General features: G+C 38.3%; 2 protein-coding genes across 2 annotated transcripts in view; one reads left to right on the top strand and one right to left on the bottom strand.

The window, feature by feature from the left end:
* The window catches only part of LOC140244774 (quinone oxidoreductase-like), a 15,392-nt gene extending 10,725 nt beyond the window's left edge, over positions 1-4,667 (top strand). Inside the window, exons 7-8 of the mRNA XM_072324393.1 lie at positions 1,287-1,382; positions 4,503-4,667. Coding sequence (XP_072180494.1) covers positions 1,287-1,382; positions 4,503-4,667 — 261 coding nt within the window. The remainder of the gene's footprint in view (positions 1-1,286; positions 1,383-4,502) is intronic.
* Positions 4,668-18,737: 14,070 nt separating this feature from the next.
* On the bottom strand, positions 18,738-68,476 carry LOC140244194 (progesterone-induced-blocking factor 1-like). The gene is made up of 16 exons (XM_072323827.1): positions 68,070-68,476; positions 66,852-67,094; positions 60,429-60,548; positions 58,300-58,433; positions 53,214-53,322; positions 52,453-52,634; positions 49,764-49,889; positions 48,466-48,564; positions 46,863-47,028; positions 45,733-45,883; positions 43,846-43,936; positions 30,354-30,456; positions 24,339-24,469; positions 22,685-22,769; positions 21,533-21,715; positions 18,738-20,662 (listed from the first exon to the last, which is right to left on the bottom strand). Exons 1-16 carry the CDS (start codon positions 68,430-68,432, stop codon positions 20,567-20,569), a joined length of 2,382 nt encoding a protein of 793 aa, XP_072179928.1. The 5' UTR covers positions 68,433-68,476; the 3' UTR covers positions 18,738-20,566.
* Between the last annotated feature and the right edge of the window lie 3,613 nt (positions 68,477-72,089).

The following is a 72,089-nucleotide window of genomic DNA, read 5'->3' as shown; positions in this document are numbered from 1 at the left end:
GGCCACACTCCGTTCCGGGTCAGAAATGACAAGGAATGGGGTCAGATATGATCCCATTAAAGGTAGGGAATCCTATTTGCATGCCTTAAATGAAGAGTTGTATAAATACGGTGGTATGTTGAAGAGAGTATCATTTTAGAAACTCCCATAAAGTATTGAAAGTGGAAGGTAACATTTAGTACATTTTTATTGACCGTTAGATTTTGAATTGAATTTTTTCGGGGCTCACCGTAAATTCCAGTACATTATTAGGCTACCTTTGCAGACCCATGCACCGCATGTGTGTCCATCATGTATATTTTGTGAAGAAAGTTCATCAAAACTTACAAACATTTCTATATACATTCTTGCCACACACTCTATATGCTATTACATCAGCTCTTATACTTTTAGATTTGTGTATATAGATAAAAAATACAGAAGACTGCAATAAAAAGGCTTAAGTGTGGCTGACACACAGAACTACTGAATAGGTGAGTTTTGTGCATTATTCAAATTGTAGATAACTGTTGACTTCCAAATTTCTCAGCAGTGGCCTAAACAAGTCCCCTGAGGTTCATATTTAATGTTTTGCTGCATTTTGGGAGGTCTTTAAAAGGTATCCCCTACCTTTAAGAGTCATGAATTTGGTCAGGGTGATCCCATTCCGGGTCTGCATGACCAAATTACAAGTCATTTTTGACCTGGAACGGAGTGTGACCCCAACGGACCCTTTTCCGGGTCAGTTCTGACCCGGATGTTTTTAGAGTGTAAGTTCTCAAAACTCTTCCGGTGGATTGGAGATATCTATTAGCGATCATTTACATTGTGTGTCAATATAACTTCTACTGACAAAATGTCATTGTTTATTCACTTTTATTGTAGTGCGGGTTCATACGCCAGACTTGTGTACTTATGCAATATAATACCTTTGGCGAAAGTTTCCCCTGATTGAACTACTGTAGTAGTCTGCAAACGAAACCAAACATTTTATCTTTTCTTTTGCGACTTAATCTGTTCTTAGTATTGTTGTCTTTGCCCTTTCATGGCAATATCAGCGGGTCGGGTTACCATAAAATATTTAATTCCAAAGGTCAAAAAATATTTTTGTATACAATCAGTGGAATTTAAATAGAAGGGCCTACAAGACTTAACTTTATGTCTTACGATGAATGACTATGTGACATGTGTGGAAATATATCTTTCTTTTTGTAACAGAGACTGAAGTATATATTTCCCAAACGTATAAGTAGGGTTCATCTTGCCCAATAACTATCTTTTTTTATGCTTTTCTTCTCTGAGTGCAGGTTCTGGGAAAACGCGGGCAGACTCTATGCACGCCGCAGAATTTGGTGTACAAGGAGACAACTGTGATGGGGTGCGCTCTTTTCTTCTGCGATGCGGTAAGTTTCTTTTCTTATCGACAACGGGGGCTGCGGACACCCCCCCCCCCCCCCCTCCCCATCTTTTTTTTTTTTTTTTTTTTTTTTTTTTTTTTTTTTACACAAAACAACGTTAGAAATGCCAACAACAAAAGTGATGGTAATGATTATTTTCACGCAGGCCTATATCTGTACGCTATGATAGGTTGATACTGCGAGGAGATATCACTGCAAATGCGATTGTAAGCTATATTACTGTATTGATGTACACAGTGAAACCACAAAATCCTGCGACTTTTTTTTTCGTTTTTTTTTTCGTTCAATTCCAATTAGATATTAACTGCTCTGTATCCGTCTTAGATATTTCGTATAATAATGATAATAATGATAACAATAATAATAAGAAGTTTTTTCTATTTCAGACTTGAGAAGAATTTCACAAAACAAAGATAACATAGAATATACCCATGTAAATTACAAATATGAATTAAGACATTAAAACCTAACAAAATAATCTCACATACACATACCATCTCAAAGTCGCTGATGCATCTGACATGATCATACGAATAAATTCAAATCTAATAAACACAATATGCTATTTTATACCAATGAGTTTTGAGTCAATATGAATAAGGAGGTATTCATATTTCCCTTACAAAATGTTTCCGAGTGTATTAAAATTGTCTTCTTTTTTAACTACTAGGCCTATACTCAGGCTAACTAGAAGCCCCTTTCCACCCCCCCCCCCCCCGACTGCCAATGTCTTAGTTATCGTTTAATAGCTTTTGATTATATCAAATGGTCTACAGTAATACTGTTCGGTGATTGATATATAGTCGCGTGACTAGTGCAGCAAGGATCAGAATTGTTATATTGTCTGTTGTGACGTCACGTCAGGTCATATAATTCCAAAATTTACCGGCTGCCGACAGGACCAGAATGAAATGATGAATATCTATGTAAAATCATGAATTATAGTACGTGCTAGTGCCTCTTCATGTAATATAACGCTTGCCAGCGGAAAGACATTTTTTTTTTTCCAGATGCCATTGAATTATTATCTCTTGGGGAAAATATAACTTCCGTGGGGATGCCAATTACTAGTAATCTACATCTCTTAAAAGGCAATATCTGTATAATATTGCCGGGTATAGTGAATTGAATTACTTTATGCCTTTTTATTTCATATCTTGCGTTTTGTGCTAACAACGACGTGCATTGCGTGACAGGAGCCAAACTGCACACTTTGTTTACGTGTTATATGATAGCATCCATTTTCAATGGTATACCATCGAATTTTATGATGGCATCCCCAAGTATGGATACATTATAAGGGTGAGCTATTACGAACAAGTCGAAGTTTATGATTGCCATAGGTGCCTATACCAAGAAATAGAACCTGACATCCGGGGGAGAAGGTACTGAACATGTGACCACTGTTATCACTCTCGTGCACACGTCGACCCAGAGGGGAATTTTTCAAGTGAAGGAAACAGTACAGGACTAATACAAACGTACCGTATGCCCCCCCCCCCCTCCAAAAAATAAAAAAATAAAAAAAAATACTCCGGGACCCTCCGCAATGATAACTTTAAAAATAGTGAATCAATCCAGATACAATTTCAGGGTATGAAACTATAACTTATTACCCACGTCTCTTACAGAAAACCCCATCCGATTTGCTTCAGTGGTCAAAGAGAAATGAGCATTTTTGTAGAGCATGTCAGGAATCCCTTCCCTCCAAGTTCTGTGCAGTTCCAAGAGCATCCAAGTGCTAAACTTGGAAGAATCAGACTCATGACATGCTTTACAAAGATCCACATTTCTCTGTGACCGCTTAACCAAACTGAATGGGGTTTTCTGCAAAATAGAGCTAAGATGTTATATTTAAGACCCTGAAGTAGCATTATAGACGGTTTAATCATATTGGGTGTTATCAATGCAAAAATCCGATTGTATTTTTTTTTTTTTGGACATACTGTATGATCATAGCCCTTGTACATAATTATCTAAACTGGTCAAACCTTGCGATCTACATTTACATTACAAAGAAACTCAAATCTCTCAAATCTTCTCTAAATCCTACACTTTGCTATACGCACTCAAAGCGACAAAATAAGAGACTTATAAAACGTTTCACAGAACTTTTCAGTTGTGAAATTTTCACGAAAATGGGACACCTGTAGCAACCGCAAAATGCAACTTCTGAACTTAATGATGTTGTCAGCTTGCTTCTTCGTTGATCTGTATACAAATTTTCACTACATTTTCCCCTTTCATTTTGATTTTAAGTCAAGACGAATAAGATGGCTCCTGAATCCGTCTTGTTCACACCTTAGCATAGCGAGAACTGTGAAGAAACGATATTGGACACCTATATAACACCTCCTTTTCGAGTTTGCTTACATTGTTGGGACCATTATGGCAATGCAAATGTGTACTGCATAAATTTGGTGAAAACATGCATGCACGTGAAACGTTGAAATCCCATAAACTGTCTAATTTAATTCTGGTTTTGATGAAAGATCGAAAAAAAAATGATTTTACCCTATCAACAGCCAATGCTTGATTATCGGGTGGAATTGCATTCGAACTTTAGACGTTTGTTTTTACCATCATTAGTATTACTATCATTCTTAGGGAGCTTTAGATTTTGACGCGCGGACGTTCAGATGAAACAAACAAACAAACAAACAAACAAACAAAAAAAAAAAAAAAAAAACATTTTCTGAGCATGCGCAGAAGCGCCCGTCAAGTCGATCTATTTTTTAGCTTGCGTCACCTGAGTTTTTCACTACGCGTACTGGGCTGTTTTTACGTCCGCACAGTTTGCAACGTAGAGAACTACTTCATGCACCGATCATACGGGCCGCCATTTTATTTTTATACGTTGCGTCCCAGCGTAATCTAAAGCTACTTTTCAACGCGACGCAGGGGAGAGGAGAACGTCCAGCGCACTCGTCGTCTCAAACGTCCGCGCGTCAAAATCTAAAGCTCCTTATTATTGTTATTATTATTATTATTATTATTATTATTATTATTATTATTATTATTATTATTATTATTATTATTATTATCATCATTATCATTATTATTATTATCACTATTATCATTATCATCATCATTATTGTCCCGCAGGAGACAAGGAAACGCATGAATGAAATCATCTACCGTGGTGTCGACGAAGGATGGCTGAAGCCATACGTCGGGACAAAATTTAAGCTGGAGGAGGTAAGCGAGAGTCATCTGCACGTGGAGAACCGCAAAGGCGCCAGCGGCAAGATCATCCTTCTAGTAGAATAATGACGCGGGGCACTTTCCGACTCCCCTGAACTATTTGTCATAACCAAAATGAAAACAACATCAACAGCAGCAGCAGCAACAACAACAACGACAAAATACCACCAGTTCCGAAAGAGAGATAGAAACAAAGTCAAGAGTGCATATGGGCTAGTACCAGACTTTACACTTGGTAATAGGAGGCGACGCTTCTATTGTGAAGATGATGGAGGCAACTCTTCGTGAATGTTCGTAATGCATGCAAACATTAAGTTTGGGATGTCTAACATTCCTCCATAGGCCTTGCTCGGCGCCGCTCTCTTTTTTTTTTCGAGGCGAAATACGAGGAGGCCAAGAAAAAGTTTCACATTGCACTTCATTATGAAATACAACTTGTATACGAGTGAAGAAACTCGGGATCTGGTTTACATTAATCGGAGTTTATGAAATATTGTTTCATCATGCCGGTGTGATCTTGTGTACGACAAACCCTGGTGAATTTCATCAGCCGTTGGCTACATGCAGGATCTTGTACGCTTGCAGATGCAATCACTTAAAGAAATCGCTCCTGCATAAACCACAGAGGTTCAATAAAGGGGACCTCCGGATGATTTTCAGCCTTTTCATTTGAACAACTATAAATTAGTTATACTGAGTACAGAGTGTCAGAATTTGTAGTGATTGGGATAAGGAATAAGGATGTTTTCAAAATTTATAACAAATTACAATGAACAAGGATGATGACGTGGCAGCCTCACCATAAGAATACATGGGTTGGGCCTCAAAGAAGCATAACAAAAGCAGAAGGCATGCACAGATTCTACACAGGTGGACTTGTTAAGCAAGCGGTATTGTAATGGAATTTAACACTGCTACATTTCTGACGTATTAATTTGAGCCTTCTGACATTGTTCAGTGTAATTTGTTCAATGTTTGTCAGAGTATTGGTTTCACAGCTCAAGGACCAAATTAAATTCTAAAAATCTATACGTGGAGCTATCGAATTATGTACTACATGATGTGAAATTATGAAAATCGTCTGGAATGTCCCTTTCAGAGATGGAGTCACAACAGTTATAATTCCTCTTTGATCCCAGGTTTGATGCCGCCACTAAAAAGTTTTTGAAGTATGCACCAAACTGGATCTGCCTCATATAGATAAGAAGACAACTGATTCATGTCTCATTGCATAATGACCAGCCACTCTCTAAGGAATATGTCTTTTTCATTCGCTGTGTGATTACTTTTCTCATCCCTACTTTTAAAAGACGCATGTATTATAATTAGGGAGGGGGCCATCTCCCTGATATGATGTATAAGATACATACATGTAATGGTACATACACGGGAATATGTGAATTAGATTGAACTAATCTGACATATCAATCTGTAAAGAACTAGACGATTAAGCCATATCAGTTTTATTTATTGGAATTAATCGGTACAGTTTCAAACACTTTCAAAACATACAGCTCTGACTGACACATTTGCGTGTATTTTTTTTTTTTTTTTTTTTTTTTTTGGGACGGGATTGTTATATCGTCGCTGGGGCGATAAGACCTCGTATCTACAAAATGTCAAATGTTCAGGAGAGCCAAAAAACATGGCGGCCAAAGCACTGTGGCGAATGGGATAGCCCGGCTTTCCTTTGACATGCCGTGGTGGCTTCATTTTTGGAGTAAGACAGTTGGGATTTGGACAGGACATCACTTAACCCATTATTTGACCATTAATCCAAAAAACTCATTTTCACCAAAATTGCAGATATAAGGCCTTATCACCCCAGCGACGATATGTTTTATCATTACGCAAAATTTCATTTAATTTACTAAATTAACGAGCAAAATGTACCAGATGTTATGGTGGAGTTCAAAATGAATCTTCAGATTGTAATCTTCAGATTGCTAAGAAAGACGGAGTCATCAAACCCCGACCTTCAGACAGAATGGTACCTGTGGAATTATTTTGTGCATCCCTGGAAAAATGTTCTGCTTGAATGAGTGTAGCCAGTAAATTGGAACTCAATTCAATTCAATTCAATTCAATTCAATTCAATTCAATTCAATTCATTTATTTCATTCTCATTTCTTTTCCAGCAATACATAACTCCAGCTTTTGCACCTCCTTGAATTAAATAAATCACCACTTCATTTTTGTTCGATTCATTTCCTGTAAAGTTATATTTATTATGCTACAAAAATTAACGAAAAGCCAATTATAGCAAACACATAATATACTTGTTCATGTACACGCATATGTACAAGTAGCCTACATACTATTACTGTGATTATCATAATTAATTTCATTATTAGATATGTACATAATACCTCAATAAGACAATACATGTAATAGATAAATAGGCCTTTTTATAGTAATAACCGATGTATATTACATTAATTAACACCGTATACGGTGTGACGTTAATGTATTCCATGGGATATATATCGCGTTTTTAAATGTTACGCGTATATCTTTTCGAATCTGTAAATACACACATACGAGTATATCTTCACAGAGATGGATAAATAAACGGATAAATCGAACAGCTGAATTTGCCTGTGTCTTTGCAGGGTACTGTACAGAGGGGGAAATATATGTGTCGGAGAAACTGTGATACAGCGTGATGGACACATTAAAAAAATATCTAACTTTTGCTGACTGAGCACTATGAAATTCAGAGGGCTGAAGAAACGTACACAAAAGTTATGCGAATTACCTAACCACCAAGATAACTTTGCACAAAATAATGTCACCCTGCCAGTAAACCAGTCCCAAAACGGTTTATTTTCACACTTGTGTTTGTGTGTGTGTGTGTGTGTGTGTGAGTGTGTGTGAGTGTGGGGGGGGGGTGGTGTAGGATTGGTGAATCTGGTCACTGTGCTTTAACCGTTTAAATTCTTGACCTAGGATGCAATGCAAATAATGCATGTTGACTTATTTTCCTGTATGTAAATACGAGACATGTTTTAGAATATATCTAATACACATGACCATGTACTATTTTTTTCTTCAGATTACTTGGATGCCCCCCCCCCCCCACAAAAAAAACTCAAAGAAAAAATTCTTCGAAACCAAGATTCTGCTAGTGACATCATCTGTCAATCATTGCTAAAGCAGAATGATTGAAACGATGGTGTTTGGTTGAGCTGGGGTATTCAGATTTTAACATTTCTGTGAGATGATTAGAAACCACAGTGACTTATGAAATATCAAAGACAATACAATTCTAAGAGGAATTAAAAGTTTGTTTGATGAATACCGGTTTTGAAATGGCTGAGATATCAAAAAACAAAATAAAACAAAGTGGTCCTAATGAAAGGTGGGTCCCACCTTTTATCAGGACCTCTTTGTTTTGGGATATCTCAGTCATTTCAAACTCGATTTTCATCAAGTAAACTTCAGTTCCTATCAGAATTGTATGCTCTTTAATATCTCATAGGAGGTTTCTCATTATCTCACACAAAAAAAGTTGGAATCCTGAAACCCCATCTCAATAAAAAACTATACTATCCCTTTAACAAAAGGCATTGAAATAGAACTTCCCCTAAAACGAGCGTAACTTGAATGTTTCCCACGGAAATGTCTTTGTTAATCATAAAATCATTCATAATATTCATTACATGGAGACATGCAAATTGCGGCAAATGGGAAGAGGCAGGCCGTACCTCGTAACATCGGGGCACGGAAGCGCATGTGCAAAGGACAATGAAGTTGCGTACAGTTTTGCAGACAAGGGCGGTGAGTTAGCTCAGTCGATATAGCGCGTCTGCCTCCACGATCCAAAGGGCCTCGATTCGATTCCCGGGTCCCACTGGGCAATGGTGTGTGTAATTATACCGTCCCCTCTAGTAAGAGACATAACACTCTGTCCCTCGGATAGGACATAAAAGTAAAAATGGAGTTCCCCTGTGTGATAGAGTCACAACTCATGCACGTAAAAGATCCCGCTTCATTTATTCATCGCAAAGAGCAGGGTTTGAAGTGATCCCGCCTGGTGAAGTGGTCCCGCCTTTCATCCAACTGGACCCCGTATAGAAGAAATTAATAAACCAGCTATTGCAGCTGATTATGGGCTATCCAGCCATCTTCTCAGATGGAAATTGGACAAGCAAGAAAGCAAGCAAGCAACATACAAGCTCTAGCTAGCTTGTGATGGGCTTTGGATGGTAGTTTATTGTGCAATACACAGTATCAGTGTATATTGCCGCAACGTAAATTCAAGTTATTAAAAGGCACGCACTGAGTTTAAAGTAGCCTAAATGATTGTTATACTTGACAATACCTCTACAATACCAGAGAGGTGATCACCTCTGACAATACATAGACAATGAATGACTGTAGTTATCTGGAGCCCACCAGGGTGTAAAAATGCTAATTCAAGGCGCATATCTGTAAGCCCCTTGAATAAATCTCTACTGATCATGGACTACAGCCCTCCTCCATATCATTTCAAACCCTTTGGATTAACCATTCGGTCTGTAGGTCCTCCATATGTCGGCCTACATTTGACTCCTGTAAGTATTTTGATAAAAGTCATGTATATCAGTTTGCCTTTACAGAGACAGACATTTTTTTAGTCCATGGGCCAAGACCCGAAAAATGGGTTATTGGTACCACCTGAGGTGGCAAAACCTTTTTGGTGTCATTTTGTTTGTCGGACATAGATATGCTCATCAAGCTATGATGGCATTTCCAAATGAGTAGCTTAGTCATAATAAATGAATTTTTAACCAATTTGGTCTCGTTTTTATATCCCTATACATATACTTCTGAATCGAAACTAACCGCTATACAAAGAAGAGCACTGTCTTCTGTATGTCCACAAGTGTTCTGTTGTAAACGCGGTGCGCGTAGTCTTTATTCAAGGCAGCGAAGGGAATATCCAAAGGGTTATGATGTCCACAGCTGTCCACGCGGTGCGCTTAGTCTTTATCTAGAACAATGTACCGTTATCATATCTAAAGTTCCTAATAAAAGGGATTATCTATACTGTTTTTATACTACCCTCTCAACAAATACATAAGTTTTAAACAAAAATCACTCTGTTCATTTACAATATTAGTTATTATAATGTATTGTAGTGTACCAGTACATTGTTTTTGCATTATCTTTCATTGTTGGATGGAAATAAAGCGACATTGGCGTGGTATTATCGTTTTCACCGTAGCGTTTTCACCGGAAAATGATAAATACAGTTGAACCTCTCTTATCCGGCCTCCCTTTATCCGGATCTCTCTATTATACGGACGCAATCTCGCCGTGATTTTTTTTTTTAATAATTACGGGAGGAAAGGAAATTCCCAACTCCTTGACAACTCCTACCCAAACATACATGAATTACATATTACTTCCAACATGATTAACATACATTACATCAAATTTCCTTCCAAATTGCTTACCTCCAGACATTTCAACATCCCCAAACATCTCCAAATGTAACAATGAAAAGGTTGCAGTATACACATTACTACATGTGGTACTACAATGGGCTACATCAGTACATGATTGTGTATGTATATGTACATGTATAAAGCATTGAGTCTCCCGTATCCGGCCAAATCCCTTATCCGGATGAGCCCCGGTCCCGACTTGTCCGGATACGATAGGTTAAACTGTAATGGAAAAATACGGTAAAATTCACGAGGAATTGCTTTGTTGTTGTTGTTGTTGTTTTTTAGATAAAGGGATATACACTGAATGATAAGCTTTGGATATTCCCTTCGCCGTCTTGAATAAAGACTAAGCGCTGTGGACATCATAACAAGAAGTGGCATCCAGATGCAAACGTAAAATCAATATACTAAAGAGTTTAACTCATGTGAATTGGATTAGAGGCTCCAATGATTTACTGTCTGTATATAGAGCAATAATTTCTTCTTTGATAGATTACGCCTGTGAAGCATATGATTCAGCTTCATCGTATGTAAAAAACATTCTCAATTCAGTACAATACCAAGCTCTCAAAATCTGTCTAGGAGCCAGTATAGGCACCTCTCTGACAACCCTGCAAGTAGAATCAGGTGAATTACCACTAGATCTGCGTAGGCAGATGTTGACTGCTCAATTCCGTAGGCACATTGATACTGTTCCAAACCATCCCTTAATACAGGATATCAAAATGTGCTGGCAATTTGATTTTTACGAAAGTGAAAATCCCCACAACCCTTTCGGTGAAAGAATCCTGAAAAGTGAAGACATATTATTTTCCCAATGTATGGAAAAAGTACAACCTTTTCATCAACCGTTTTGGCACTGGCAGATGCCAGCAGTGTCCATGGAGTTAAGTTCAGACATGATGTTATCAAAGTGTGATCATGTTATACATCAGCAGCAAATGGCTCTTGAATTGATAAACAGGAAATGGCAACATTATGTTCATGTATTCACCGACGGCTCAAAGTGCCCCAAAACTTGCAAAGTGTCCGCTGCTTTTTATGTTCCTTATTGGAAGTATGCACAAGCAAAACGCATACAAAACTTTACGTCTGTGTACAGAGCTGAACTGATTGCTATTATTATGTCTTTGATCTGGTTAGAACAAGTCTCGAATTTGTATGCTGGAGTGGTTATTTTTTGTGATTCATTAAGTGTTTTACAGGCTATAAATTCAAATAAGCCGGAGAGTTTTGTAAGTGAAATTATTATAAGATGTACGGAATTGAAATATAAAGGAATAGATATAAATTTTGAATGGATACCCAGCCATTGTGGCATTAATGGAAACGAAGTCGCGGACAAAGAGGCAAAAGCTGCTTTGTGTCGAAATGTTATCGATATTGAAAATGGTTTGAATATGGCAGAATGTAAATATATACTTAGAGAGCACTTTATGGAAAAATGGCAAAAACGATGGGAAAAAGCAGAATCTCCACTGAAGTTGATACAAAAAACAGTTAAGAAAACTTTTCAATGTTCCCTAAGCAACTGGAAGGAACAGTCTATTATGCATAAATTGAGAATGGGAAATATTTCTTTGAATTATGATTTGTTTAGATTGAATATCCATGAAAATGGAATGTGTCCGAACTGTCCAAATATTTTTGAAACAGTCACTCATTTTTTATGTGAATGTCCAAAGTATATAATAGAAAGAAGTATGTTATTAGCAGAAATAGATACCACTGACGTGCGTCATATTTTGCTGTTGGTAGGAATTACTAACTCAAAGCATATGCGTGCTTTTGTTCAGTATGTCCAGAGGACAAAAAGATTTACTCAAACACATAATTTTACTAGATAAGTACTGTACGAGCTGAAATTTTCGCGTACAGATATTTTCGCGAATTGCTACTAGGAGAACATTTTCACGTGTTGTTAATTTCGCGGTTGCGAGGTCTAACTGTGCTTATCTGTTCGCATGTTGTTATTTTCGCGTGTTGTTATTTTCGCGGTTCAAAGGCGATTCGCGAAATTCGCGAAAATAAAACCATCGCGAAAATTTCAGCTCGTACATACTAGTATATGTCTTGACTTAATTTTGCACATTGCACACAGCCCAGATGTTTGCTTTATATCTTAGCGTTGTTTTGTTTTTCTAATTTCATGTACATTTGTGATAAAATTCGCGTTAAATACTCCCGATTAATCACGTGCACCGATCGAGCCCCTCTCGTGTATTGGAGTGGCCTAGGCAGGTGGACAGCCAATCACGGCCCCTCCTTGCCGAGAAGTCTGCTCAAGGTACCGAGCCGGACTGGCCAGAAAATACGATCGTCGATTGGGCAACTCGAACCGAGGCCAGTGAGGGAGATTTATTTGATTTGATATGATATATTAATTTTGATTTATTTGCAATAAAATGAAAATAATATAGGGTAAAATTTGGAAATTTATAGAAATTTTATGAATATAGATTTGGCGTAAATATTCCTCGAGGAATGATAAACGCCAAATAAATTCAAATAACAACAACAACAACAACATAACATTTGGATATTCCCTTCGATGCCTTGAATAAAGACTAAGCGCAGCGCGTTTACAACAGAACACCTGTGAACACATACAGAAGACAGTGCTCTTCTTTGTAAAGCGGTTAGTCTCGATTCAGAAGTATAGGGATATAACAACAAGACCAAATTGGTTAAAAATTAATTTATTATGACTAAGCTACTCATCTGGAAATGTTATCATAGCTTGATAAGCATATCTATGCCCGACAAACAAAATGACACCAAAAAGATTTTGCCACCTCGGCTCAGGTGGTACCAATATCTGGCCTGGCCCATGGACTATTTGAATTGTATTTTGTTTTCGCGTCCTTAGATTATGCTGGTGCCAGTCGTTATCAAACACACTTAAGTGGAAACGCATTTCGAATGGTGCAGGTATGATCATTATGTCGCCATTATTACCAAACGGGCATGCGTTCTTTCGCTCACTCCAGATTAGGGAAAATGCGCAACGTCATATGAATGAACCTCGCAGAGTGCTGAATCAGATAATGGAGTTAGGATGCCGTTTCATCTCTTTCCGTTCTGAATTAGTGGCAGTCATATTTGAACTCTAGTCGAACCGCCTTTAACCCCTTTGTATTCGTGCCAGGGACTTGTATGGGCAGCGTGTACAATGCTATGGGGTTTTATGTGCCAGTCAACACTCGAAGTACATGAAGGGATAAAACGCATTTGAAATAACACGAGGGCGGAGGTGGGCTGGGCTTTTTAATTGAGGTGGGATTCAGGTTTTAATTTTTCATTAATTTGATGATTAGAAACCACTTAGGGCCTGTATGATATACTAAAGAGCAAATAGAAAAAAGAAAGAAGAGGAAATTCATTTGAAGAAAATTGGTTTTGAAATGGCTGATATATTCAAAATCAAAGAGGTCCTAATGAAAGATGGGACAAACCTTTAACTAGGACCACTTTGCTATACTGTTTTTATGGATATCTCAGCTATTTCAAAACAGATTTCCAGCAGACAAACTTTTAATTCCTTTTTACATTGTATGCTCTTTAATATTCATGTAAGTGGTTTCTAATTACCTCCCTTTAAAAACCTGAATTTACATTTCAAACAAAACTACCATCTCTTTAACGGCTCTCGAACTTTTCTCAGACCATAAAACCCGCTACATGCACTAATGCATTATCATTTTCTTTCCTATTTAAATGCGCCTGTAACTCTGCATGTTTGAGATGACTTTCTTAATAGATAACATAAGCAAACAGAATTGTACCAGTTGTTTTTTCTCTCCTGGCACACTAACACTGGTGATGGATTGAGTATACTTCAATTACGCTCCAAATGAAAGTGCTTTAAGGCCAGTGGCGTACCGTGGGTCAAGACATTGGGGGGGGGCACCTCGTGGCAGCAACATCAGAATTGCATAACGTAACAATTAAATGCGAGCGAGCGGAGCGAGCGAGCTTGAAAATTTTGACATTTTACAGTCCCCAAACTGCCGTTTGTAGCTATGTATAATAATATATGTATGTTGTATGTATATATATATATATATATATATATATATACATATATATATTTGCTTTGGAAATTAAGGGGGTTGCACCGGGCGCAACTGCTGGCAGTTGCTGGCAGTAACATCACGAGAATGGCATAACGATTAAATGCGAGCGAGCGAAGCGAGCGAGCTTGAAAATTTTGACATTTTACAGTCCCCAAACTGCCGTTTGTAGCTATATTTTTTCGCTTTGGAAACTCGGGGGGGGGGGGCGCACCGGGTGCAACTGCTGGCAATTACTGGCAGTAATATCAGGAGAATGGCATATAACGGTTAAATGCGAGCGAGCGAAGCGAGCGAGCTTGAAAATTTTGACATTTTATGTTCCCAAAACTGCCGTTTTTAGGTATATTTTTTCGCTTTGGAAATTAAGGGGGGTGCATCGGGTGCAACTGCTCGCAATTACTGACAGCAACATCAGGAGAACTGCATAGCGATTAAATGCGAGCGAGCGAAGCGAGAGAGCTTGAAAATTTTGACATTTTACAGTCCCAAAACTGCCGTTTGTAGCTATATTTTTTCGCCTTGGAAATTAAGGAGAGGGGGTGCACCGGGCGCAACTGCCGGCAATTACTGACAGCAACATCAGGAGAATTGCATAACGATTAAATGGGAGCGAGCGAAGCGAGCGAGCTTGAAAATTTTGACATTTTACAGTCCCAAAACTGCCGTTTGTAGCTATATTTTTTCGCTTTGGAAATTAAGGGGAGGGGGCGCACCGGGCGCAACTGCTGGCAATTACTGACAGCGACATCAGGAGAATTGCATAGCGATTAAGTGCGAGCGAGCGAAGCGAGCGAGCTTGAAAATTTTGACATTTTACAGTCCCAAAACTGCCGTTTTTAGCTATATTTTTTTCGCCTTGGAAATTAAGGAGAGGGCCTGGGCGCACCGGGCACAACTGCTGGCAATTACTGACAGCAACATCAGGAGAATTGCATAACGATTAAATGCGAGCTTGAAAATTTTGACATTTTACAGTCCTAAACTGCCGTTTGTAGCTATATTTTTTTCGCTTTGGAAATTAAGGGGAGGGGGCGCACCGGGCGCAACTGCTGGCAATTACGACAGCAACATCAGGAGAATTGCATAACGATTAAATGCGAGCGAGCGAGCTTGAAATTTTTGACATTTTATAGTCCCCAGACTGCCGTTTGTAGCTATATTTTTTCGCTTTGAAAATCAAGTGGAGGGGACGCACCGGGCGCAACTGCTGGCAATTACTGACAGCAGCATCAGGCGGATTGCATAACGATGAAATACGAGCGAGCGAAGCGAGCGAGCTTGAAAATTTTGACATTTTACAGTCCAAAAACTGTCGTTTGTAGCTACATATATATTTTTTCGCTTTGGAGGGAGGGGGCGCCCGGTGCGCCCCCTGGATCCGCCACTGGTAGTCAAGGGTGTCGGTTTATGTTCATGATTGGGGGAGGTATGACCAGCGAGGGGGCGTCGAAGTGACCAAGCGGGAGAAGGATGTCCAAAATCTGCACTTTATATAGAGCATCCCCTAATTTGTTTGTGTTTGTGAGTGTGTTTCATATAGATGGAAAAGTTAGGAAATAGCCAAGGTCAAGTCTTATTATTGGCAATGCAAGGCATTTTAATATAGACTAGTATGTAAAGCAACACTGCAAAATCAATGATCAAGCTTTGATAGCAAATGTGTACAACCTATCAAACATCACATTGCGCAACATTGCAGCGATCACTCCTTTTGCCATTCCGATGTTCTGAGTACACTGCGCACATCCTGCTTGTATTCAAAATGCCAACCAGGAATCACACTGAATCACAATCTTTTGTCGTCTCCGGGATTTTTGAACAATGTTTCACTATAATACCTCTTTAATTATATGGTTAAAAGAAATCTTAGAAATATATCTTTTTTTCTTGATCATCCTTTCATGTCGATTTCAAAAGCAGTTTACTAACCCTTGAATTACCATTTTGGTAGGTTTTTTTTTTCTTTTTTTTTTCTTTTTTTTTTTTTTACCAGCGGATTGGGGGGGGGGGGCACGTGCCCCCCCCCCCCCCGTAGTTACGCCACTGTGTAAGGCATCGGTTATAAATATATAAGTTTAGTTTTTCGGAGTTGTGTTTCTGGTACCTTTGCACTCCTTGCTTGCACTTTGTGTACAAAATGTATATGAGTGGCCTAGGGTTTTGTGCTAAGAAGCCTGCTAAACATACAATCGTAGCTAGGTTGGCAAGAAAGCAGTTGAACAAGATTGTATTATTTTTTTTTATTGTTTAATTCAAACGAATTTTCTCTTTTTGATGAAGAAAAAAAAACTGCGTGAAAGAAAAGTATTTTGGCATAAAATACTCTAATTTTGAATGCAATGCCCCAAAATTGTAATAACCTGATCAAAGTCAGACACAAAAAGGGAGAAAGTCAATAGAAAGTCACAGTTTTCATGATTTCTCGGCACAGTGATACTGGTAGCATCCACATACCAGTACATTTTTGTGTATGCATAATCAGATGAATGTACCAAATTAAAAAAAAAACCACACACACACACACACACACACACACACACAAACAAAACAAAAATTGTCAGTAATCTAGCAGCCACAACCTCATAAGCCTTACAAGCCATCATTGCTGATTAAAGCATAAGTCAATTGTCGTTTAATGCAGAGGGCACAACATGTTCAGTTTTATTTCATTCAAAAAATTGAAAAATATCTAAGGAAGATATGTGAGAAAGTCAGTGGAACTTGTGAAACCATAAAATCATCGGCTCATCCAATGTCTGATAGTGGCACATATCACTGTATTCTAATTCAGTAACACATGAGGATTTATATTTCCATTATACTCTTGTTTTCAGGTCCACTTTAGTAAAGTGGAACAATTTCTTAATTTGGTTTTATAAAATGAGAAAGCATATCCTAATGAACTGATTGGTCGAGAGTGTACATGTGACCAGGCATTCATTTGGCCAAACATATTGTGGCTATGACCAGTCATATTAAAGCAAAACTAAAATGATTGGTCATTAAGCATGTTCACTTCGCGATGGTGACTGGGCAAGATTTTTTTTTTCATTTTTAGACTTTTTAGACAAAATGGCACTTTTGATGACAAGGACATGATTCTTAATTTTGTAGAAATAATAATACACAATGATTTTATTCAGCATAGTATAATTACCCACGCTAGGTATCTTTGAAACAGTTTAAAATACCCTTGAGTATCGCCTAAGGCATGTTAGACTATTCCAAAGGTACCTTGTGTGGGTAATTCTTACTAATACCCTCAATGATGTATATTACAGTGTAATGGTATATTACTCCTGCCATGAAATATCAATGTGAACACACAGAGAGGCAGTCAATATTAAAGGAAAAGTTCACCTTCATAGACATGTGGATTGCATGAATGCAGCAGTATCAACCCTAAAAAGGCCGGGGGGGGGGGGTTTGAATCAACTCCCCCTCGACATTTTTTGCGACTTTTCCGCCGTGCGAAATTTTTTGACCGCACCGTTCGCTGACTTTTTACTTTCAAGTCTCGCGCATCTTTTGACACCATTTTCACGAAAATTGCGCATACCGTTATGACGCTGCACAACCTTTTATACATGCCTGTCAGACCAAAAATGGCTCAAAAATGTGATTTTGTGTATAAAGTCTATGCAAATGGAGTTTTCGCACCTTATTCATAAAGATATGATTATTTTCACTTTCGTAGGCTGAAATCAATTAATTTTAGCATATTTATGCTTGAAAAAGGTTCTGTCATAAATTTTGCAAAAAAAAAATGATAAAACAAAAGGTTGAAAAACAAACAAATACATAAGAAATTCATAAAACAATAAAATACATACGAAATTAAGTTTGATACCAGATTTTTTTTTCGAGTACATTGTTAGGACTGCTACAGAGAATGTTATCACCAAAAATTAGGATTCTAGGAGCTTTACTTTCTGATATAGAGCAGAATGTGTGATTTTATGCATATACTAGCATAATTAATTAATATAATGAAAATTTCCATTTCTTTTTGTATAATGTGGTAGATTACGCCACAGGTAATGCATGTGCCAATTTTCATGGTGATTGCGCAATGGCATGTGCCAATTTTCATGGTGATTGCGCAATCGACGGCCAAGATCTTAAGGGGGGTTGAATCAACCCCCCCTCGGCCACAGAACACCCCAAAAAGCCCGGTCCGGTTAGGGTTAATAGAATACATCAGCAAGAGTTTGAGAAAAATCGGACAATCCGTTAAAAAGTTATGAATTTTTGAAGTTTCTGCTCAGTCCCTGCTGGATGAGAAGACTACTGCAGCTGGTGATGTCTCATGTGTACGACCATATAAAGAAAATATGAAGAAAATTCAACATATTTCGTCTTTTCTCGCATAAAAAAGAACACTCGACTTGAAGGAAAGGGGGAATAATATTACCCTTAACATACGTCACTGACGAGTCGAGGAAATGTGCACAAAAAGTAAAATTTTGTGAAATTCTCTTTATATTTTCCTTAGCATTGTAGGAATGTGACATCATACACTGTAGTAGTCTTCTCATCAAGCAGTGACTGTGCAGATACTTTAAAAATTCATAACTTTGGAGCGGATTGTCCGATTTCCCTCCAACTTTCACTGATGTGTTCTACTAATATTGCTGCATTCACTCAATCCACATTGATATGAAGGTGGACTTGTCACAAATTCACACCACACAGACAGAAAACAAATACCCTAAAGGACAGTAGTTCAGGCAACATGTTTAGGTTGTGCATATCTTGTGAGACTGGTGTAAGAATGCAGCCGATGGCAAATATTCATTCAGGTCATGCACCTCCTCATTTATTTCAGGTATCGTACACTTAGTGTTACATGCATTTCATGTTATAAATGTATTTGCATTTATTCACCACCCAGAAAGATTCTTGTTAACTGATTGGTTGACTGCTTGTTACATGACATTCAGTAAAGAGTACCACAGCACACTTCTTGCTCAGAAATATGCAAATGATGTAAAGCAGTGCACGATAGGGCACACTGCTGTCACAAACCATGTAATTTACTCCCAACACTCTTCATGTAACTCACAGTGATGCAGTTTGCCATATTTGGGCCATTACCTGGATCATGTCCAACCTCTGAGCAGCATTGCCAGATGGTGAATTAGGTAACCCAAAAGGGAGAAATTTGGTGATTTTTTTAAATTGTTTGGTGACAAAATTTTAGCCTGGTAACCAAATCCAAAATTTGGTGATTTGGGGTAATTTTTTGGTGATTTTGAGACCAATGACTAATAATCACAATAACTGAAAACGAAAATGCATTGTGCCCAAAGTTCTCCCCTTATACCAGGTACAGAAACATAACATGTGCGCCTCTTGTCACTCAACACACACAAACAATCATAGATCCATACACATCGCACACATTTTGCATAAAGTGTGTGTGATTATGGCGCGCAGTAAATTGCACCAGGACTCGCGCAGAGAATTTGATAAAGGTTTCTTGACATTATTTTGTCTTGAAATTGCAGCCTAAACTACGCTTTTCCACATTTGATTTTTTATGATTTTTGGTGATTTTTCACATGCCTTTTGGTGATTTTGCTCTGTTCGTACCTGGCAACGCTGCCTCTGAGGTGTCGGATAAAAGACATTTTGCATGTCCTTAGCCGCATCAAATACTGTATACGCCATATATTTAGCAAGTCTTGGTACTTATCATGAATTGGGACTTCCCGCCAATTTCACGAGTGGTTCAATTCACAATTGTGGAGTACCGGACTGAACGGAGAAATGTATGCATGCACCTCACATTCATGCCGGGATTAGAGTTAATATTTTCGCAAGTTTTTAAATTCACGAACAGCACCTGACTCGCAAAATTCATGAAAATAAAAACCTCGCGAAATAATCTGTATATACGGTAAAGGGCTGCATCTTTCACCTTGTGCAAAATCTCGTAGAGTTCCACTTGAGACCATTTGATCATTTGTGTGATAGCACATTGCTGGCATGCTCGACCACAAGACATGAGCTCACCACCACTGTATACCCGTTTCATGGGTCATTCAAAACCTTCAGTCATAAAGCCAGCTGTAGCGTGCACACGCCATGTGATTAATTGCTTTCGGACAGTCGATGCAGGAGGGTCCTTCAATAAGCATTACGTTGAGTTCGGCTCATTCAATGCAATGCATGAAGTTGATGCGTGACACATCTCGGTAAACACCAAACAGATTATGCTACTGATTTTAGATACATTATCAAGGTGCGAAGAAGTCTTTATCAGGAAGACGTGTCTTATAAAACATATAATGCACATTTTTTTTCCACAGGTGTTTGTCATCAATGTCAGTACAGTGTACTATCCTACCACACGTCATCCTAATGCAATCACTCCTGTACTCTACTTGTCTGCTATTGGCATTCTATTCAATGTCTATGTGGGGGATCACCATGTCATCTTCTCGATGTCTCACATTTCGTCAGTCCAGGATTTCCGATGACTTCGACTCCTCCTTGCATTGGCCTGCTGCATCCTCTGGTACCACTGTGAAGTTTCTCCCTGTGTCTGAGGAGGGAGACCAAATTAAATGATTACATTTTTTTTATGTTGTTGTAGGTTCTCTTTAAATCAAATAAATGTCTCCCCTACCACTCCCTTTTTCACTCTTCTTTATATAACAATGGTGTCTTCACAGACATACCTTTACATGGGAAAGGCATATCAAACAGTCAACCTTGCCTAAGTCAAATCTAGTTGGACTGAAGGAATAGCTTCAACATAGAGATAATTTGACTTATGAGGGATTAAAATTAATAGAATATAAAGACAAGAGGACTTGAAAAGACCTTTGACACTTTTCGACTAATAGGTAAAGGTCGATGTAAACAAGCTTGACTGTAAATGTTTATAAGCATTATCAGCCACTATTGACTCTTACTTTTCTTCTTTCCTTTTAATCAGCCTAAAGTTTGACATGATTCCATGCAGTGAAAGCACAAAAGATTTGGGCAACCCAAAGAAAGTTTGAGAAAAAAGACCCAGATAATCCATTCAATATTTATAATTTCACCAAAAGTTTAAGTTAATGCAATGCACTGCCCTCACTACATGAGCAGTCTCCACAACAATTTGTGATGTCACAAGAGTAGAAGAACAATAAAACAATAATGTCCTGTCTTTAATCATTTTTTTAACCCTCCCAACAACCTCCATCCCAACTTCCAATGAAGTACAACAGTAGCAAAACATCTTCACGGATGTTGGGATAACAGCTCCACTCAAAGTACAACAGACAACCACTATGGGAACCAAACAAAACAAAAAACAAAAATCGACCCAGCATACCCAGTCATTGGGGTAACTTGATGGGAAATAAACTGTAAATCACAGAAAGAGGAATTTTCGTCAACCCCCTTCGCAGATCAACATGCTTACAAAAACGGTTGGCTGAGGTTGCCCCGCACTTTGATCAACCCGGTCATCCCCAGCCTCCCGGGACAGAGGTGGTCCGACGAGAGCCGACGCCGTCAACTTTTCACGGACGACAGGGTTGCTGGTAGCGATCCCATCGCTTTGATGACTCAATCCAAGGACCATCTGTTTAATGACGGCCATTTGCTGTCAAAATAAAGGGAGATGGATGCAACGAAATAGGCAAGCCCATTTGTAACACGATATCAGGGATTGCGGGAATTTTCTCGTAACAAAATCTCGTTAATACGGACACCAATCGGTTGCAACTATTGATACACACCAGCAGGTCTACAGACCAGACAGTTGTGACATATTATAAAAGGTCAACTTGCTGGCATATACTTATGTGGAATACATCTTGTTAGGATATGTTTGTGTTTGTGAGTATTTTGACGAGTAAAAATTCACATGTGCATTTGCTAAATGCCCCACAAATCAAAAAACAGGCTACCAAGGCCATGTCATATCATGTATACTTTGCACATTCTCTGAATAGGGTTTCATAATGCTGTAAACACAGAATAATTCGCAGGGTGGAAATTTTTGTGGATAACAATTTAACGGTTACAGCTCGTTATTCCGAAGGTTCGTCATTCCGAAGGCTCTTTTGTCCGAAGATTTGTTATTCCGAAGGTTCGTTACTCCGAATTTCACTTTTGGATCAACGATATCGGAATAACGAACCTTCGGGATAACGCCACAAATGTTCGGATTAACAAACCCTTTTTCATTTTTGGATTAACGAACCTCTAGGTATAGGGAATTTGCGTGTTTCGGATTAACGAACCTTCGGAATAACAAACCTCTGGAATAGCGAACCTTCGGAATAATGAACAGCACCCCAATTTAACATGCCTAACATTTTTGGAGGTATCGAAATACTATCATATATGTGAAATTATGAAGAAGGGAAGGTCACTGAAATTGGCCAAGCACACAAAATTTACGGCACAAATGTTTCAACTTTTACGATCACTCCAGAAAATAACAATACTGCTCCATTTAAATGAGTGGATTTGAAATTCTTTGGAATCAGCAGCTTGAGCATGCTCTTACTTTGGGCCATTTCATCTCCTACGAATTTACTTGAAAACTGCCAATTTTCACACCCACCTCTCGCTGACTCAGTAATCTTTCCAAGTCTGCGGCCATCTGATTCTTTTCCCTGATCAATCTCTCTCTCTCCTCCTTCAATCTCCTGATGCAGGATATTACATGCCACGAGAGAAAGAAAGAGAAAGAAAAATATGCAGCGAGAGAATGTGTGAAAAAGGAAGCACATCTGTCTGTATCAGGTTTTTGTCCATGACCTTTTGGGGGAGTAAAAATGTACTCCCAGTCCAAGCTGAATTAAATAGATGGAGTCCAATTAAATGGCTATAAAATAGCTAAGGTTTCCTTAAAATCAGACAAAGTAAATAATGAAGCTATACACACACACACACACACACACATGCATACACACACCCATACACACAGAGGAACAAATAAAACAGAAAGATCAACAATCAAAGCACTAAATGTTCCTTGCTCAAAACATGGAATGAGAACAAAAGTACAGCAAAAAAAAAAAAATAACACACACACACACATAAAAACAAAAAACAAAGAGATCAAAACTTAAAGTAGAGAAGAAATTGAGGACATCCCTTAAAGATACTGTTTATCTTTGGGAGCAGTGATTTAAAAATGTTTGAGTTATCACATTTGATGCATATGTGTAGGTCAGTTGTATCACAAAACATCCGGCCGTATCAAAATCTTGCAATAAAACCTAAAATACAAGGAGATATCACTATTTTCTCACTAAACCATAACTGTTGATGGTTTTGTCTAGAAACGATCTCATTATGACTATTATTATTATTTTGTATATTTAACAATACTTAAAGATAATAAAAAGTTTCTGGTACGAAACCATTATTGCATGATTACTAAGAAATGAGAGCACTTTGGGGCGAGTAAGTCTCACAGTGTTAGTTATGTGAAAGGTACTTTAACCTGAAACACAAACTAAGACAAGGAAATTCAGGGAAACTTTTGAGGTATACCAAAACTTTATATTATCTTTAACACTGATTACCTTTTCTACACTAGTTGTTTCTATCGCTAACTCACATTTTAGAACTATTTTGAAGCACTAAAGCTGGGTTTTTGCTTCATCTTCAAATGCTAAAGGACAAGTTCACCTTCAGAGACATGTGGGTTGAGTGAATGCAGCAATATTAGTAGAACACATCAGTGAGAGTTTGAGGAAAATTGGACAATCCGTTCAAAAGTTATGAATTTTTGAAGTTTCTGCTCAGTCACAGCTGGATGAAAAGACTAAGTAAGCTTGTGATGTCACATGAGTACAACGATATAAAGAAAGAATAAAGAAAATTCAACATATTTCCATTTTTCTCGCATAACAAAAGAACACTCGATTTCTCTCTTTCAGAAGGCAGGGGGAATAATATTACTCTTAACATACGTCAGTAGCAAGTCGAAGACATGTGCACTTTATTCAAAAAGTAAAGTTTTGTGAAATTCTCTTTTTATTTTCCTTATATAGTTGTATGCATGTGACATCATACACTGTAGTAGTCTTCTCATCCAGCAGTGACTTCGCACATACTTAAAATATTCATAACTTTTGAACGGATTGTCCGATTTTCCTCAAACTTTCACTGACGTGTTCCACTAATATTGCTGCATTCTCTTAATCCTAATGTATATGAAGGTGGACTTGTCCTTTAAATAATGCCTTTATTATGCAAAAGTATACCTGAGATCTTCAGTAGCTGCTGCTATGTGATCTCGCTGGGAGCTGATCTGCCGGTCTCTCGTCTTGATGCTGTCAATGAGGTAGTTGTACGGCTGCTGGGACTGCTCCAGCAGGTTCGTGGCATTTGACAGCTTCAGAGAAATTGGAGAAAGAGAGCGATCAGAGATAAGATGGAAGAAACATACCTGCATCCAAGTAACACCCATCAAACGAGCAAAGTTCTTTACACAAATTCTGTGGTTTCACATTGTACGAGGCCTAAAAGGGAAACTTTGCACAAAGTCAGGCCACCCTTGAAGAAATTACTTTTCTTTTAACCCTATTCCCACCGGGGGCATTTTGGCCACCCTCCTCAATGTTTCTTGTGAGTATTCCGCAACGCGTGATCCTCTCGCACAACATTTTACAACTTTTTTCTTTCAAGTATCACACAACTTTTGAGACCAAATTTGTCACTCCCAGGCATACCGTTTTGAAGCCACGCCCCTTTGAAAAAAACTTGTCGACCCAAAAATTGCTCAAAAATATGATTTTGTGTACAAATCCAATGTAAATTGTGTTTTTGCAATTAATTCATATAAAAATAAATATTTTTACTTTCAATGGCTGATAATGATTTATTTTAGCCTGATTATGCTTTAAAAAGTTTCTGCGACAAATTTTGACAAAAAACAAAAAGTAAAAAAACAAAGAAATACATAAGAAATTCAATAAACAATAAAATACACAAGAAATAATTATGAAGCCGAAATTTTGCATCAATATTATTGTTGAGGATATTGAAAAGAATATGTTAACCAAAACTTTGAAGTCTTGGAGCTTTATTTTTTTAATTCATAGGCAAAAAATATTTTTGCATAAATTAGCATAAATTAATATAAAATACATAAATTACAATTTGAAAAATCTAACTATACAGTCTTGTAGATTACATTGGCCTCTACTTTAGTGCAAATTTTCGTGAGGATCGCGCGATCCACGACCGAGATCTGAAGGGGGGTTCCCAACTTGAAAGGATGATTCACAGAATTTACCAAAACTTATAAATTCACAACTTTTGAACAGATTGTCCAATTTTCCTCATACTTTCTGCGAGTGTTTCACCAATCTTTCTGCATGGAATTCACATAATACAATGGGGACTCTTTCCTCTTGCAGACCCTAAGGCCCGAATTCACGAAGGTGGTACAAACGAAACCATGGTCTAAACCATGGACAAAAACCATGGAGTGCCGAGTGTCAAACGGAATATTTCGTTATGAAATTATTGGTCATTTCGTCGACAAAATGACTGTTTCGTTCACGAAATTATCATTTCGTGGACGAAATGTTCATTTAGTTACAAAATGTTGTCATTTCTTTACAAAATAATCATTTCATCGACAAAATACTAAATATCTCATGCGACACTTGGCATTCCATGGTTTTTGTCCATGGTTTAAACCATGGTTTCATTTGTACCACCTTCGTGAATTCGGGCCTAAAAGTCTGCAATAAACTTTGCTCTGTAGATTTCCCTCCCCTTACACTGCTACCTCATGGAAAAAGAAACTTCTGACAGTGGATAAAAAATGAAATCACAATGGTTTTTTTATGAATACTAAAGAATTATCAATTGATAAATATCCCACAATGACCTTATTACACTGTCCCAAATTAAGACTGTGAAACATTTGCCTTGGGAACACAAAGTGAAATGTCTACACTTGTCATATGAAACAAAGAAATTTATGCTTCACTAAAAAGCAGTACACAAATGAATAGATTATATTAAATGGGTTAGTCAAGTACCAGTAAGTGATTGGCTAAACACAGTCACGTGATGGAGGTACATTCATTATGTTCGCCCATGGGCGAACATTCGTTTTAATGTTCTCCCATGGGAAAACATTTTCACGTAACAAATGACAGAAGACCTAACAGCTAGCTAGGACCACGCGTGCACAGTGCATTTGGGCCTTGCGCGAGCGAGCGATTGAGTTGTGCTGCTGGTGATGGTGGTGGTTGACGTTGACGTATTTGACGTATTTGATTAACCCATATAATATAACAGATGACGACTTTTGTTGTCGGGAACATGTACCAAACGTTCCATCCTCAGGGTTTGAAATGCTATTTCGGGAGGCTGTAAGTCCCTCGCTTCGTCTCGGGACTTAGAACCTCCCTCAATAGCATTTCAAACCCTTCGGGCGGTATGTTCCCTCCCCCGCCAGTCATCATCTATATAATGTACTACCTATGAATGATATTGACTGTACAATGTTAACTGCTATGCTTCATTTAACACGGTGCTACTTCAGACTTGTGCATTCAAAAAAAGGTGCACACTGCAGTTTGCTAATCTTAAAGGACAAGTTCACCTTCATTAACATAAGGATTGAGAGAATGTAGCAATATTAGTAGAACACGTCATTGAAAGTTTGAGGAAAATCGGACAATCTGTTCAAATGTTATGAATTTTTGAAGTTTTTGTGCAGTCATCGCTGGATGAGAACACTACTGCAGTGTATGATGTCACATGTGTACAACAATATAAGGAAAATATAAAGAGAATTTCACAAAATTTCATCTTTTGAAAAAAGTACACATTCCCTTGACTCGTTACTGACATATGTTATGGGTAATATTCCCATTGCCTTTAGAAAGAGGGAAGTCAAGTGCTCTTTTATTATGTGAAAAAAAGTGAAAACATGTTGAATTTTCTTTACATTTTCTTTATACTGTTGTACTCATATGACATCACGAGCCAGAGTAGTCTCCTCATCCAGCGGTTCCAACACAAAAGTTTTAAAAATTCATAACTTTTGCATCAATTGTCCAATTTTCCTCAAACTTTCATTGATGTGTTCTACTAATATTGCTGCATGCTCTCAATCCTTATGTTAATGAAGGTGGACTTGTCCTTTAAAGTTCCTGCCTAGGAAAGGGAGATGTCTGCACCCTAGTAGCATTTCCAGCACAGTTTGCACTAAGTACTTGGCACTTTATTTCCCTGTCGCTGTATTTGAATATTGCATGAATATGAGTGGTGGCCAAAGGCAGCAGCATGCTCTGGACAAACAGTGATTTGACTAAGACTTTCAGTTATTTTTGTCTGTTGTAAATGTGTTTGTTTGTATGTTTGTTCATTTCAATCTCAGAAGAAGGCTGGATAGCCCATATTCAGCTACGCTAAGCTGGTCTTCCATGGGGTCCAGTTGGATGTGAGGTGGGACCACTTCACTGGCTAATACACGCTACATGCAGGCCAATTGGGGGGGGGGGATGTCCAAGGGTCAATGGTGGGAGGGATCTCCAGACTGAACTTCCAGGGAGTCATGGATTTTGTGATTCTTTTGTAATTTTTTTTTCTCTTTTACCTCTGCCAAGGAGGTTATGTTTTTGGCGGCTTTTGCATGTTTGTTTGTCTGTGTGCAAAATAACTTAGGAAATTGTGAACGAATTTCAATGAAACTTGCAGGAAAAGTTGATAATGGCAAAAGGATCAGATGATTTTATTTTGGTAGTGATCCGGGAATTTTAATGGATTTTTGAGGAATTTTTTTTATTTTTGGCAGGTAGGCTCAATGAACTTTGGCGTTCAAGCTGGAAGTATTTGAGGTTTGCATATATGTGCCTAAACACGTGCTCTGCTTGGGCGAGGCGCCGTGCAACTGGAAGTTGATGATGTAAACAAAAGGCTTCTATATTGGTAAAGTGGGCGATTTTCAGCATGCATGTATGGGTGAAAATGAGCTGCTTGGTGGAGGTCTGCGCTCTCCGAGTGCTTTTCTATTTTTTTTTTCAATAGTTTTGTATCGAGATCCTATCCCCTTAGAGATAAGACCTACCAAGTTTGGTGAATATTCGTCATGAGGCTTTCAAGAAAATGACAATGTAAAAAGTTTATGCACGCCGCATGCCGGACGATGGACGATGAATGATCGCAATAGCTCACTTGAGCCTTTGGCTTCGGTGAGATAAATGAGGAACAGGGGTGGTATTCTGAAATCCTTCCTAGGAAGAAATTTCTTCCTAAGTCAGGATTTTTTCCTAGGTGGTATTCTGAAAATCATGTACTTTGATGCGCGAAATGAGCGTAAGAAAGGGGACATGCCGCGCACACGTGTATTTGACCCTACGTCATAGTAATATGCGATTGTCATTGGTTGGTTCCTTATGATACGGCATTCCGTATTGGCTTAAGAAAGGCTGTGGGCCGGGATAAGGATGGCCCAATTTGCATTAAGAAGTGCCTAGGAAGAAATTTCAGAATACCAATTCTTTCTTTCCTAGGCACTTCCTAAGTTTCTGACTTAGGAAGAAACTTAGGAAGATTTTCAGAATACCACCCCTGGAATGTCACCACGATGTACATGTATGTAGAGGAAGACATAATAATAATAATAATAATAAAGTACATTTATAATGCGCCGTATCTATCATTACTGATACTCTCGGCGCATGAGAACCTGCACAATTCTTCACATGCTGTGTACACATAAACAGTTAAATATTACAACCTTTCATATCATATGGGTATCATATCATATGATAATAATGGGAGTAAAAGTTCAGGAAGTTCAACGTCTGATTAACTTTAACCATAAAGCTAAATACTGCGGGAAGGCAATGCACACAACTTAAGTTCAGTGTACCAGTATGTTTATGTAATAGTGCAACTGCAGTGTACCGTGGTCCTGCTCTGTTATTGGTTTAAAGGACAAGTTCACCTTCATAGACATGTGGGTTGAGTGAATGCAGCAATATTAGTAAAACACATCAGTGAGAGTTTGAGCAAAATCGGACAATCCGTTACAAAGTTATGAATTTTTGAAGTTTCTGCTCACTTCACAGTCACGGCTGGATAAAAAGACTACTATAGCTTGTGATGTCACATGAGTACAACGATATAAAGAAAGAATAAAGAAAAATCAACATATTTCCATTTTTCTCGCATGACAAAAGAACACTCTACTTCTCTCTTTCAGAAGGCAGGGGGAATAATATCACCCCTAACATATGTCAGTAGCAAGTCGAAGAAATGTGCACTTTATTCAAAAAGTTTTGTGAAATTCTCTTTTTATTTTCCTTGTATAGTTGTACGCATGTGCAGCAGTCTCCTCTTCCAGCAGTGACTGCGCAGATACTTAAAATATTCGTAACTTTTGAACAGATTGTCCAATTTTCCTCAAACTTTCACTGATGTGTTCTACTAATGTTGCTGCATTCTCTCAATCCTTATGTATATGAAGGTGGACTTGTCCTTTAAGTAACATTACACTTTCAGGGTTTTACAATGCCATGTCACTTTGTCCATACATTTGTTTGTTTTGTTTTGTTTTTCATATTTTTTTTCTCCAACTAGTAAGGCTACAAACAAGTAAAAATGTACTATCTTCATTCCAGGTCTACATCAGTAAGTTGATATCACTGGCCTTCAGCACACTTTTCTGGTGAACAAAATTAAAGGAAGGGTGCACACACCCATTTTAATTCTTTTCCTTTTATTTCTTTTATTTCAAAAAAATTAAAGGGGGCGTGCGCCTGATTCCCTCTCCCCCCCCCCCCCCCAAGAGATGAAGCAGGATCCCCCAAGTACAGGGGCACTGGGAGTCAGCAGGCCAACTCCACATTTTACCCAACTACATTTCACCTCTCTGCAAAAGGGGACGGGACACAAGCACAAACACACAGATCTGGTTTCAGAAGGACATGCTGACGCATCGACCTGGGGACCTTGCAAGTCTAATTTTATCTTGTAACGTTCGTTGCGAAACTAAATGGGATCCTGCCCGTGCGAGTGCCGTCAATTCGTTTGTGGCGCATTGCAATGGGTGGTTACGCAGATGAGAGCAGCCCTCAGTTATGGATTGGTGATAACACAGCAACGTTTACTGACAATTCACATTTAGCTTCATTGAAAGTGTCTTGATCAATTTTCATGTACATTTTCCTCAGAAAAAAAGAAGAAAAAGAATAGGCAAACAAAACCACATGAAGGGTGAGAGCGACGTGCACCATACATCAATGTACCTCCTCGCACAGCTGCTGTATTTTTGCTTCTCCCTGCCCGATCTCTTTCTTCAAGCTAGTGTTTTGGCGTTCCAGTTCCAGAACTCTCCTTGCCAAGTGAACACTGTCGACAAGAGAATCAACATCATATGAAGGTGAAAGGTCAAATGTACAAAGGTTAGACTGCAAAGACAAAAAAGATCAAAATGTGGATATACAAATGAAAAACAAACAGGAAACTGATAGTATCTGACATTGAATTCATAAAGAAAGAACTACCATAGGACAGTTTGAAATATCAAAGAATTCAGGGAGCTGCTGTGTTGGCTGTGTGGGTATCATTGCCGGAAGTCAATATTCAAAAGTATGTTGCCATGGTTACTACAGGCTGTCAGTTTCTATTTACAGACTTTGTCCTTTTCTGACCAAAATGACAAGAAGCTGAGGAACAGTCATAGTGTGAAAATCACCAGCAGAATCAGACATTATGACAGCTGAAGCATGCAAGTAGATTATTTGTGAGAAAATAAAATGATGTTAAACTAAAATCATCGACACTACTTCTTTTCACACAGTCAGTATCTCACAGGCAGACTCCTTCCCCCCCCCCCCCCCGAGTCATAATGATTAGGCAAATGGGGACAACATACTGTACGAGCTAAAATTTTCGCGTACAGATATTTTCGCGAATTGCTACTAGGAGAACATTTTCACGTGCGACGGTGTTGTTAATTTTGCGGTTGCGAGGTGTAACTGTGCTTATCTGTTCACACGTTGTTATTTTCGCGGTTCAAAGGCGATTTGCAAAATTCGCAAAAATAAAACCACCGCGAAAATTTCAGCTCGTACAGTAGGTAATTGGGTACAATCAAGGGCTTCTGCTCAACCCCCCCCCCCCAACACACACACATGCACAAATCAATATCATACTGAGGGCCAAGACAGTAAAGGTATATCTTTACCATTAGTTCCGTTCAATGATACTGGGTGTAATTTGATACATTAATAGCAAACATGATGGTAGTTCTACACGCATATCATGTACGTCTGTGTCCAGTACCTGTCGCCACCTCAATAATAATGACCCCATCGCCCTTGTTCTGTGTTATCTTTATGGCCCGTTTCACAGTTAGGCGCCTATTTTGTCAACCTAGGTGTCAAAATTTCAAGTTCTCTTCTAGAGATGGAATGTCATGATTTTTTATTCCTAAGAATGTGAATTTAATGGAAAATGTAATGCCTGAGCTTAATTATTATTGCAATATTTGATGCCATGAATGAATCTATTGGAGATGAAGGTAATTTTGCTGAAAGATAGCACTATAATGTCATCGACAGAGCTGACACACTATGTGTCCAACAGGTAATTTGAAACTGTAACATGATTAAGTGATATTTAAACAAACTCAGTGCCGGATTTTGTGTTCTTATTTGGATTTATTGGAAAATTGCACCACTTTGAAGGAAAAATACAGTGTAAAACGGAATATATGAGTTTGAAAAGTTTCTCTTGTTTTACACTTCCTCATTCAGGATGTGTAATATTTCATGGAGATAATACTTCTGTTGGGGCACATACACACACTTAATACTGACATTGTGAGTGTCCATCTTTTTACATTAAAAATTTTAGCTGGAAGATATGGTGGATGTGACAAAAACAGATGTGAACGGACATTTTACACCTTGACCAATAAACAATGGAAATAAGGCAAATGATTACCCAATGAATAGTCAGCACAAGTCAGTTCACACTAAGAAACAAATTGTGTTTCACAAGAAAGTTTTGTTTCCAGCATAAATGACATCAGTATAGTAGCCAACGTGGTGGATGTGACATGTGAACGGAACACCAATTTCCTTGGTATTCTTTTTTTCTACACACTTTGCATATAACAAATGATTATGCATGCAAAACCACCGAGAATACTATATTCTATAAATACAACTCACTACTGATATGGCCTCATTTGCTGTAAAAGTTATGAATGCCTGAAATTCCATGTGGCGGATGTGACGGATTGGAGATGTGAACAGACATTCTCAATCTTTTCAAATTTATACTTGATAGTAATACAGTTGAACCTCTCGTATCCGGACAAGTCGGGACCGGGGCTCATCCGGATAAGGGATTTGGCCGGATACGGGAGACTCAATGCTTTATACATGTACATATACATACACATGTACTGATGTAGCCCATTGTAGTACCACATGTAGTAATGTGTATACCGCAACCTTTTCATTGTTACACTCAGTAACAGACCCCAAAATAGAAGTTCGTGTTTGCAAGAATGAAATCATTTTTTTTTATAAATTCTTGGGATGATTTACCTAAATAATTATTAAGAAATGTACCAAGTATATGTAATTCATGTGTGTTTGTGTAGGAGTTCTCAAGGAGTTGGGAATCCCCCTTTCCTCCCGTAATTCTTAAAAAAAGATAAAAAAAATCACGGCGAGATTGCGTCCGGATAATAGAGAGATCCGGATAAAGGGAGGCTGGATAATAGAGGTTCAACTGTACATGTAGTTCAAACCATTATTGAAATTTTTATCAGCTCACATACACTGTACGATCAAAGTATAAGGTTTGTTTGTTTGGTTTTTTTTGCTGACAACATGTACACTATGTTCAATGGACTCTGAATGTTTTTCAGAGTAAATTGGATCCAACATGGTAAACGTGATGCTAAAATTTAGAACAGAATTCCAAATTTTCATCTTTATCATCAACTGGTAATTGTCAAGCAGTAGGGCCTACTCTGTTTGCAAGAACCACATAGAACAGTCATATTTTTTAGAACACAAATGAGTACTACACACAAGGGTCCACACATTTTCAAGTTACAATGTATGAATGCCTGAAACTCCTTGTGGATGTGACAAAATTAGATGTGAATAGACATTTTTCACCTTCAGTTGATGTGCAATTGTGGCATCCATATTCATTATTAGCCAATCAAATGATACTATAGTGTTTTTTGATAGAGCAATTAACTATGCATTCAAGTTTTTTTGTTTTTTTTTTTCACAGTAAATGATATCTAATGTGGTGGATGTGACATTTTTGTTGTGATCATAATCCCAAATATGCAAAATCTTACTGTAAGTGTTTTCCCAGAGAATTAAAGGGATCGTATAGTTTTGGTTGAGACCTAATTTCAGGTTTCTAAAAATTTTTGGTGAGATAATGAGAAACCTCTTATGAAATATGAAGTATCATGTAATTTTATGAGGAATTCAACGTTTACTTGATGAAAATTGGTTTTGAAATGGCTGAGATATCCAAAAAAGAGCGATTCTAATAAAGTGTGGGACCCACACTTAATTATGATCGCTTTGTTTTACTTTGTTTTTGGATGTTTCAGTCATTCCAAACCCGATTTTCATCAAATGAACTTTGAATTCCTCTTAAAATGGTATGCTCTGAACTATATCATAAGTGTTTCTTGGTATCTTGCAAAAAGTTAAAAGCCCAATTCTCATCTCCACCAATACTGTACCATCCCTTTAAAAACAAAAGGTAGGCCTACAGGTACTGGAGTCTTAATCTTACTTTAAGGTTATTGTCCCACCTATAGTTTCTGCCTGTGATGAACCTATGTAGAAGTGAAAAATTAGTATGGACCAATCCTATTTATAATCCTATTTAGATAAAATGCAGATTAAAAATTGTATGTGGTCATGGTCCTGTTTTTCATTACATGCATTGGAAATCTATAGTACAGGCAAAAGTTACACTAACACTCCCATACATCACCTACAAGGATTCCCCAAAGAAACTTTGTCATGTCGGGTAAAAATCACATTTCTTATTTGCCTTAGTTTGTGAACATGTGAACTCACATGATAACCTTTCATACTTATTGACAAACTGAAATACAACTGTGTTCTGAAAAAAAGAAACATTTTCTCCTCCTTCATAGTATGCCACCCTTCAACCTCTTCTACGTCATCACCAAGATGAGCCATTCTTTGCTAAAGACTGTTCATTTTTTGTTAATGTTTTTGATAACAAGTCTAATTTCATTTTTTGGCTTTATGACTAGTATTTCATTTTTAGATGAAAAAAGAACAAACAAAACATAGGTATAAGGAATTTGTGCCTTTCGGAATAACAAATCTTTGGAATGGGGTGTTCATCACCTAATTAAACTGCTAGAATGCCCATGATTTTTTATTAGGGCTACTACTACAAACACTGAATAATCAGTGCGTATTGTTCATTGATGAAGGGCAATTTATCACTCAGTTTTAGTTAAAAACAACTTTGACATAAGAATTCATTTATTTGAATACCAGGAATACATGCATATAATACACAATGAATATCCGCTGCTATACAGGATTATGTGTACATAGAAACAGCACTGGCTGTAGGATGGAAGCTTGGCAGTCAAATGGATACAACACCTGTCTGGTAATCAGGAGATTGTTGGTTCAAATCCAGCTTGAGTAATTTGTAAAATGTCTATATTATATGATTTTTTTTTTTAATCATGGCTACTACTCATTTCAAAGAGCCATTTGCAGCTGTGATGAAATGCAAGTCCATGCAAGAATTCCTTTCTTTTAAATGAAGGCAGTGGAAGACGGGGTTGAATTGACGGACCCCTTCTTTTAAATGGACCCACCCCATTATCTTTGTGAATCACCTGCACTGTACCTTCACTGTAAACATCAGTACTGCCCAATTTTCCTGTGAAATAAAGGGAGTTTCTAGCAAAATATAAGAAAAATTGCAGTGTTTACAGTGGCAAACACAAAATGAAGGGTACCATATACAATTTATAGTCTCTATATTACCGTAATATGACTTTTTAAAATGATTTGATAAGTTCTGACTTCTTGCAGTTGTGTTATCAAGCATGAATATGTTAAGTGTTATGTGTGAATTTTCCTCTGTTTCAGCAGGGGGCCCCGGGCATGCAGTATTTCCCAAAAGTTGTTTCCTTCTTGGTCATGTGCGAATACCAATTATTTCTCTCCCTCCCCCCCCCCCCCAAAAAAAAAGGCACTTGACTAAATCATCACTTCTTTTACCAAAATTTCTTTTAATCATGCAAACACAGATCTGATTGTTTCATTACAAACTGATAGTATGGACCTTGAACACAAAATTAATCTGATCTCCAATAAGGGTTATATGCCACAGCGGTCCAGTTTGCCCATGCACCTGCATTTGTTTAATACCTGACCCCCCCCCCCCCCCAAAAAAAAAAAAAAATAAATAAAAAAAAAATAAAAAAATAAAAAAATAAAAAATAAAAAATAAAAAAATGAACCTACCCCCCCCCCCAAAAAAAAAAAAAAAAAAAAAAGCAGCATTTTTCAGGAAAAGTAAGGAATTCTGAAGAAAGTTACTAGGGGCCTCTTTTGCTTCAACCAGACCCTATCCTGTGTTACTACAGAAAAATCTTGAGACATACTTGTATACAACTGTACTTATTGCAGAGATGGGATTAGCCAAGTTAGGAGATCAGTTTTAACCCACTTTTCCTTACCTGTTGCTATTTAGGATTAGAACCAGTAATAACTGTCGGGCAGAAGCTATGGACTGAGCCTGTCTAGTCAATATAGTAAATTAGGAGATAGTTGGCTGGAATCTAACCCAAGTTGAATGCCCATGATTATTGTCATGGCTACTACTTGTAAAACACTGCATAACCAGTGTTTGTAATATGTTGGAGGCTAATTGTTCGATCAGTTGCAGTAAAATAAGTTACAAACCATTTTTTTTTTCACCACTCATTCTTAGTTAACCATTCCAATGGTTGCGGATCATTTCACACTGTTCAAGTCTTGTTGCAGGGTAGAGCATTAGGGAACTAATGCTGAAAACTGCTTCGCATTTGGGAGATAGACTCTGTGTCCGTTCACACCAAAAAATGTCACATCCACCATATATTTAATCATTATCAAACATATTAAATACATGGTACAGGAAAGGTTTAATCACTGTAATTAAATAACATTCATATTCTTTTGCCTGTATTAGATGAATCATCTGGAAAATTGATTAAAATATGTAGAACTTCAGCTTTCACAGGTACAGTGACAAGATCATGCTACATTCTCACTGTGAATAAGTATTTCAATGTAAAATTAAGGTGAATATAATGTAACAGTGGGTGTCTGATATCTAGATATCTTGGTAATGACATATTTCACAAAATCTAAACATATTTTGTTCCAAAAAAATAAGTTGTCCCAAGATTTTACCTAATACTCATTGAAATGTCTGTTCACATCTAAAAATGTCACATCCACCAGGGCATTTCAAGCATTTTCAAAGTTTTTCAAATTTTTAGTTTCATAGTAATGTCAATATCAATGGCATTTGTAAGCTTAGTACAGAGTCTAACATGTCTGAAGATTCGCAGTCAATCAGGTCAGTATTTACTGAGATTTACACCAAAATGTGTTTCTGACAAGAAAGGCTGGTGGATGTGACATGTGTGAACGGACACCATGTTATGTGGCATAAAGAAAGAATTTGAATTTCAAATGCTGAATTGTTTTGGAGGGATAGGCACCCAACTGTGTATTATTGATTTATGCAAAAAAATTAGAAATAAGCTAAACCATTAAAGAATTATAGCTATATAAAATTTTGGTGGATGTGACATAAATGTGAACAGACATCTAATTTTTGTTTTCATATTACTGTCATTTCATCAAATGGAACTGAAGCACAAACAAACTTTCTACAGTTACTCATACAAAGCTATACTTCACTCTTACATTATTTTCCTGAGACTTGCCTTTGTTTTTTTACTTACACAACCCATACAAGCAGATGCTTAAATGTGAACGGACAATGTCACATCCACCAAGAGAATTTTGGGGTGGAAAAAAAAAAAAGAAACAAAAAGGAGTTGAAACTTTTTGACTCTGATATGATTCATTATGGCCACTCATTCACCACAAATAAATGTGTTCAGTTACATTGTAACTCAAAGCCAGATATGTTATAGAATGGCAAAGTTTGCAAAAAAGGGATGTTTGCCAGGTTGACACCCAGCAGGTAAGATTTGGGCACATCTTGCCTTACAGTGCACAAATGCTTTGGAGTTGCACTTTCGTTATGCTATGGGAGGTCAATCGGGTCAGTATTTACTGACCTGATTGACAACGTTTGTTGTCGTTTGACGCATAGCAAAATGTTTTGCTATGCATCTAACATATGCATAGCAAAACACTTCATGAATCTGCTCTTATTCTGTGTAGTAGACTGAAAACTGAAAAAAATGAAAAGTGGCGCCTAACCATGAAACCGGCCCTATCGACAACGAGATGTTTATTTCCCCCCAGATATCTCCTAATAAAAGTCAATGGCCATGCCATGGATCTTGACATCTGATCTGCTAACAGAAATAAACACATTTGTGACAGTGACAATTTAAAAAAAAAAAAAAAAAGATTGTTATGTCCACAGCACAATTTTTACATGTTCTTTTTTGTTTTTGTTTTTGTCTGCATTACTTATTTCCTCTGTAAGTGGAATGTGGCAAGGACAACAATGTGTAGATCAGTGATGTACCACATTCACAAATACAACAATGTACCACTCTGCCCCTTGTACAATCAGAGTACAATTTCCCTCCTTTTTCAAATAGACTTTCATTAATAAAGGACAATAAACAGAAAAAACTGGACATAACATGAGACAAGAGACCCGGGGATCATGCGCTCACCTGAGTATCGCAATTTCACCTTCCATGCATTCTTGCACACTCTTACCTGAGAACATTGGAAAATTTGTAGGTCTGCATAATATATGGATCCCCTCCCCCCCCCCCCCCCAACTCCAGGGTGGGGGGGGGGGGGGGGGCAGGCAGCCCTGGTAAAGTCATCAATGTACAAACTCATGGTATTAACTTTGCTTTATCATTTCTGGTTCTAGAGTAGAAGATTTTAAATATTTCTTAATGTGGGGGGGGGGGGGGTGGGTCCCCTAGGGGCCCCCAAGAGGGACATGGTGTCCATTTGAAGGAATTGAGATTCTATCCCCCTAGGGATGCTACATTGTACCTGCTAAGTTTGGTCAAAATTCATCATGAGGTTTTCAAGAAGAAGATGAACATGTACTACTCAGGCCCCATTACAACTGTAGGACTTCTCCCCATCCCCTCTCCAGGGTCCCAAGGGGGGGGTTGGGGGGCACCCTGATTCCGCCAATCCCATGAACAAACTTGAAACTACAGTCATCAATGTACTAACTCATAGTATTATCTAAGCCCTATCACTTCTGGTTCTAGATAGGATTTTTAAAGATTCCTTAATCTAAGGGGGTTTGAGCCCCCCTGGGGGCCCCCAGGTGGGCCATGGTGCCCATTTGAACAAATTGAGATCCTATCCCCCAAGGGATGCTACCTACTAAGTTTGGTGAAAATCAGACATGGGGATCTCAAAGTGAAGATGAAAATGTACAATTTAGGCTCCATTAGGACCCCTCCCCACCCCTCTCCCCTGGGTCCCAAGGGGGGGGGGGGCACCTCTGATTCCCTCATGAACAAACTTGAAACTACAGTCATCAATGTACTAACTCATAGTATTAATTAAGCCCTATCACTTGTGGTTCTAGAGAAGAAGATTTTTAAAGATTCCTTAATTTTAGGGTGTTTGGGCCCCCCTGGGGGCCCCCAGGTGGGCCATGGTACCCATTTGAAAAAAATTGAAATCCTATCCCCCTAGGGATGCTACCTGCCAAGTTTGGTGAAAATCGGTCATGGGGTTCTCAAGAAGAAGATGAAAATGTAAAAAGTTTACACACGACAAACGACGCACGCCGGATGCCAGACGAAGAGTGATCGCAATAGCTCACTTGAGCCTTCGGCTCAGGTGAGCTAAAAATTATTGGATTGGACAGTCATGCGTTGTTACGACACTGCAATATTGGAAGTAATCTCGAGGCAAATGAGATTTACTGATGCCATCACTTCACGAGTTTTTTGACCATCACACAAACTAAAATCTCCTCTCAGTTTAGATGAAATAAAAGTAAAATCTTGTCTCCATTGCATTGATTCTTTAGACAACTTAAAGGGAAGGTAAACCCAAAAAGCAATGTGGATTGAGTGAAAGCAGCAACATTAGTAGAACACATCAGTGAAAGTTTGAGGAATATCGGACAATCGATGCAAAAGTTATGAATTTTTAAAATTTTGGTGTTGAAACCGCTGGATGAGGAGACTACTAGAGGATATGACGTATGAGTGGACAACAATACAAGGAAAATATAAAGGAAATTCAACAAAAATTCAATTTTCTAGAATTATGAAAGAGCAATGGACCAACCTCTTTCAGAAAGCAGGGGGAATAATTGCTACCCCTAACATATGTCAATATCAAGTTGATGGAATTTGTAATTTTCATGAAAAATCGATTTTTGTAGAATTTTCTTTATATTTTCTTGGTATTGTTGTCCACTCATACGTCATAACCTCTAGTAGTCTCCTCGTCCAGCGGTTCCAACACCAAAACTTTAAAAATTCATAACTTTTGCATCGATTGTCCGATTTTCTTCAAACTTTCACTGATGTGTTCTACTAATGTTGCTGCTTTCACTCAATCCACATTGCTCTTGGGGTTTATCTTCCCTTTAATACCGATGACTTTACAGCAGACAGCTTTATTTCCTGAACCATATCCCCAAAGTATGATTTGTATTGTGTTGTATATTTATAAACAAACCCTGGAGAAATCGTGGAAGTGATAATAAAAACCCCCTATTCTTATTTGCGTTTGTGGATGCAGCCAATACCACTGCTACATGCTTTAAAAATATTGCTGTAACCCTTTTCTGTGTCTGACTTTGATGAATGTTTCATTATTCTGTTATTCAGCTTCAATACGAGGTCCAATTTCCTTTTCTCACTGCAGGTTTTCACAACCATGCCATGTATACTTATATATTTTATATACAGTTGAACCTCTCGTATCCGGACAAGTCGGGACCAGGGCTCATCCGGATAAGGGATTTGGCCGGATACGGGAGACTCAATGCTTTATACATGTACATATACATACACATGTACTGATGTAGCCCATTGTAGTACAACATGTAGTAATGTGTATACTGCAACCTTTTCATTGTTACACTCAGTAAGAGACCCCAAAATAGAGGTTCGTGTTTGCAAGAATGAAATCATTTTCTTTTATAAATTCTTGGAATGATTTACCTAAATAATTATTAAGAAATGTATCAAGTAGATCTTGAAAATAAACCGTACTCGGCAAAGTCGACTGTAGGTCGCCACTGTTAGATTGAGTTGGGAATCCTCCTTTCCTCCCGTAATCATTAAAAAGAATCACGGCGAGATTGCGTCCGTATAATAGAGAGATCCGGATAAAGGGAGGCCGGATAAGAGAGGTTCAACTGTACTTATAAACTTATATACTTTATATTACTTATATACTTATACTTATGATATATATATATATATATATATATATATATATATATATATATATATATATATATATATATATATATATATATATATATATATATATATATATATATATATATATATATATACATATATATATACATATATATATATATACATGTATATATATACATATATATATATATATATATATATATATATATGTTCATACTTCTAGTATACTGTACACAACAGACAAATTCTTCCAGTATACTGGCTATTGGTTTCACTGGGATTGTGCCCTGCTTCATTAAAAAAAACAACAACAAATGTTAAATACAAGAGACCCGGGGGTCACACGCTCACCAGAGTATCGCAAGTTCACCTTCCATGCATTCTTGCAGACTCTCACCTGAAAACATTGGAAACTTGGGGCGGGGGATGTAACTTTGAGAGCTGGGGGCATGGTGTCCATTTGCATATTCCATCACACTGGTAAAAATACCTGCCAAGTACACTGTACTTTATAGAATGTTGGACTATCATACCTGCCAACATTTCAAGATGAAATATCTTACTTGTGGATTGCAAAAATCTTATTTTATATGCAAACTGAAGTTAAAAATCTCACTTTCAGTCAAATGTTCAGAAAATACACATGGAAGGTATATCTAAATATTCTTTTAAAATCTTATTTCTCTGACAGAAAATCTTATTTTGCTATTTTTAATGTAAAAAATCTTACTGAATCTGATAAAATCTTATTAGTTGGCAAGTATGGACTATGCAGTTTGGAAAAAAAAAGACTTAGAGCTCTATCACTTCTGATTCTAGAGAAGAATATTATTGAATATTCCTTAATTTAGGAGGTTTGGGCCCCCTGGGTCCCCCTGGGTCCCCCTGGGTTCCCCAAGGAAAGATCCTATACCCCTATGAATGCCAGTTGTCAAGTTTGGTAAAAATTCATTGTCTTTTTCAGCAAGGAAATGAAAATGCTGGGGGGGGGGGGGAATTGCTCCCCTTCCCTCCCCCCTAGTGGCCCCCAAGGGGAGCATGGTGCCCTGTTGAATAAATTCAGATCTTAACCCCTGGCATGCTACCTGCCAAGTTTGGTGAATATTCATCAAGGGGTTTTCAAGAAGAATATGAACATGTACAATTTAAGTCCCCATTTGGACTCATCCTACCCCACTCCCCTGGGTCCCAAGAGAGGGGGGGGGGCACCCCTGATTCTGCCATGAACAAACTTGAAACAACAGTCATCAATATACTGACTCATTGTATTAACTTAGATCAATCACTTCTGGTTCTAAAAGAAAATCTTTAAAGATTCCTTACTGGGGGTGGGTTGGGCCCCCCTTGGCCCCCCCCCCCCCCCCCTCCCCCCGCCCAGGTGGGGCGCCATAAAAACTTATTACATGTCTTGTTTACCTTTGGGAGCAGTGATTTAAAAATTTTTCAAGATATCATATTTGATGCATATGTGTAGGTCTGTTGCATCACAAAACACCCTACCATATAAAATTTTTGCAATAAAGCCTAAAATATATGGAGATATCAGTATATTTCTCATTAAATCATAACTGTAGATGGTTTAGTCTGGAAACATTTTTATTATAACCATTATTCATACTTTGTGTATCTAACAATACTTCACATCGATTATACAGATTCAAATTTTTACAGTGGTTATTTCTAGATCCCTAACTCACATTTTAGAACTATTTTAAAGCACTAATGCTGGGTTTTTGTTTCTTCTGCAAATGGTAAATTATGCCTTTAACATCGGGCTCTAAAAGTTCGTTGACCCCTGCCTGTGACTTTTGACCTTGTGGTGACCAACCACTCCCCAAGGGGCATCTACCATCCAAGTTTGGTCACAAACGGACCTATGGATCAAAAGTTATGACCCATAATAGAAACGCGCCATAAAAACTTAACATTGGGCTCTAAAAGTTTGTTGACCCATGCTTGTGACCATTGACCTTGTGGTGACCAACCACTCCCCAAGGGACATCTACCATCCAAGTTTGGTCACAAATGGAGTTATGGATCAAATGTTATGACCCATAATAGAAACACACCATAAAAACTTAACATTGTGCCCTAAAGTTCATTGACCCCTGCCTGTGAGCTTTGACCTTGAGGTGACCTTCATATATGGTAAAATGTGAAACTTTGTATGACCCCTCTTCCCTCGAAGTTTGATTGCAATTGAAGCCCAGAGTAAAGAGTTATTGAAGTTTTTGTAGCGTCAAGGACAGACGGACGGACAGACGCCGCAGGCGATCCCTTTGTCTCCCCTCACCTCCGGTGGGCTCGACAAAAATGGAGCACAGATTTGGATGAAACTTGCAGGAAAGGTTGAGAATGACACGAGGAACAGATGATTAAATTTTGGTAGTGATACAGAAATTTTAATGGATTTTACGAAGGATTTGACTTTCGATATTTTGGCAGGTAGGGTCAATGAAGTTGGGAGTTCAAGCTGCACATTTTTGAGGTTTTCATAAGTGCTCTAGTTTCTGCTAGGGCGAGGCGCGCCACATAGCTGAGGGTTTATGATGTAACAAAGGCTTCTATATTGGGAAATCGGGCGATTTTTCAGCATGCATATCGTCGGTGGGGCGACAAGACCTCGTATCTACAAAATGTCAAATGTTCAGGAGAGCCAAAAAACATGGCGGCCAAAGCACTGTAACGAATGGGACAGCACTTCCTTTGACGTGCCATGGTGGCTTCATTTTTTGAACAATAGTTATAATAACAATGCTTGCAGACTAAACCGTCTACAGTTACGGTTTATTGAGAAAAATACTGATATATCCTTATATTTTAGGATTTATTGCAAAAATTTTATATCTTAGGATGTTTTGTGATACTACAGATGTACATATATGCATCAAAGGTGATATCTTGAAAAATTCTTAAATCACTGTTCCCAAAGGTAAACTGAACCTTTAAACGTATTATCTGGATTTTTGCATTTCACCTGTTCTGCGCACGAAAAACTGCAAATTTTTGCCTACAAATAATCTTCAGTAGTGAAGGGCACCACCAGAGAAGAAGATGTTATAAGGGAGAAAAAGCAGAGTACTACACGTTTTGTTACACACCTGTGCTGAAGTCGTCTCTTGGCCGTAGATGGGACATTAGCACCATAGCCATAGGAGAACAGGACCTTCTTCGCCTCCTCAGCATCATCATCTTTGGTAAGATATGACATAACTTACTTCAGTTCATGGTTGAGCAGAAAGTTTTTTTTTTTCTTTGATTTCAAATGACGTCATTTATTTGGCATTTTTCAAAGCATGAGACAATATATGAATAGATTAATCAATCAGACTCACATAAAAAATAAACCAAAACAAAACAAAACATTTCCATGCTATTCACAAAAAAAAACTAGAAATGTCGCTACGGCGACTGGTGTATGCCTCCGCCATAATACATGGTTCTCCTAATAGGTCTATAGTACAATGTCTTGACAATGTGTGATGACAGTTTCACACAATTGGCAAAATATTAAAATGACAGGTTTGCCACAAATGTGCTGAATGTTCACTTTCCTAGAACTAGGTTCAATTGGATGAATGATTAAAACGTCAGAGTGCAGGTATTTGGGGGAACTGATGATTTTCACTTGACTTTTGACCCTTTTACAAGTTTATGCATTGAGTAATTTTCAAGGTATTGAGAAAAAGTATAATTTCAGTATCAAATGGTAAAATAGTATTATCGAAACCTGGCCTTTGACCTTTGACCCCACAGTTCCAAAGAGAATCACTGTTAGGTAGAACATATGCATAAATATGTAAGTTTCATGACAATACCTTGAGTTATTTTTGAGATATGGAGGAAAAAGTGCAATTTAGCACTTTCACTTGACCTTTGACCTTTTGGCAAGAAACTTCCCACAGAATATATATTGGGTTATACATGCATACATGAAGTTTAAAAAAAAATCCTTCAGGCATTGCATAAATATAAGGAAAGTAGTTATATTTTGAGGAGTTGACCTTGACCTTTGACCCCTGAAATTTGACCCATGACCCCCAACTTCCCTAGATAATCACTGCCCATCGGTACAAGCATATTTACTAAGTTCCATGAAGATACCTTGAACCATTTGCGAGATATGGAGAAAAACATGAAATTTCAAATTTTTTTTTCACAAAATAACCTGTGACCTTTGACCTTTGACCCTGTGACCCTAAAATCCACACAAAGTATCATCCCCCAAGGATATACCCTCATACCAAGTTTGATGCAAAACCACCACGCGGTTCTTGAGATATCGACAAAAACAAAACGGGACGGACGGATGTACGGACGGACGGACGACCCGAAAACATAATGCCTCCGGCCACTTCGTTGGCGGAGGCATAAAAACTATCAACAGGAACGTAATCCCATTGATGCATAATGGGCTAACAAAGAGGCTGTCTCTAACAATAAGCATATTGTGTGAGGTGTACCCAACCTAGAGAATAAACAAAAAAGTGTAAGTATAGTATACAAAGCATAAAGTTGGTGATTGTGCACGTGCTCTACAGACTGAACTACTGCCAATTAATGTGTTGGCTCAGTAAGTACAGCGGCTGCCTCACAATCGGGAGGTCGTGGGTTCGAACCCCGGCCGCGTCATACCAAAAGACGTTAAAAGATGGGAGTTGCTGCTACCTTGTTTGCCGTTCAACAGTTGAAAAGGTTAGAGCAACGTCGATCTGGCGCTGCTCAAAAAAGAATTTCCATTTTCGGACAATAAAATTTGGAGTTTGGAGTTTGGAGTTAATAATTCCTCAAATTCAAACAATTCTCATCAAAAATTCATGTTGCATTTACCTCTCTTGACACTCGTTTTAAACCTACAGCATAGACTTGCTAAAATTGCTTGTCCACACACAAAAAAACAACCAGTGGCCTCCTAGTCACATTCTATTGTCTCTATGGAGGAGTGAAACATTTATAATGAACGGATTGACACTTCCCCGACAGCTTACATTCAGCCGCCTGCATGACGACATCGTCGAGTTCTTTCTCCAGACGCTCGTAGGTGTCGAGCTTCGTCCTCAGCTCCGACACCTGTGCCTCGAGCTCGGCCGCCCGTCTCTCAGAGGTCGACTGGAGGGCGTAGTACTCCTTGGTGACCACCTGGAAGAAGAAAGAAAAAGAGAAATGTTCTCACAAAAAGTCAGATCATTGTGGAAAAGGATTGTGATGCATGCACCACCAGAGTTGGTGTGTACACACATTATCCTTATAGTGAGGGTGTATGTGTTTGTGCCTGTCTGGCGACATTGTGTACCGACAATGTCAGAAAGGATATTTTTACGCATTTGATTGACAAATCAGCCCATGATTTCTTTTATCATGGGTTCTACTGAAACACTGATCAACTCAGTGCTTATTTACATTGATGCACAACAATTTGTCAATCAGTTGCATAAAAACCTCTCGAGGGAAGAATTTCATGAATTTGAATAATTGCGCAGTACCCGCTGCATGCTTTAAGGATTACTTTGTAGAACCAACACTTGCTGTCGGGCGGGATCTCAGTGGTCTAGTGGAGATGACGCCAGTCCGGAGATCAGGAGGTCGTAGGTTTGAAACCTGCTCAAGTATGAATGCCCATGATTTCTGTTATCATGGCTACTACTAAAACACCGATCAACTCAGTGCTTATTTACGTCAATGTAGGGCAATTTGTCAATCAGCTGCATAAAAACCTCTCGACGGAAGAATTTCATGAATTTGAATAGGATATATTTAATTTGCTGCAAAAACGAATGGCTCTGTACATTTCATTTCTGAATTTGATCATAAATTAACTTTTTTCGTTGGCTGTGTGCTTTTGAAAATCTGCTTGATTTTGCACTGCTTAATATCTTTTTTTGGTAACGAAACGATATTGAGTGACTGTGCATTTCTACAGCCAAAACGACAAGTGTGTACTGATATTATCATCCGGCTCAAGGAATTCAGAAAAAACAAAAACTCTGTGATGACCAAAGCCAATGTGCACACACAAGATACCATGAGAAGGGAAAAAGAGCCATCTTGTGGATTGGGCTTCCAACTCAGACGGAGACCAGGGCATTCCAACCGCCGAAAAAATCTCTCGGACAATTACCTCAATTTTCTTTTGCAGCTTGTTGCTGTCCACCTGCGCCTGCTTCAAAGTCTGCAGCGTTTCCTCCTGGATCATGCCCGCCCTTTCGGCCTCGAAGCTCTTCAGCCGCACCTCGCCGCTCAACTCCGTCACTCTGGCATCTGAGGAGGCCTGCAGCTCTCGATATCTGCGATATTGTGAGAAAAAAAAATCCACAAATTTAAACGACAACTTTACACAATGAGTTCATGGATTTGGGTCATACATACATGTATGGTATTGTCAAACAAATATACAAAAGTAACATGAGTTAATCATACATTAATACAGGTTATACTTATGGGGTAATTATCAAATTGGAGATGACAAATTAAGAACCTCATAAATAACCTTCTCCTAAATGTTGTGTTATTGTCACACATAATTTTTGACAAGAAGCACAAACTATAAGGGACTGTACAGTACTGGTTGAGGTGGGGATTCATGTTTTGAACATTCCTAAGTGAGATAATGAAAAGCCTCTTGTGAAATATGAAAGAGCATGTAATTTTAAGGATTCAACGTTTATTTGATGAAAATTGGTTTTCAAATGGCTGAGATATCCAAAAAAGTGCTAATAATAAAAGGCGACATGCCACAACTTTATTAGGATCTCTTTGTTTCACCTTGTTTTTGGATAACTCAGCCTTTTCAAAACCGATTTCCATCGAATAAACATTTGATACCCCTTAGAACTGCATGCTCTTTGACATCTCATAGAGTGGTTTCTGAATATCTCGCAAAACATGAAAAGCTAAATCCTCACCTCGACCAGAACTGTACACACCCTTTAACATATCTTTGAGATATGCATGGTAAAAGAAAAAATATTATATATTCTCATAGCAAAACTGATACTGTAATGAAAGCATTACTTGTGTAGACCGACAATTATGGTAGAGACAAGCCAGGATACAAAAGGATGTGTGATGACCTGCATGGGTTAACAGGCTCACTTCACACCATACAAGGGTCTGGGCAGATGTGAGCTAACCATCGCAGGGCTTCGTTCAGATCTGGCAAGTGGATGGGGAAGGCGGCTGCCAGACGCAGGTGATCTGTGTTTTGCATTTCATGCCCAGTGTCTTCACAATCCATACACAAAAGCTACACAAGTGAGTATCAAATTATTCCCAACAGAATTAGAATGTCATGGAGTACTGATGCGCAGTGAAAACAATGAAGTGTAGCTAATAATATGGCAATGAATATCTGTTTGCTGTTTGTTTGTTTGTTTGTTTGTTTGTTTGTGTGTTTTTGTTTTTGTTTGTTTGTTTTTGACCATTTGTTGCCACCCTCCTCTTTGTATCTTACTGCATCTGGCACACTACCCAATAATGTATTTTACCAAGACACCTGCAGAACCAAATGGTATGAGGTTGATACCACAGTATGTTAACCTTTCAATTAATACAGTAACATATATCCTGTTCACTGAGGCTAATATACATCTAATGTAATTAGTATGCAGAAGATCACATAGTACAACCTATATTTGCGGACCTTCCATCATGTATTAGATATACAAAAAAGAAAAGCTAAATAACAAAACAATACAGAGTATAGAGGGAAAGGTGTTACTCACTTGGTAAAGAGTTCCTCATACTTGGATTTTACTTCTTTTTCTGAGGCCAGGACTCTCTCCTTCTCTAGGAGTGCATTGTCTCGGGATTCCCGCAAACTCCTGTGAAAGGGAAAAATGAATAGATTGGAGGAAAGAAGGAAAGACATGAATACTTGCCATGGAAGAGAAACTAGAAATCTTTGTAAGATTAAGATTACTTCCAAATAACATTACAAGGCTCCCTTTGTTCCCAGTGGCATCTGCACTGTTTCATTCATATGCCCATTTCTCATTGGGAGATATAGCGACACTAAAAACTTGTCACTGTTTGACTTTTCCATTGACACTGCAACAAAGGATCACCAAGTCTTGGCAGTGAAGAAATGACATGCTGTCACCATAGTGGGCAAAAGTGAGTGGCTAAACAATCTTCTACAACCAACTATGACTGTGATTTGGACAATATTCTGGTGGGCTTGCTGCACACTTTTTCTGCGATGAGTTTTCACAATTCCAGAACATGAGAGAAAATTTACAGTGAATTTAGAATAAACACACACACATGTATGCAATTTTTCTGGCGATATATATATATAGTCTGGTGAACACTTTGGGTAAAATATTTGGACCGTTTTCTATCAAAACAGAATGAAAATGTTCCACATGTCAGGAATTATGGGAGGAGGGGGTAAATGATAAATTTGCCTCCCCCCCCCCATTTTTTTTTTTTTTTTTTGGGGGGGGGGCAATTGTACTCTCCCTGTTTTTATTTTTATTTTCTTGATATCACTGTCCTTACAGGGTTCATACTCTCTCTCATGAATTGAATTCCATGACTTTCCATGACGTTTTAGCCAGAATTCCATGACCTTTCCATGACTTTTATACAATTTTTTTTTTTACTTATTAGACTGAAAATTTGATCTCAAATCAAAGCAAAGCAAAGGGGGTACCTACACATCTCACACAAACAACAGACAAACTTAAACTTTTATAATTTTTGCAATTCCATGACTTTCCATGACTTTCTGATGAAAATATCAGTTTTTCATGACTTTCAAGGCCTGGAAAAAGACTTAGCCAAATTCCATGACTTTCCAGGTTTGCCATGACCCGTATAAACCCTGCCTTAATAACGACAAAGTGCAGTAGTCTTCTTATCAAGCAATGATGGCACGAAAACTTTAAGAATTTGTAACTTTTGAATACATTGTCTTGTTTTCCTCAAACTTTCAGTGATGTGTTCTACTAATATTGCTGCTTTTACTCAACTTATATCAGGGCTCAGGAATTCTTCAATAGATTAATAATGTGCTCACCTGTTCTCCCTCTCAAATGTGTCCCTCATAGTGCTCTTGAGCTTGTCAATCTCCGCCTCCGTTCTCAGGCGAATCGACTCCAGCTCGTCACGCAGCTTGTTCTCGTACTCTGACTTGTAGCGATCCCTAGACAAGAAAATGCACCGGTAGGTGAGTTCCCCATTCTATCAGAGAATGTATGTGGTGTCCAAAAGACTACCCAGCAGTCACGCCCTTAATCCACCTTGCCTTTCTACTCTGCCTTGAAATCATCACTTAAGCAAGACAAACGTTCTTTTTTTCAATCATATATGTGACCCTGCATCACAAAACGAACACAAAGTCGCCACACATGAAATTTTAGTTAAGAGTATATTTTGAAAGAGCAGACTTTAAGATTTAAAATGATACATAACTCAAATCAAATGGAATCTCTAAACCTATTCAAATATTGGAAAGAAAGCACACACTCAGGAAAAGTGTGAACTGAGAAAAGAGGCTCTGAAGTACAGTGTCTATTCAAGCGCTAAATGTTTACCAAGCCGTGCTGGCTGTGTGATGAATGGGACAAAAAACAGGATGTAAACCACCAGAGTAACAACAATGAAGGGATTATCAGATTAAACTGAAATTTACAATGTCTCATCAACACATTCTGCCCATAATCAATGCCAACTTCCAGAGCAGTAGCATCATCCTTTCAAAAGTTATTAGCGTTGAAAATGAAGAGTGTGTACAAGGTTTTTAAGAAATGGTAAGGGGACTCTAAGAAACACCTAATCACACTTTTCTACCAAAAAACTGTTTGAGATAAACCGCTAAAAAACACACTTTCCTGCTCGTTTTATGATCCCAAATTTTAGCATAATGCAGAAGAAGACTTGCTCTTTCAGAAAATATGAAAAAGTCAAGATCGGCTAGGTTGACCCATTTGACCTATTTTCAGTCTTCAAACAAAATCAATGTGTGCGACTTTTTGTTCGTTTTGTGATGCACGGTCACATATTATATGGCATTTAAAATACCCAGTTAGCAGTCAACTCCCCATGTACTGTAAAAGTGGATATTTTCGCGCGACTAATTTTTCGCGCTTGGCTGGGTAAGAAGAGTTTCACTTGTTTTTAATTCCGCGGAATCAAGACATCACGCACAGGAACATATGGCAACCAAAAATATTTGTGTGCTTTTATTTTCGCGCTAGTTTCTGGTTGCGCGAAATGCGCGAAAATTTCAACACCGTGAAAATTTCCACTTTTACAGTAATTTGTCTCCATACTCTGACTAACAGAACATGAAAATGGACAGGAGAGTCTCCATTCTATTGAGGTATCTAAGCATCAGACCAGAGAATGCATTGGTGAAAGAACAGTCTTTCTCAACATATCATTGCACAAAGGAAACATCCTCAAAGATCAAGAGCAAAACCACAAATGGATGTTAATGACTCTGTGAAAATTAGAGAATGAAAGTGATTATGAAAGATGATATCAACACAATTTTTTTAAAATTATGATGTGAGAAAATAATCTTAAAAACATTCCTCTAGGCCCCTAATAAAACTAATGTGATGTAGCCATTAGAGGAATGGCAATATAATCTCAGAACTGCACAACATTCGTAATATGGGAGCACCAAGTGGCAGTGGATATTAGACCCCAGGATGCAATCATAAAATCTTGAGTATCACGCTAGATAGTTTGTGGCTCAGTCATTAACAGTCAAGTAGTCTCTGTTGCATAGGAGCCAATTTCAATCATATCTTAGCTAACTTCTAGACACAATTTTTTTTTTAATACTTGTCCCAGTTTTGGCAGCGCTGTTGCCTGTTTTTGGTATAGGAGTGTTGTTATCAGAAATCCAAAGCTCCTTGAAAATAACCTTATAATCTTTGAGTGCATTTCGCGCGATTACTCTGCAACACGCAATGCTCTCGCCGCGATGCTCTATGACTTTTTTCTTTCGAGTTTCCCGCACATTTTGACACCAAATTTGTGATGCCCGGGGGTACGGTTCTGAAGTTACATAACTTTTTGTACATGCACGTGAGGCCGAAAATGGCTCAAAAATGTGATTTTGTGTACAAAGTCAATGCAAAATGAGTTTTTTAATTTGTTCTAGGAGTATCATGCTTCAAAAAGTGTCTGCCACAAATTTTGTTCAAAAAACAACAAAAACAAAAAGGGTCGAAAAAATAAAGAAATACATAAGAAATTCATAAAACAATAAAATAAATAAGAAATTAATTTTGATACTGAATTTTTTTCAAGTACATTTGCTAAGAATGCCACAAAGAATAATTTGACCAAAAATGAGCACTTTTGGAGCTTTATTTACTGATTTAGATCAAAGAGTCTGATTTCTTGCATAAATTAGCATAATTAATCAAAATAAAATAAAAGAAGACTATTTTGTAAAATTTAAATATACGATCTTGTAGATTACATCGCACACTACCATTGTGCAAATTTCCGCGGCGATCGCGCGATCCACGGCCGAGATCTTAAGGGGGGGCCCTTTAGCCCCCCCCCCCCCCCAGTCTTTCGAGCTACCAAAATAGCCCAGTCTTTTTAGGGTTAAAGAAGTGTCTGAAACATTCATAGACAGCATCTTCTTCTTTCCGAGTCAATTCTTAAAAGCTACAAATCAAAGCTATTACTCAAAGCTCTGCCATTGGCAGAAAAATAGAATTAACCAGAATATGGACACTAACCTCGACTCGATGTACTTCTCGTAGAGGTCCTCCCGAGACTTCTTGGCCCTGTCCACACTGGCCAGAGCTTCAGCGAGGCGCTCTTCGGCGTGGGCTAGCTTGTTTGCCGTATCCCCGTGCTGCTTGGAGAGGTATCCCTTGTCTTGCTGGAGCAGTAGAAGTTCTTGCTTTCTGTCACCGAGCTACGAGGACGCAATGGCGAGGAGCAATTATAGAGGACCCATTTTTTTCTTACCACATTTCTATAATGCAAAATGAAATTATCTAAGGTAGCATTTAAATATTATCTGAATGACTAAAATCCACGTCATGTTAAACTAAATATCTGTGATTGAGACGACAGTGGAAAATAAAGACAGGGACCCAAGGACTTATTTTACACTTTGTTCTCGTCTGAGCTAATGTCTGCCTACTTTACTTACCCAGCTTATCATAACTTTGAGGACAACTACATTTCACAAAATCATTAATGGTCCTTGCACTTCGCACAATGAAGAACAGATTGATGAATACAGTGCATTCCTGTTATAACAAAACACAGTCATAACGAAATTCCAGATACAACAAAGTTAATTCAGGGCTAAAAATTATCATTTAGATATCTCTATACACTGTATATATCTTATATACAGGGGGAGGGCGCCTGTACTAGATTCACAGAACCTTTCGGTAGAAAGGTAACTGCCCCTTTTTGCTCCCACAAGCATGGAAAAGCACAAAACAGGCACCTTTGGATTTACGTGACCACCAGATGATCTTACCTCCTTGGCGAGAGCATCCCTCTCCTCAGCCACAGCCTTATACGTTACATTCAGGTAGGTGTGCTGTGTGCGGGCATCATCAAGTTCACGCTCTAAGGTGTCTCTCTCACTGTTACGGCCATGGCAATCACACAGATAGAACGAGGGGAAAAATTTGCAAAAACATTAGATAATCAGACTTCTTAAAGGACATGTTCACCTTCATACATGTGGATTTAGTGAATGCAGCAATATTAGTAGAACAGATCATTGAAAATTTGAGGAAACTCAGACAATGTGTTCAAAAGTTATAAATTTATGAAGTTTCAGTGCTGCCATTGCTGGATGAGAAACCTAGCAGTACTGCAGTTTGTGATGTCACATGTATAGAATGATATGAAAAAGAAAAAAAAATTCACTTTTCAGAGAGCATAAAAGAGCACTTGAAGTGACTCTTTTAAAAGGCAGGGGGAATAATGTCAACCTTACCATATGTCAGTATCAAGTAAAAGGAATGTGTGCTTTTCAAAAATAAACAATTTTGTGGAATTCTCCTCATGTTTTCTTCATATCGTTCTACGCCTGTTACTTCACAAACTGTTCCTACTGTCTCCTCATCCACTTAGTGGAGTGGAGGAGAATGGGTGTACATTGTATACATACCTCTACAAAAATCTGGATTGAATGACTGTTTTTGATTAACATAACATTTTGCCATGTGGATAACAGTCCAGCAATAGCACGCTCTCTGTATGTTCAATAAGTCAGTATCTGTCTCAAAGATGAAGAGACAGACTCAAACGAGAAATGAGAGGAAGGACTCTGAAGCCAAAGATCCCTCCTCAAAGAGGGAGCCTGAGGTACGGAGCTAGGATCTACATGAACCGGGAGCAGACCGGCGAGCCTCCTTCGGGATTTCTCCCCTTACTCCAGCTGGTCGACCAACTGAGGACATTTTCAACTAGAAATGTCGCTACAGCGACTGGTTATACCCCCGCCAAACAACATTTCATAAGCTTTGGTCAAAAAACTGAGGAAGTAGTTAAATCCGCAAGATCTTTCCTTGATCTTCTGTCATTAATATGCCGTTACCATGGCCACGTACTTTCAGGTACTGTCGAAAAATGCGTCTTGCACATCTACAACCAAAGGCACACATCTGTACCAAGTTTCATGGAAATTGGGCAAAAACTGAGGAAGTAGTTTGCAACACAAAATTTTCCATCATTTTAACTCATAATATGTGAGCTGTTACCATGGCAACATACTTTTTGTCACTGTCAAGAAATGTGTCATGCTGACCTATATCCTAAGACAAACATTCAATATGAATTCCATGAGAATTGGAAGAACACTGATGAAGCAGTTTTGCCATGAAGCATTTTGCCCTATATTTTACCAATAACATGCCGTTACCATCGCAACGCACTTTTTGCCACTGCGGAAATATGTGTCTCGCACATTAACATGTTCAGATGAACATCTGTACCTAATTTCATAAAAATTGATCAAAAACTGTGGGAGGAGTTCGCGACACAAGATTTGTACCCATTTTTGCCCATAATATGCCGTTACCATGGCAACATACTTTTGGGTACTGTCAAAAAATACGTCTTGCACATCTACAACCCAAGGCACACATCTGTGCCAAGTTTTATGGGAATCGGTTGAAAACTGAGGAAGTAGTTCGCGACGCAAGATTTGCAACGGACCGACCGCCCGACCGACCGCCCGACCGACCACCCGACCGACCGCCCGACCGACCGACCGCCCGACCGACCGCCCGACCGACCGCCCGACCGACCGACCGCCCGACCGACCGCCCGACCGCCCGACCGTCCGCTGATTCCTATATACCCCCTTCAAACTTCGTTTGGCGGGGGTATAATGACCCGCATCTCTTCAATAGCATCTGCACACATGTGAACAAAGCGATCAATGAGGAGACTCATTCCAGACTCATTCAAGCTATTGTCGATGGTGTGAAAGTGTAGGTGGCTCAACGAGTTTACGAGGCCATTCAGCTGGACATTCATGAGCACAAGGAGAAAATTGCAATGCTCAAATCGTCTGAACAAGATCTCTCACTGCAGCTGAAAGAAATGCATCGTCTGTGTAAGGACCGTGAGCAAGAAATGGAATAGACTAGATGTTTATTATGAATGGTATACCAATACAACAAGTGGATGGTGTTAAATACCTTGATTTCATTGTTGATAACAAACTGAAATGGGATATTCATATTGAAAATTTATGCAAAAAAGCTGGGAAATTAGTAAAGTATCTCGGCAGACTTTGACATTTTATCAATGAATCTAATCTGCAGTTGATTTTTCAGTCCATTACCCTGCCACTTTTTGATTATGCTGATATCATATTTAAGTCATAAAAAATACATCAGACAATTGCAAATTCTTTAAATCGCGCTGGGTGGCTCATCATGAAACAAATCCTTACAAAACATGTGTCTAACTTACATAACAAATTCATTCTATTTTAAATTGGTCTTCCCTTGAGTCTAGACTTAGGAAGCATTTGAACATGTTTGTATTTAAATCAACTCGTAATATTATGTTATCCTCATCCATGAGTGATATGTTCAAGCTTCAGCTTAAGACGACGGTCTCCTGTATTTTGTTTGTATTAATTTGATTGAATAATCAATGATTTTCCAATTGTTTTTGTATGATTATATAACTCATCTATACAATATTCTATTATTGGTACATTATATGTGACCCTGCACCTCAAAACAAACAAAAAGTCGCCAGACATGAATTTTTAGTTAAGACCATATTCTGAAAGAGCAGACTCTAAGCTTTAAAATGATGTATAACTCAAATCAAATGGACTCTCCTAACCTATCTAAATATTGGAAAGAATGCACAAACTCAGGAAAAGTGTGAACTGAGAAAAGAGTCTCTGAAGTACAGTGTCTATTCAAGCGCTTAATCTTTACCAAACCGTGCTGGCTTTGCGATGAATGGGGAAAAAAAAAGGAAGTAAACCACCAGAGTAACAACAATGAAGGGATTATCAGATTAAACTGAAATTAAGCATGCCTCAGTAACACATTCTGTCCATAATTAATGCCAACTTTCGAAGCAGTAGCACTATCCTTTCAAAAGTTATTAGAGTTGAAAGTGAAGAGTGTGGACAAGGTTTTTCAGAAATGAAAAAGGGATTCTAAAGACACATCTAATCACACTATTCTACCAAAAATGTTCGAGATAAACTGCTAAAAAAACACACTTTCCTGCCCGTTTTATGATACCAAATTTTAGCATAGTGTAACAGAATACTCGCTCTTTCAGAAAATATGAAAAAGTCAAGTTCGGCTAGGTTGACCCATTTCACTTATTTTCAGTCCTCTCGCGAAATCAGTGTGTGCGACTTTATGTTCGTTTTGAGGTGCACGGTCACATATTTGATTATATTTATATTCATTTTGTGTTGGATATGATATGATTAGTATAGAAAATTGTTTGTTACGTTGTATAAATACTTTGTGAAAAATGATTTGATTTGATTTCTGCATTTTGCCTTCCTGTTACTCATATTCTCGCAGGTAACATTGTTCTCCCCAAGCCTTGTACTGATTATTGCAAAAGAACAGCACATTATAGGGATTGAATCCCTCCCGTGGAGAAGAAAGAGATACGGAAAGAGATACTCTGGCTATTTAACTTGTAAATGGATTGTCTGATATTTCTAAACCTTTCACTGATGTGTTTTATTAATATTGCTGCATTCAGTCAATCCACAGTATATGAAGGTGACAGAGAATTGAAGCAAACATGCTTTTACTCATAATGCATTATGACATTTCACATTACCTACGAAGTCAAAACTGAACTCCGGCTATTTCAAGGTACTTTCTAGTATCTGTCAATTATACTATAAATGGGTATCAATTACAGTAAAATCATCTCTTTTGTTTTAGCTTGATAGTATTATGGTACTCCTTCATCACATAGAAAGCTTGCGAATTGTGTATTGCTCAATATCCAAGCATTTCTTATTCATTTTAGTATTCACATATTTGAAAGGCCTTTGTCATGGAGAGGGAATAGAAATATACAAATCTTTTGGCCAATTTCATGCCAATTTTTTTTCTTTATGGAAGATTTTGATGACAGGGCTCTGAGTTCATCCTCCTGCAATCACCCTCTCATTGGTTCAAATATGTGGATAACACCTGGGTCAAAATAAAGACTTTGGAACTAGATGCTTCCTTTGAAGATATCAACAATGATGACCCTTGTATCAAGTTCACGGTTTGAGAAAGTGAAGGATAATCAACTGGCATTCCTAAATTTTTAAACGTCCTTTCCTCCTTTGTCTACAGGAAAGCCACCCATGCAGACCAATACCTCCTGTTTGATTCCCACCATCCCCTCATACACAAACTGGGAGAGGTAAGGACATTGTTTCACACGGCTTCATAACATTCTGTCTTCTGGAAAAACAAAGGAGTTCAAGGAACATTTTAAACATCTTTGGAAGCACTTTGCGTATGTGTCTACCATGAAAGGAGAACCCCACCCTTAATAAGAATGGGGAAGTGCAACACCTCCTCTCTCGGGTGTACAGCTCTGTAAATCTAGAAAATTCTTTGAAGAGTGACTCCCAACAGTAACATAGACAATGTATCTGCGCCGATCCGCAATGACATTTTCCCGCCACAAAATCAGATGAGTTGACAAAGCGTCCAGAATCAGACAAGAAACCATTCTCAGAATTAAACAGTCCATCCAAATGCTGTGATTTGATTCTTGTTTCTTCATTCAATAACATTTGTTAATGTGTAATTAAAAGCAGTAGAGGGAGGTGAATGTGTGTTTTTGTTGTTGTTTTTTTTTTCCCTAGCACACCTGGGTATGTCTTACATGAATGCTCCAAAAGAAAGTGTATAGAGGCATTCAGGTCTGTAAAACAAATGCAGGTGCTCCATCAGGAAATGCAAAAGACAATGGCATACATCTTCTTTTTTTCATTCTTTCTCTTTCAATTCAATTAAATTTATGCACCGGAAGTATTCAGAGTTAACATGATAGGAAAAAATCCAAATATTAAAAAGAAAAAAAATAATAAAATAACTACTTACTTCTTGACTCTGTCATAGTTTTCTCTCCTGTAATCATCTTGGTTTTGCACAGACTTCAAATTGGCAACTTCAAGGGTCAACCGCTGGCAGTCTACTTCAAGATCCCTCTTTAACTTCTGTTCCTTCTCGAATGCCTAGATGAAAATGAAATGAGATGCATAATTTAATTCTTCCACTGTGAGCATGTCCATGGGTGACATAACTATTGCCTTATCTTCATACAATAAGCAGACGGTGCTATTCTAGAAAATATCAGCATCTTCTGTTTTTCAAGGGCACAATCCCAATTAGAGCTGAAGGGGATTTTGTGCTCAATTCTGATTATTACACCTACATCAGATGTAGCATACTTAGAACAGCTTGTACAAAGAAAGTTCACTAAATATGTGTGTGTGTGTGTGTGTGTGTGTGTGTGTGTGTGTGTTTGTATGTGTGTTTCTCCTTACATCATTATTTTAAGAGCTGGGACAAACAGACAACAGTAAACAAGAAATATACTGCATCCGGCTTTTTAAGGGAAGGAGGCATACCAGTAATAAATCAAATACAGCATTCAAATTGTAATCTCACACTTCAAATTTAAGTTGACGGTGATATCATCAATTCTCCCACAATGGTTTCTGCACAAAAATAAATTGCAAATCCTATTTTTGGTTACATATGTGACCGTACATCACAAAACGAACAAAAAGTCGCACCCATTGATTTTACGTGAGGACTCAAAAAGGTCAAATGGGTCAACAGAGTCAATCTTGAGTTTTTCATATTTTCTGAAAGAGCTATCCTTCTTCTACACTATTCTTTAGTTTGGGATCATAACATGAATGGGAAAGTGTGTTTTCAGCAGATTTTCTACAACCCTTTTTTGAGGGAGAGTAGAATGATCAGGTATGTCTTAGAGGCCCCTTTTCACTTCTTAAAATCCTTTGCACTCTCTTTACTTTCAAGTGTAATAACTTGTGAAATGATAAAGCTACTGCTTTGAACATTGGCATTAATCATGAACATAATGTGTTGATAGAACATACTCAATTTAATCTGATAATCTCTTCATTGTTATTGCTCCGGAGATTCACATCCTGTGTTTTGTCCCTTTCACCGCACAGCTAGCACGGCTTGGTAGGGATTAAGCGCTTGAATAGACCCTGTACTTCAGAGCCTCTCTACTCAGTTCCCACTTTTCTAGGAGTGTGTGCTTTCTTTCCAGTATTTAGATAGGTTAGGGGAGTCATTTTAATTGAGTTATACATCATTCTAAAGCTTACAGTCTGCTCTTTTAGAATCTGTCCCTGACTAAAAATCCATTTCTGGCGACTTTTTGTTGGTTTTGTGGTGCAGGGTTACATATGTAGTAGCCATATTCCTTTCAATCCTTTGAAACAAACAAACAAACAAAATCACTATCAAAGCTCCTTGAAAAAAAAAAAATATTGCATTTCTTTTTTTTTGTGTGTGTTATGCCTCATTTTGATGAAACCTCAATCTTCACATTTGGTTGTTTTCTTTACGGTAATCAGTTACAATTTGTGTGTTCTATTTGCAACCCTGAAAATTAGATTCCTTTTGTAAGCTGGTATATTGTAGGAGTATGTAATTTGGATCTTTCCTCAGAAGAATAAAACTGGCAACTTCTTGAAAAATACTATAGATTTTCAGTGAGTTTATCAGGACCAAAAACAAATTCCAACAGTTATTCTCGGTACAAACAGGGATCTTATTCTCGAGTGACATGGGATTAGTTTTCCATTTCCTCTTGAAAAACCAAAATAAGTTTTACAGTAAGATTTTATAAATTCTGTTGGGAGACATTATTCTTCAACCATACAAAATTTCATAACGTTTGCAAAAGGGATATAAGACCTTTAAACCAACCTCAACATGATGCTGACTTACATCTTTAAAGCAGGGCTGCACACTAACCCATTTTTTCTACTGGTCCGACCTGTCTGTTGGACCAGTAGGTACCCACTTTTTCAATTTTTCACTGGTCCATCCCTGAAAAAGTTACTGGTCCGACAGTGATTTTTACTGGTCAGGGACCATCGGACCAGTGCCAGTGTGAAAATAGTGCCGGTGTGACAGACGTACTCCTAGTACCATAGACCTAACACCAGGATGTTATAGCATACCTCCAAGAGCCTAGCCTGCTCTTCTTTGGTCCTCCTCAGGTCCAGTTCCAGGGTCTCCTTGAATCCATCCAGGTCCAGGAGTTTCAACTCTAGGGGGCGCTTCTCCTCATAGAATTTCACCTTTATAAAAACAAGCACAGAGTGAACGACAAGATTCTTGTCATTTTTTATTGTTTAAAAAACATACAGAAATTTATGCAATGAACTTACAAAAAAAAAAAATGAAAGCACCCTTTTTGAAATATGTGTGGCGCTCCGACAAAATGAGTCATAAGTCGCACGGGGAGTTTTCCCGTAATGAGCCGAAAATGAAGGGGAAGCACTGCTCGGGTCGAAATTTTTTTATGACGGATTTTGATTCCTTGATGTTTTATCTATTTGTAGAGAAAATTTCAGCGTGTAAAAATGAGTTCAAGTGTCCCAAATCACAGTTTTTCTGAGACAATTTTTTTCGGTTACATTTTTTTCGAACACTCGCCTTTGCGTTGCGTTTCGCACCTATTGTTCTTGCCCGATCGAGACTCCGCCTCCGTTGCTATGGCGTATGCTAATGAAGCATTGCTCTTGACCCCATTGAAGACAAAACAAAGCATTGTGCGCGCGGCGGCGTCGGCGGCCAAGCGGCGAGGGCTTTAGCATTACGCAATAATAGTGAGCTGACCAAGGCTGTCGATTGTGTGACCAGCGAGTTGCGTTTGATACATGCACCACATTTCATGAAGTGGTGATAAATGTGACGTACGAATGGCGCTAAAAAATTAATTCTAACGAACGATCACGCAAAATTTATGATACTTTATCAATTAGCTAATGATCACATATCGAACTTGAAACCTCTCTATGCCTGTGTGTACTTTTACAACGGTTATTGGCCTCATTAATGAATTCATTCAAATAATTATAACTTTCGTTCCCTGGTATGTGACTTGCTGTTTAAAGTTCATCTTTGGAGATATATTAGGGCATAAGTTGTCAATTATTCTCGTTTTTATAAAATCGACAATTCGTGTGATAATTAGCCGAATGTATGTAATGCGTAATATTATTTCCCTGGTTAATAAAACTTACTGCCCTATTTTCTTATGATGGTTTGGGCCGCGACAACATGAAGAGAAATCGGAAGACAAACATTATTCATGCCCAAATAGCTTGTGTTCCCTTTGGAGGATATTATGACTCTTGTCATCTGTGTATTTTTGTAGAAGTAGGACCTATTTGAGAAAGTGACAGGAAGCTGTGTCGCTACTCAAAAGTGTGCTTCTTCATTTTTTTTTTTAATCAGAATGTTTGTAATGATAGCTGTTTGTCGTGTACTGCGTGTAGCTGACATGTGAGAGGTCAAGTCTACAAAGAATTTGGCTAACAGCTTTGCGAAGTAGCAGCGCTAATTGCCTATTGAATTGTGTATTCGGAGGAATTCCGAATGAAAGAACTGTTCACGTTCACGCCTTGTATCCTAGTAAACCCCGCATCAACGAAGATTTGAACAATGAAAGGTAAACTTCCTGCTATCAAGGGGTGGATAATCACGCAACTAGTACTCTTTCTTCGCCATTGATAGCAGAATCAGTGACGTAATGGAGCAACAGTGGTGGAGGATCGGCATTATGTCTGCTACTTTGTAAAAGAATTTTTCAGTCCCCTTTTGTGTTCAGAACCACAGTCAGGGACGCTAACTTACTTTATCTCCTACAAGCTATCGTTACTATCTTAAAACGTGAATTTTATGAAAGGTTAAAAGTGATCGCGGAATCTGTTCTTCTGCGTGACACCAGGCTTTTATATTAGCATACCAAGCTTAAATCGTTTACCTGTATAGAAAGGAATAATAGAATACACACTTATCGCAATCATCTGGATTTGAGAGTGATACACTCTACTTTTTTTCTTCATCTTTCCCCCGACAAAGACCATGGTAATTCAAAACGAACAAACAAACAAACAAACAAACAAACAAACAAACAAGCAGTTGCATTATATCAGAACGTACAAAATTTTTGTGTTTCATATATGTATAGGTCATCTCTTGATGTAAAGTAGGCATTTGTTGTCGTTTTATAGCGTTTCTAACAAATGCCTTTAGCGAAAACCCAACACAACTTTTATCAAGGAGGAAAGGGAACTTAACTTTAAATATAACATAGTTTGCAGAAATCAGACATGTAAATAAGGCAATACATCCGCATGGCCGATTGTAATCTCTTACTTTGACTATTAAACATGATCGCCTACATTTGCGCGCTTTTTCTAATTTCTTGAACTTTGCCTCATTCTCTCTTTCTCTTTTTTTTTTTAACAATTGCTCGCAACATTTAAAGATCGTAACACAGTCTGCTATCCCACAATATAATGTTCCATTTGATTCGTCACTTATTGTTGGTCGGGTGACGCCAAATGTTGGAAACTCGAGCAATGATACATGGCATTTTGTTTGTTGGTTTTCGTCTCATCGCTCAAAAGAATTTTGACTACAATTTCAGAGGTATCATCTACAAGACTTAACTGATGGTTTACAGAAGTGATCATCAGTTCAGTAAGGATTAGTCAACAAGTCATGAATTCACTTTACCCATCATGTCTAATCGAACTACGACATTGTTGGGTTAACCGCGCCTTTTTATTCTCATAGTTCAAACTAATTCTTGACATAATCAAAACAAATAATTCTTTATAATCTCTCAAAATACTCAAAAGATGGCCTAAGTCAAAACTTTCTACTAAGATTGCATACGGCAGTCTTTACTGGCTTAAACAAGTTTTCTAGAGCTATCACTTCCCCCTATGACGATGACTTCGATTGCGTTTTGAACTTGTACCGAACTACTTTCAAAACAGCTATTACCTTTATAGTTTGATTAATGAACCAGTCTTTTGAATTCATAACCAACATTCGTGATCGTAACCATACAGTAACATAATACTGTCAATAAAATTTGGAAAATGTAAATGCTATAATAATAGCGCGAAATAAATGAGTAACGATTATCTTCGTACATTCTAATTCCTATAAGTGATGTCGCTACGAAAATGACACATGGTTTGACTACTGCTTCAAGCAAATAAAAGTAAAAAGGAATGGGATATACTTTTAATGATAGTATCACGCCGTACAAGGCATTCCACTGTATTTGGTAACGTTTGGTTACGTTTCTGTATGCGCGCTTTACGTACGGAAAATAAAAGGCAGATTGATGCTTTTAACATGGAACACACAACGCGTTCAAAATGTTTTTTGAAATACTTTGCGAGTCCTTTATAAAGTTATAAGGGTTATTACATTATCAAGCAAAAATCAAAGTATTTAGGGATTCGGATTTGCGCAGAAGACTAACAATGCTATATATGGCGATCGTTCGCAACAGAGACAATCCGCTTCAATAGATATACAATGTAATTCTGTTTTCATAAATTGAAAGAAAAACGAAAAGAAGTCAACTTTTCAACTTCATTTAGCTTTCTCAACAACTGAACTTGATTCGATCTGCCATGCATGATATCGCTGTGTGTTCTATTAATTCTATTAAATTATTCAATTGGCGTGCTTGTTTTTTATGCAGAATATTACAGGTAAGTATAATTCATTGAAGTTCATAATGTTTGTACATACGGCGTGTTCGTTGTTTTGTATTTTCATTTCTATAATATATCACGTGTCCATTATCTGATTCTGACCACGAAAATATGGCGACTGTTTAAATGCGGAGTATGTACTGGAAAACTAATGTCTCCTGCCAGTATAGACAAACTAATTTCTAGGCTATCCCCCGCTTGAAATGGAAATGAAATAAAAAAAAAAAAAAAGAAAAAAAAAAACGAAGTTCGACTTTCAGCTGCAGATTTCAACCGTTTTGTATAGTGCCTGACATGTAATGGACACATTCTTTAGCACATAATCATTCACACAACTTTCGGGAATAAACGTATGCCTTAATGATTGTATCTCATGGAAGAAAACTCGTCTCCTTGCCTGAATTTTAGCTTCTTCCTTTTCAAGCTTGCGGGAAAGAAATAGCTGAACATCAATCGCAATCATAAAGAGAGGCACATCCTTAAGAATAAGCACAGGAGTACTGACACACACTACGAAATAAAAACGGGCCTTTTCTCGCTATTGACAACGCATGACATTAAAATGTTTTTTTTTTTTTTTTTTTTTTTTGGGGGGGGGGGGTTAATACAATTTATTATTCTGAAGGTTCGTTAATCACACAATGAATTATGGTTCGCTATTAGCTTAGGTTCTTTAACAAGAAAATTAAATGCGGTTCCTTTTCCGGTGGTTCCTTTACCCGAAAGTAATTAAGCAATCATTTATTTTGATAAGGTTTGTAATACAAAACGAAGTGAGGAAGGCCTAAGTATTAATTCCGAATATTTGTCAGTATAATTATCTATATAGCTCAACTTCTCAAATGCAGAAAGATTGTAACTGTAAATGTGGTGTTAAAAAAAACACATTAAGATTAAGGTACAAGTTAATGGTTCTTTATATGCTATGGTATTACAAAAGTGACTGAGCATAAGAAGTATTATGATACGAAACCCAACGTGAAGCTGTCAAGCCTACATCAACCTTTGCTTCTGATACACATAGTATGTGCAGCATTGGCAAGCGTGATAAGCGATAATTACTGTGCACGCAACGCCTATAAAGGAAATGTGCCTAATATGACGGGAATTCAGAATGTTACGGCTGTATACAGCTGCAGAAGAACGCGCGCGAAAGCAGTCTTTGATGCTCTGCAACATTACGACCATGTGCGTAATTTGAGGGGTTTTAGTACACGCAAAGAACACGATCTCAAAAGACGACTATCGTTAATTAACTTCATTGACTTTCTCTACCGATGCTGTCTTTTGAACCCCCGCCTACAATGGGTTCTCAGGTTCTATTTAGGTATTGGCACTTGCTAAACGCATCCTCTTTAGTTTCCATTGACAACAACATGGGAGGAGAATGGAAGCGATCAACGCCCTCGCTGAAGGACGCTTCTCGTAATACGCATTGCGTGCCTTTTTTCTTTCTACTGTTTCCTATTGTTTGTGAGTTAAAAAACTTGCGGCAAACTACACTGCAGCCGACACACAACGCGTACCGACTCATTCATGCGGCGGCAGCGGCACGGACACAAACGCACCGAAGTTTACATTCGGGCTGCCGTATTGGTCAGAATCGTTAATGATAGACCTGTCCTGCGATTGGTTAATTATCTTACACACCCAAGCTATCGCCTTATACGGTAGTGCGTGCGATGGAGCGTAAACGCCGTCGCTAAGCAGGACTGTTGTATTGTTTCGTCCCGTGAAAGAAACAGGTTGTGAGCTTGAACATAGCCTGAACTTTGAGAGCGATTTTCTCCGTTATTTAGAAAATGGACTGACATCATAAGCGTAGTTAATATTCGTTTTTATGATCTATAGGGATATCGAAATAAGTTGTATTACATATCAGTGTAAAGCTTAGAGTCTGTAGAATTCACATATAGGCATAACTACGATTTCATTTTTTGCGACTTTTGACTCATTCCGACGGAGCGCATCACATATAAGACAAAGAGTCAGTTAATGAATTCTAACAAAGCAAGATTATATGAAATTAAAGCGAAAGTGGCATCAAATGTCTCTCGAATGATTAAAAGTCGTCCTGAATCACAGTTAAAATATTGAAATGTCTTGTGTCTTTTATTTCTGTTAAGCAGTTTTGGTCCCTTGGGCATTGTTTCTGATTCAAGTAGAGTTAATGAAAAAAAAAATGTGAAGGACAAAGACACAAAATTTGATATCATGAAATTGGTCTGGTGCTGCCATGTCAGACACTTCATGAAGAAACTTTGTAAGCTTTCTGGGTTGCCATGGTAACCCTTCATGATGGGGGTAGAGTATGACAGGGGATGACATTTGTGACCCGCTCCAACAAAAGGATCCGAAAGTCGGGGGAGGATAATTTTCTGAAAATGACATGACATTACTTCCTTACTCTTCCACTTTAATTTCTATAACACAACTCATAAAAGTACTCGGTTGCAGAGATATCGATGATTTTATTAGCGCATGTCGAGTGGTTTAGGATATCAGCGTTTCAAGAAAACCGCCCTGGTTGCCAGCAGGGACAGCCTGGTGGTAGTGTCGCTGCCTGGAACGCAGTAGATGACAGGTTCGAGTCCCACTGGTTCCTTTTTTCCGACATGTTTGTTAATTTACAGATCAGCAGTTGCGATCTCAACAAATTTAATTTGTAGAGGGAGACAAATTGAAGAAACTCACACCTGGTTTTATATTATCTCACAAAAAGTTAAAATCTGAATCCCCCATCTCAACCAAAACTATACCATCCCTTTAAGCCAGCTTTGAAAAAAGCTGTCTGTCCTTTGACAGGTAAGAAAGCTATCAAGAGATGTGGACAATCTGGGCTAAGAATCTTACAGCAATGATATCCCGGAGAGTTAGCTCCTCCTCCTTCAGACCCTTCAGAGCGGAGTACTGCTCCTCGGAGAGCTCCAGGTCGTGCAGGACCCTCCTGGCATCCCTGACCTTCCGCTGGAGCTCAGCGTTGGTGGCCTCCAGCCGGTGCTGCTTCTCCCCGATGGCCTCCAGGTCACTCTGGAGTTTCTGCTGCCTGTGCTTGGCCTCCTCCTTGTGCAGATTCAGCTGCGCCTCAAGTTTTGCCTGCGTTCGCATCAACCAACCAAGACAAGCTCAAGGCAAAGTATGAGTAATCCAGAGACAATAAACATCCATAGATAGCACAAGTATTTTGCCACTTGGCCAAGTAAAATATCTTGAGAGTCCATAGAAATACCACAATTGATTAAATGAATATAATTATCTGAAATTTACTCTTAATACCACTGGAACTGCACTGAAACTTGCCAGTGACAACAATCAAGCACAGCAGTAAATAAGTGCAGATTTGCACATCACCAAATGGATTTAGACCTGCTATATGCCATTATTTATCAGCAGACCTAAATTTATAAATATTTATGTAGTAGTGTTTACAAACAAGTATAAAATTGAGTGCACACACAAACTCAAACTTAAAGTACAACATCAATTTCACGCCTTCATTGCTCGGTGGTTTCATCTTATCAAATATTATTATTAGATAATAAGGCGTGTTAAAAAGAGGAATGTTAGAGTCTACCTTCTAAGACTAAGTAGTAAGTGCATATCTTTTGAACGATTCGCCACTATAATATTGCAGCTGATTGACAAATTGCCCTACACTGATGAAATAAGCACTGAATTGATCAGTGTAATAGTAGCAATGATAAAAAATCATGGGTGTACGTACTCAAGCAGGATTCAAAGTTCGAACCTATGACCTCCTGATCTCCAGACGGGTGTCAAACACTGATCAATTCAGTGCTTTTAAATTTACATCAATGTAGGGCATGGCAATTTCTCAATCAGCTGCAATAAAAACACCTCAACATAAGAATTTCATGAACTGGATTCTCCACTGCACTAGTTAGTTGTAATATCAGACTTTGAAGTCTCCGTGCTATTCTAGACATTCCATCTGATTCCATATTAACACCTGCAACATGCAGTAACGCCAACGGTTTACAGCCATTACAAGAACCGAGTGTTCAATCATAAAAACAAGACAGAAGTTTCTAACGTTGGTTAATAACAAACCTGTAATATTTGCTTCGTGTGAGATGCCTCTGCTAACCGTTCCTCCAGCTCCTCAATCCTAGTAAGACTTTCTGCTTTCAGATTGTCAATGATCAAAGTCTTTTGAGACAGTTCAATTTTCACCAGCTGCAGATCATGCAGAAGCTGCTTTCGTTCGATGAGCTGCCGGGTGATCTTGCCGGACAGGCCCCGCTGATCTTCAGCGGTCGAGCGCCGCGGTTTGGTACGCTGCTGACGCCCCTTACCAACACGATCTTCGGTTTCATCCGACAGGGACAAATCCGTCGCTAGTGAAGTGCTTATCTCCCATGTCAAGTCAGTATCCAACTCACTTACTAAGCTTGAAATATCCCTTTGAGACATACTGCAAGTGTTCTGTTTACCGTCCAGAATGATCAAAAGCTTCTATGCATGATAAAAAGGGGGCAATTCACCGTTTTTACGACTACAAAAACTGTCCGATCTGTGCTATATTAGAGTCCACTGCACTGGCACTGCACTGCAGCTGCATAGCTGCACCTGTAGCTGTGTAGAATTTCAACTGTAACTGAGCTGTCACGTCAGTCGGGGCCCGGTTGTGTAACAGTGATCCATCGGTTTCAAAGTACTTCAAAATACCAAAGAAAATAATGTGGAGCTGTCACCTACCAAGTCGTACAATTTTACTCCTAAATGTATGCTTGTTGCAGGTCGATTTCGCGTGTGGATGGCTTCAAAACATTCCTTGTTTGATTCCACCGCCGGTTCCGGTTTACACATCCATCACTGATGCCTCAATTAACGTTGGGGGCAGCAAACACATGTAGCATGCGTGCGGCGCGGTATGATGGTGGGGTACGATGTGCAGTGTTTTAATAAGAGATTATACCACCCTATCAAAATCTTTGATTTCATTATCATAATAAATCCGTCGATATTCAAGAGGTTCAAAACAGCTGTCAGTTTTCAATGGATGCACAAAGGAATTATTCCACAGGTGCTCTTGTGCCTTTGGTTTCGATGTTTGAAACCGCCATCTTTCTGGCCAATCTTAAGATTCATTTTGAAATATATTATGGGATTCCCCCAATGGTAAAAGTAAACATAAAACCAGTCAATTCCGTCAAGAAATATATAGGCGCCTAAAATTTAGAGATGTATAAAGCAGAGCTGTATACATGTGTATTGTGAAAATGTTTGAAACTGTGGACCCTCATGAAAAGCCGATTTTATCACAGATAAAACCACTCAGTTCCAACTGACAAATAGAACTGGCGATTATGGTTTGGCATAGGCCTATAATCTCCGAGTGTATACAGATTGATATGTCAGCTATAAGTGTCCTGGCATGTCCAGTCGAGTAATTTTTATATTTATTTCACTACAATTTTTGAGAATTTTCTATTCGTGTATCCCCATGTCTATAATACCATTAAATCGCTCATTTTTGTTTTTATTTTTTTATAAGTAGGGATGGCGAGAAACATAATGACAATCCTAAAAATAATACATCTTCCTCAGGAAAGTGGCTCGTCATATGCCATGAGACATGGATCAATATAGTTTTCGTGTCTGTTTGATGAGGTAGATCCAGTTTGACGCGAAATACTTTAGATATTTAAAATGTAGCATTGAACACGGATTCAAAGGGAACAAGACAGTTGGGACTCAATCTCGTGAACCTTCTTGGTTTTATCAACTCCCAGCGGCCCCCATACTGCAATATAATCATAGCTAGCTTCTATAAACATTGAAGAAGAGGCGACTAAAGTGGATCTTGTATGAGATAAGAGAATTATGACGAGTTCTGAATTGCATGCCGACTCCGCCTGGTGTGTGAGACCATTTGGAAAGCATGTGAGGTTATTGTTCAATCCGTTTTTAATCAAAGTGATATCAAAATCAAAATTCATTTCTGATAATCAGCAGAAGTAAAACCCGACAAAACTTATACAGGGGAAAGGCAAAATTAGTTTGGGGTTGTTTGCTGCTGTGGGGTTTTCCCCTTCCTTTCAGAAAATTCCCAAAAGTTTGATTTTCGTATCATACAGCGGGCCTTGTGCATCTCTCATTGACGTATCATGAGCGATTTCAAGCAAGAAGGGTATATACATACCATTGGAATTTACGAACTCATTTTGTCCATTCCGATTTTCGATGGCCGAGGTCCATATGCGTTTTACTTTCACACTGATGAAGACTTATGATGGGTTCATCCGAAAGAAATTGTCTCATACTCTCTTAATTTCTAGGACTTAAATTTTAAATCTTTCTTACGACTTAAAATATTTTAAGTCTTTAAGACTTATTTTAGGTGGCTTCGATTAAAAGTTGAGTGTCGAAGCTGTTCGCAATCTAAATCTAACAAGGACTTAAACTTTCAGCCAATCAGATGACTTGTAAATGACGTCATGCGCTATCTTGAACCGCCTAAAACCGGAATTGGCGCTGGCCGTCACTTTGCTTCATGCGATGCTAGCGATAGCGTAGTCATACACACACATATTGTACATTCAGTGCACAGTCGACGTCTACTATACCACCATCGACCATTTGCAAACAAACGCTATTGACTCGAACAGTTGAGTTGGTCTTGAAGGCAGAAGTCATGCAGGCCGGAGTTTTTTGAGGGCATGATCTGACGGAAGCTTGACCAAGTTGCTTAAAGGTGAGCATATTACTGTATGAATGCTTAAGAATGTGTTTGATAACTCTGGGACTCAGTAACCAAAGATAAAAGATGTTAAGATGTGCACTAACCGCCCTACATTTTTGGCGAGTTTGAGCCTTGCCGCTGTATACAGCGCTGTCCATCCCTTTGAAAGCGCCAGTGCTAACGTTAGCTGTTCATGGCTAATGTGTCTATCCAAACATTGTAGCAAGTTACATGTAGGCTAACGTTATACGCGTTTACTAGTATTGTGGGGGCTCTATCTCGGTGAAACTGCAAGTACAAGTGTAACAGGGACTCTTATAAAGCGCCCATTCTACCTATAGACCTAAATGATTTACGATGTTAGTGTCTTGACTGAAAGGTAAAGCTATGGGCATAACGACAGGCTACTGTAGCGTAGGCCTAGCTCAACTGTCGTCTAACACTGACTGAGTAACAGTAACAAGTTAGTGTCAGTTCACCCCTTCCTACACTCTTGTAAGGTTTAATTTATCAATTTCTACGTAGAAAGGCACAGTTCTAGGCCTTATCATGCCCTATGCTGTGATAAAATGTAACGTTAGGGCATATGCTGTTAGATGGGTTTTATTTTTAATGTTGTGTTTATAGGCCACCAATAGTACGTAGACCCTAAGGGCACTAATAAAATAGAACTGCGACCAGCCCAAACACGAAGCCCCCTGAGGCTATGTGATGAGCGCCCCAGGGTTTAGGGCGCCAATGTTGCAATGCCAGTGCAGTGGCGTCAAGCTCTGAACTGTAAAAACTTCTATCGCATGGGCCATATTGGCTGACATCACCAATTTCCATTGACTCCCATATTAAAATAGGGGGTCTACAATTAATAAACAGTTTCTGTTCCAATGCATGACTAGGTCTACTGAGTCTGATGTCACAATAAACAATTACCTTTGGCGTGTGCACTCAACACTCTTACTATCAAGCGTGCATCATGTCACTCATTTTACTGGAATAATCAACTTCAATGCTACTTGCACTCGGCTGCGTACATGTGATTGTGCTACTGATTTGCATTCCATGAAAATACTTCTACTATTATTACTACTACCACTCAGTAGTAGGCCTGGACACCTAGGCCTTATGGTTGCCATTTCTGCACTGAATTCAAGACTCTTTCTTGAACTTATAACTAGTACGTCTCTTAGTGTTATTGTTGAAGGCGTTGTATGAAACAAATAATGTATGGGATTAACTCGTGCAATGGAACAAGATTTCGCACCTGGATAAAGATATTCTACTCCAGTCTTTCTCTTTGTAGCATAATGTGGTGATCTGTGTTTGAGTAGAAGGATCTAGACTTAAAAATTCTACAGATCTACACTTCTGGCCGAGATACTGTATGCTTT

Source organism: Diadema setosum, chromosome 21 (assembly GCF_964275005.1).
Source record: "Diadema setosum chromosome 21, eeDiaSeto1, whole genome shotgun sequence".
Lineage (NCBI taxonomy): Eukaryota > Metazoa > Echinodermata > Echinoidea > Diadematoida > Diadematidae > Diadema > Diadema setosum.
Note: the sequence above shows the minus strand (reverse complement) of the source record. Positions and strands in the feature narration are given on the sequence as shown.

Bases quoted from the DNA above. Each gene is read 5' to 3' on its own strand.
- LOC140244194 (XM_072323827.1), bottom strand. From the start codon at position 68,432: ATGTCTCAAAGGGATATTTCAAGCTTAGTAAGTGAGTTGGATACTGAC. The intron at 53,323-58,299 runs GTAAGTAGTTAT...TGGCCGTAACAG, and splicing joins AACTATGACAGAGTCAAGAA to TGAGAGAGACACCTTAGAGC. The intron at 20,663-21,532 runs GTAAGCATGTTG...CTCCCTCCTCAG, and splicing joins AACCTCAGCCAACCGTTTTT to ACACAGGGAGAAACTTCACA.